At 40.1% G+C, this 72089-nt stretch overlaps 1 protein-coding gene across 1 annotated transcript; it reads left to right on the forward strand.

Annotated features, from left to right (window-relative positions):
- Window positions 1–2107: 2107 nt before the first annotated feature.
- cacna1fa (calcium channel, voltage-dependent, L type, alpha 1F subunit a) lies at window positions 2108–40882 on the forward strand. The gene is made up of 46 exons (XM_079897801.1): window positions 2108–2209; window positions 3955–4094; window positions 4267–4409; window positions 4529–4681; window positions 5982–6178; window positions 6728–6831; window positions 7067–7209; window positions 7839–7904; window positions 8014–8080; window positions 8171–8197; window positions 8356–8516; window positions 8602–8827; window positions 10567–10774; window positions 11757–11877; window positions 11970–12042; window positions 12118–12178; window positions 12927–12984; window positions 13082–13181; window positions 13287–13416; window positions 19053–19112; window positions 20343–20449; window positions 20518–20605; window positions 21933–22040; window positions 22291–22343; window positions 22437–22583; window positions 22671–22872; window positions 23034–23192; window positions 24122–24232; window positions 24384–24467; window positions 24642–24662; window positions 25599–25730; window positions 25824–25889; window positions 25988–26079; window positions 26196–26355; window positions 27248–27375; window positions 27491–27587; window positions 28727–28829; window positions 29093–29194; window positions 29461–29585; window positions 30267–30386; window positions 31340–31629; window positions 34125–34406; window positions 35686–36035; window positions 36132–36244; window positions 37343–37660; window positions 40101–40882. Exons 2-46 carry the CDS (start codon window positions 4030–4032, stop codon window positions 40308–40310), a joined length of 5931 nt encoding a protein of 1976 aa, XP_079753927.1. The 5' UTR covers window positions 2108–2209; window positions 3955–4029; the 3' UTR covers window positions 40311–40882.
- The last annotated feature ends 31207 nt before the right edge of the window (window positions 40883–72089 follow it).

Here is a 72089-nt window from a genome sequence, read left to right on the forward strand (position 1 = left end):
GGGAACTTATATTTTAATATTTATATTAGATGCAGATAATTTGTCACTTATTTAACCCTCTGGGCTTCTTCGCCCGAAAACGGGCGAAAACTTGAACGTTTCGAATTGTTTAATTTTTTTGCTTCATCGGATGGGGGTGAAACTTGGTGACTTTTGTTTTATTACCTATATGAACACACAAAAAAATCAAGGAGATGATTCTGATATGTTAAAGGGTCGTAAAAAAAAAAAGTCACACTTAGCTTCCTCCCGCCCGAAAACGGGCGACATAGGAAATGAATGGGAAATACGAAAAAATAGGAAAACTCAGAGAAACTTTTGGTGGTACAAGCTACAGATCAGCCACTGTGCTGAAAAAAAGTGTACAGCAATGAAGGGGTGACACTCTAGAACATCAAGAGTGCAAATAAGACACCCTCCCCCCCCCACACACACCTACACACACAAACACACACACACAGAGAGAGAAATGAACTGGTAAGACTGAAACAGCTAATTTTGCCCCAAACTATATAAAAATGATATAATCATAATAACTCCAAAACTATAGCAAGGAGAGTCAAAAGGTAGGTATCGTTTGAAAGAACTCTTTTTAAATTTTTTGAAAATATAAATTACATTACATTTGGACATTGTCCTGCCAAGAAACAGCGGATAAAAGACAATATATATATATAATTTTTATTATGATTTTGCATATCTTTCTTATTTGTCATGGAATAACTCAGGAAGGAAATAAGGTAGGAGGAAAATTCTTTTTTAGTGAAGTCCCCCTACATGTTAGCTGCATCTGGATAAAAAAATAATAATTTTTGGACAAAGGAATCAAAAGTTACAGCATTTGGAAAAGAGATAGCCTTTTTGTACAGTCTTTGACACCCCCTCATGGGCAATTTTTTCTTCATGAAGAATATCTTGTCATAAAAGCAATAGATTATGTTAATTTTGGGCTCATTTTAATTGTAATAATATGCTGTAAAAAATGAAGTGCCATTTTCAATTATCTGAGAATGTTTCATGAGCTGTATGATGTTTTTGACACATTGCAGTACATTATTTTATAGATTATGAAAAAAAAGAAATTCTATTTATCAGCAAATAACTCCGCAATACTTAAGAGTTTTTCAAAGTGGATACATTCACTGTAAAGTTCAGACTCTAAGCTTTCAAATGACATCAATTTTGTGTTAATCAAGGCAAGATTTTTGAAAAATATGGTAATGAATATTTTCGCAGCTAGGTGGCGCCTGCTGGCGGTACACTCGGTTTTAGAGGGATTACTCAGCACTCGTTAGGAGTTAATAAAGTGGTTGCTTAGTAATAATTTTTTTTCTTTCCGAATGGGAATAAATCAAATAAATAAATAAAAAAACTATAGGCCGCCTATAGGCGGTTATAGGACATGACACAAATTAATACATTTTGAAGCCACTAGATGGCGCTCTTCTCAGTTGAAATTTTTTTTTTTTAGGCCTGCACTCTATTTTGATGTGAAATGTTGCATTTATTGAAAAAAATAAAATAAAAATAATAATAATAATAATATATTAATTCTAATGGAAAAAATAGCTCATAAAAATTATATAATTAATGCAAAATATCATAAAAAATTCCAAAAATTCTAAATAATAATCAGAAAACATTATAGAACAAAAATATATTTGATTGGTTATCCTGGGGAAAAGTAAAGTAAGATTTTAAGGCTTCGCCCGTTTTCGGGCGGGAGGAAGCTAAGTGTGACTATAATACGAAGAAGCCCAGAGGGTTAATAAGAAAACCCTTTACTTCAGATGGGGCCGGCTTGGCTGGGTCTGACCCCAGCAAGACAGACACACTCAACTCAACAAGTTCTGCAGGGCAAAAGAGAGCTGGAGGAGCCAAGAAGCACACGCAAGCTAACAAATCAGCCCTGCGTGCTCCTAGAGCTCTGTGCTGCCTCACTCTCAGCAATCCTATACGCATGGCAGCACTGGCCCTAGTGGAGTGGAAATATCCTTTTGCCCAATGTGTGTGTGTGTGTGTGTGTGTGTGTGTGTAGTCCTTGTGCATTCTTTTCTTTTGTATGTTTTCAAGATGATTGTTTCCTTGACCTTAGACCTTTAAGCCCTTTGATATATTCATTTTACTGGCCATCTTTGCAAATTGTGTCGCCCTTGGTGTGTCCAAACCATTTCCTGAAGATGATTCCAATGCCACCAACCACAATCTGGTGAGTTTACTATGCAATTCACTTAGTAAATGAAAACTGATTCCACCACCCAAAACGAATCAAAACACATAATATAACTTTGTGCCCATCCAAGCACATTTAACGTTTTAGTCATTGTAATTGACCACATGTGCAGCTTAAGCCATCCATAATTAATAAGCAAGAGTCCCCTTATATATTTATTAACAGGGAGCAACCCCTTGTAAGTGGTTAAATGTACTTGCATCTCATGCTTTTATGGCACAAAATTAATGTAAGGGATTAAGGGAAATATAATTTAATTTGTAATTATTTTAAAAAGTGCTTATAATAAAAAAAAAATGTAAAAAAAGATTTTAAGATTTTCAAGTCGGTTAACTAATTTTTGGAATCGGAATGGGATCGTGAGGTGCCTAAAGATTTCCACCCCTACTATTTAATACATTTTGATCTACAGTATATGGTCTATATACATATATTTATATATATATTATCTTATTCTCTTAATAGGGAATGACATGGAAAACACTGTTTTATATGCACTGTTTTCTGTGTATGTTGATTCTGCTATTTGTGCATATGCTAACTTTCACACTAAAGCATAAAGTGCGACAGGACATTTTGTCGAACACTTGAATTCTACTACTGCGACTTCATACTGGTTAGTCCATTCCATTGTGAAATCTCATTGGCATAAAATCTTGCGCTGCATAAACTGCACGTTGTCCAGTGGTTTCGCATTCAGTTCGATTTTTCGCATTGCACCAGGTTAGGACACAGTGTTAATGGAAAGTACTTGAAAGGTTTGTGCATTGGGCCCCTGGCTGAGAGTTTATTTTTAATGATCTGCATGTTAAATTGAATGCATCCAATAGAAGGAAATGTACAGTTCTTCAGAGCTCCTAGTGTTCGGTGCAACACTATAATTGCATTAGGCTTGAAGTTTGACTGACAGCTCTGAATACCAAACAGGATAAGAGTATTGGCCATCTGTTCTCTATGTATGGCAGCTCGCTTGCTGCCCTTACAGAAGACACATGATATACTCTCTGACTGATATTAATGATTGCAACAAACTGTTAGTGCTTTATTTAGTAGATTCACCTCTCCATGCTTCTCTGTTTCTCTTTTGTCTGTCTTTTCTTTTTCTTACACAACACCATCCATCTGGATTTAAGTGAATACACTTGCACTATAACCCCTATATAGAACTCTTACAGTTTGCTCATAATGTGATTTTCAGGTTAGCTAAGACTTTGTACTGATGTCTGTTGAGTCAGCATATGGATGACTAGCTGGTATTAATGTGTGGTAGCATTCAGCTTTAGCTTCTTACTGAGTAGGTCAAGAGGGCAGAAAGCTAATGAGCTCAGCAATGTGTGTTATAGGGGGAATCAGGTGAAAGGGAGAGTGTGTATGTGTGTGTGTGTAGACCAAATTGCTTCTCAATCATAAAGTTTGTAGGCTATATTTAAATATCATGCAACTTAATTATGACAGACACATTTTTATAGTGCCATTTAAATTTCACTTGGACATATGATCATATCTAAATATACTGGATTTTTGCTGCTCAATACTTTTGTGAAAACAAAACATTTGAACAGCATTTATTGTACACAAATTTTGACAAATGTCTTTACTGTAATTTCTGATCAATTTAATGCGTACTTGCTGAATACAATTTTTTAAATCTTACAACCTTTTGAATTTTGTGTGTGTGTAGATATTGCATCACTTCGACTTACTTCCTTAATTCTTCCTAGGAACAAGTGGAGTATGTGTTTCTGGTCATTTTCACCATCGAAACATTCACAAAGATTCTTGCATACGGTCTGGTCATGCATCCTAGCGCCTACATCCGCAGTGGGTGGAACTTGCTGGATTTTATCATTGTCATTGTAGGGTATGTGTGTGGTTTTCAAGTTGAATATGCTTTCTTTCTTTCTTTCTTTCTTTCTTTCTTTCTTTCTTTCTTGGTTTATTGAAGACCAAGTTTGGCTACATAAACCTACTTAATTGACAGTAGAGTCAACAGCAGAAGAGGTCAACACCAGGTTTGTGTGTTCCATTTGCAGTCTTTTCAGTGTGATAGCTGAAATGGGAGAGCACAAACCAGGAGAGGCACATCACGGAGCAGGCAAACCAGGTGGTCTTGATGTCAAAGCCCTGAGAGCTTTCAGAGTACTGCGACCCCTGCGCCTGGTTTCTGGTGTGCCGAGTAAGTGTGTGCATGCTTTCTTCTGTAATTTTGAGTAGAAAATGCGTATACGGTATACAGTGTATACTGTATAATTCCGATGTATACAGTGATTGTGATTCAGGCTGTGATGTGTGCAGGTCTGCAGATTGTCTTGAACTCCATCATGAAGGCCATGGTGCCTCTGCTCCACATCGGTCTGCTGGTCATGTTTGTCATCATTATTTATGCCATCATTGGACTGGAGCTCTTCATAGGCAGAATGCACAAGACCTGCTACTATGTAGGGACAGGTGAGAAATGCAAGCACAAGCTCTTACAAAGCTGACTGCAATGCCACTCCGTTTGCATGTTTAACTCTGTCCCCACCTGCATTTAAAAAATAAAATAAAAAAAAGTTGCTAGCCCACGCCATTTTTGATCTACTTTCATGGCCCCCAGAATATATTGTTGCATGAATACAGTATCTGAACATACAATATTTCGAAAGAAAGAACAGAGCCACTGCTATTAAAAAAAACCTAAAAACATTTTATTCTAGCTTCATGCATACTTTATCAACACTTGAATGTGGGTATGTTTTAATAAAAAAGCAACATTTTGAACATAAAGCTGGGAAAATCATGTTGTTGTCAAAACATAGATCAAGTAGATCAAGTCCATCAAAGTTTGCACAGTCCTATACCTCTCGATCGACATTTCATTCTTTAATGTTAGGCATTTTTGATTTATATGCTGTTTAATGTTTGAAGATTGTGTTAGCTTACATGTGCGTAATCAATGCTTCTGTCGTTTGTTTCTGCTTCTTCTTTGCTTGTTTTTGGGTCCAAAGTTTCTTTACTATTTCAGAAGGTGTGTAGTATCGCCCCCTATCGTATAAAGCCGGATGCATGCTTTACGATTGAGCCATGATTTGGTAGAGAAATTTTGTGAATCCTTAAATATTCCTATGATCCTTGGCCAAAATCTGTAGTCTTTGATCACAAGTTTGACATGTTCTCCGACAGCCGACAGCCAATTAAAATTTTAGAAGTGTCAGGAGTTTTTTGGCACAGTCCTGCTGTGTGGCTTTTCCTTCAACAACCAAAAACAGAACATGGTGACGCAAATAGTGAGACAATCAAACAACCACTTGCTCCACAAACACCTCTTCATTTTCTTTTTCCAGTTTTCCATTATCAAAATCAACTCTAAAGATTGTTTTTGTTTGCTAGTCACCATTTCTATCCGGAACGTGTCGGATTGATGTTGTAAAACTGCGGACGATCTTTTTGTGTGCGTCCGTTTTTAACGCATCTTTACTGCTGTACATTAATGACAATTGAGATATTACAGGGTAACATGGCTTCTAGCGGGGATCATGTTCGTACATCCTGACAAGCAACAATCGTAAAGGACTATTATAAATTGTACAGTGTGCCCGGCTTAACAGTGAAAACATGGATTGCCAGAAAATTCTGCCAATGGCGGGGAAGCGTTGTATCATAAATGATGGAAAATTCTGTCAATGATGGGGAAAGAGTTAAACTGGTTGTTTGTTGACTATAAATAATTTTAAACCCTATGAAATTTTGTTTATTTTCATGTGAAAAGAGCTAATGGTGGACGATGATCCTACACCATGTGCTTTTGCCAGTAACGGTCGCTTCTGCGTGGGGAATAACACAGTGTGTCAGGGAGGATGGGAGGGACCCAATGGAGGCATCACCAACTTTGACAATATCTTCTTCGCCATGCTCACTGTGTTCCAATGCATTACAATGGAGGGCTGGACTGATGTGCTCTACTGGGTAAGAGCTCTCCCCCACCTTTTTCACAATAGCATACTTTATTGGAATGTTAATGAAAATAGATGATTATTTGAGCTATTTGAGTTTAAGCAATATTTTTTTATATAATTTAAAAAAAAAACAGCTCAATAATGCAAAATCTGTAAATATTTACTACAGAAAATAATTTCAACTCCTCTCTCAGTTTTTTAATTAAAAACAAACTGTTTATAGCCTCAAGACATGACTAATGTGATAGTTTTGGGTAACGATAACGACACTGGATATAATCACTTACTAACCTGGTTGCACTTTATTTTACAGCATATGTACTTACGTGTACTTTACAGTGTACATACCCAAGAAAGTAAAGGTTAGGTTTAGGGGTAGGTTCAGATAAGTTATTACCCAGTTAGTTATTGTAATTACTATAATAAGTACATAGTATGTACATGGGGAAAAGAAATGTAAAATAAAGTGCTACCTTGCCACTCAAAAAAGACTTGACAGCTCATGAGCAACTTTATATAACCTCTGTATTTTCTCTCTCATCTGTAATGTTTCACTCAGATGAATGATTCCATCGGGTTTGAGCTGCCTTGGGTTTATTTTGTGTCTCTGGTCATTTTTGGGTCTTTCTTTGTCCTCAATCTCGTGTTGGGTGTTTTGAGCGGGTGAGTGACTCAAGCCCTGGTCCCTTATAAGTCTTTTAAATCATGTGTGTTTATAATACTAGTATGGTAAATAGTTTTGAAAATAACAATTTTGTGTTATACCTTCAGCTCTGCCCCCCATTGCAAATTTAATTATATGGGCAGATACATACTGTAAGGAAATGAAGGTCTTGTGATGACATTTGTTGGGCATCTTGTAAAGGTTTACATTGCATGTGTCTCTTGCACATCACAGTGAGTTCTCTAAAGAGAGAGAGAAGGCTGTGTGTCGTGGTGAACTGCAGATGGCCCAGGAGAAACAACAGATGGAGGAGGACATGATCGGCTACATGGACTGGCTCATTGAAGCAGAGGACATGGATGAGGATGGAAATAAACGTAATATAAGCTTTTTTTGCATTCCTTTCACATTATGATCACACTGGAAAAATATACAGGAGGCAGTGCAGTGCATAAATGATTATTAATAAAATGAACAGTTTTGCCTAATGAAGATGACAGAATGTCACATGATTGATGAGAAAATGCCCACACTTGTGAAAAAGAGGAACATACTGTACATTTAAAGAGTAGGCTACTTATACATGGAAACAATATACTTTAAAAGAAGTGTAAACTGAATTGAATATTTTCAGACACTTAATTGCATGTTAATTACAATTAAATGAAAATAATTTATAGTTAATATTTATATCCAGTGAAACTTTAGAGTATTTTTTTTGACCCGCTTAAGTAGGACAGAAATGAACTACATCTTTAAATGTAATTTTCTACATTAATTATAATTGCTTCTATTCAAATATGCTAATTATTTGTAATGACAAGCATTTTTTTGTAAACTAAAATGTACTCTAATGTAATTTCTGTTAAAAGTATTTAAATGTGTATTTAAAAAGTACTAAAATGTGTTAAGAAGCAGTGTAGTGCTGAGTGAATCCATATGTGTTTGTTTGTTTTTCACTCAATGAAGAACTTTTTTCTTTTCTTTTTTGTGGTGTAAATGACAGGTGCTGTGGTGGCTAAGAAAAAAATGATGAAGAAATATGGCTGGTACAAACACAGTGAAGATGGAGGTATACTGAAGTCTCACTCAGATTTGTGTGTATTAAGATAAATTAAGACATTTTATCTTGACACTTATCATTTTTGAAGTATACTTTCAGTCCTTTTTCTTTTATACAGAATCAGACTCAGACTCTGAGTTTGAAGCATTCATGGATGATGATGGTGGTTGCTGTTCATCTATAATGTAAGTACAACATTAATATTGTTGTTTCATATATAATAAATGATTAAATACCAGAGATTTCATTAACCTAAACTCTTTTATTTTCCTTAGGGCACGACTGATGGCTATAAGTTTTTTGTAAGTGTTTATTTGTTGAGTAACGTTTACCAGAAGCCCAAAATAATTTCACTCTACCTTTCTAAGGAATCATTTTAAAATGACAGATTTGACATCTTTTTTTAAAGTTTCAAATTGAATCTCTACTTATATTTGCTACTGACTCTTCTCTTTCTCAGTGAGCAGCTGTACCACTTGAATGTGGTCATTAGGAAGAACTGCCGTGTGGCTGTCAAATCCACCAATTTCTACTGGCTGGTGCTTCTGCTGGTGTTCCTCAACACTGCCGCCAGCGCCTCTGAACACTACGGCCAGCCCAAGTGGCTCACTGATATACAGGGTTTGTGTGACTGAAGTGTTGCCAAAGTTTGCCTTTAATGAGATTATTTGACCCTGTCTTAAATACGGTCTCTTTAATGTCCCAGAACGAGCAAATAAGATCCTTCTGGCTCTGTTTACACTGGAGATGCTGATGAAACTCTACAGCTTCGGCTTTCAGATCTACTTCATGGCACTCTTTAATCGTTTTGATTGTTTCGTGGTGTGTGGTGGAATCCTGGAGACGGTGCTGGTGGAGATGGAACTAATCCCGCCCATCGGAATCTCTGTGCTGCGCTGCGTCCGTCTGATCCGTATCTTCAAAGTCACAAGGTGATTTAGCTCATAAGTGTTTCCAGCTCTTTGAGATTCAGTGTAAAACAGTGTAGTATTAATGACGTGGCTGTATAATTTGAATTCAAATGAGTTATGAGGCCAACAGTGTCAGTTTGAGTCATTTAGATACTGTTATAATATTTAATTATAATTCGTTACATTTATATAGCGCTTTTTCTGAGACCTCAAAGCGCTTTACATAGATGGGGGGAATCTCCTCAACCACCACCAATGTGCAGCATCCACTTGGATGATGCGACGGCAGCCATATTGCGCCAGAACGCCCACCACACACCAGCTTACTGGTGGAGAGGAGACAGTGATGAAGCCAATCAGTATATGGGGATGATTAGGAGGCCATGATGGACAGGGGCCAAGGGGCAAATTTGGCCAGGATGCCGGGGTTACACCCCTACTCTTTTTCGAAGGACATCCTGGGATTTTTAATGACCACAGAGAGTCAGGACCTCGGTTTAACGTCTCATCCGAAGGACGGTGCTCTTTTGGCAGTATAGTGTCCCCGTCACTACACTGGGGCATTAGGACCCACACAGACCACAGGGTGAGCACCCCCTGCTGGCCTCACTAACACCTCTTCCAGCAGCAACCTGGTTTTTCTCACGAGGTCTCCCATCCAGGTACTAACCAGGCTCAGCCCTGCTTAGCTTCAGTGGGCAACCAGTCTTGGGCTACAGGGTGATATGGCTGCTGGCATTTATTACTATTTTGAATTAGTTTTTATTTTTTATATTTTCATTTTATTTTTAGTTAAAGTTTTAGTCATTTTGTTGTGTGTTTGTGTCATTTTTATTAGTGTTTTTTTAAACTGTCTATAAATAACAATATAATAACCCTGTAATTAATTTTAGATTTTAGAAAAAAAGCAAACTAATCAATAGTCAATAAGACTCAATAAGAGAAAAGTCCCTTTAAAGGAAAATCGGTAACACTTTACAATAAGGTTCATTAGTTAACATTAGTTAACTACCTTTGTTAACATGAACTAAGAATGAACATTACTTCTACAGCATTTATTAATCTAAGTTAAAATTAATTTCAACATACTAATACATTATTAAAATCAAAGGTTGTATTTGTTAACATTAGTTAATGCACCGTGAACTAACATTAACAAACAATGAACAGCTGGATTTTTATTAACTAACATTAACAAAGATTAATAAATACTGTATCAAATGTATTGCTCATTGTTGGTTCATTTTAGTTAATACATTAACTAATGTTAACTAATTAACCTTATTGTAAAGTGTTACTGGAAAATCTGTTCACTCTGCGGTCATATTTGCAATGTTTCCGGGAAGCTATTTTGGGCGTCCAAGACCAGTCTATTTGAATGGGGGAATCCTGAAATCTCAAAAACATCTTGCTGAGCTCACAATTAAATAACATATTTCAAATTAGCAACAAAATTTGACACACAATGTCCCAAAAAAAGCATAATTTTCAGGCTAGATCAGCCAATGTGCATGTGCAGTCCTAAGAAGACACTGAAACTGACCTTGAAACTGATCTTCTGACAGCAGCTGCAGTGACAATGTCTTTACCAATCAACAATTAGCTCTTTTATTTAGAAGGCGGGACGTATCCCGCCATATTGCACATTGTAGTTTCTTCCATTCATAAGTAATAGGAGTACACCGTCTTTGTATATAGTCTTTGATAAGAGTCATGCTGATTTTCAAGATTCATTGAACATGCTGAATGTCTCTCTTCAGACACTGGGCTGCCCTCTCAGACCTGGTGGCCTCTTTGCTGAATTCAATGAAAGCCATTTGCTCCCTTCTGCTGCTGCTCTTCCTCTTCCTCATCATCTTCGCTCTCCTGGGCATGCAGCTCTTTGGTGGAAAGTTCAACTTTGATGAAACTCAAATGAAAAGAAGCACCTTTGACACTTTTCCATCTGCCCTGCTCACCTGTTTCCAGGTTACTAAGCTAAATTTTGCAGTTTTTGCAATTTTTTTTTTTGTGTTTGTTAATGTCGTGTTTATGCAGCCTGCAAGGTCAAGTACATACACTAATCATCACCTAAACTCCTAAAAACTGTGAAAAATAAGGGTATCCCTTGTTAAAAAGAAGTACACTTTAGCATACTTTTAAAATGAGTACTTATTACAGAAAAGATATACTTAGGTGTGACACTAAGTGTGGAATGAATGTAATTGTTTGAGCACTTAATTGCATGTTAATTGCAATTTAAATTAAAATGTATTATAGTTTAAATTTATATTAAACATAATTGGCAATTATGCAAATTGCACATTCAGTACAATTAAAGTTGGCATGGACTCAGTCTGAGGAAGGCCCGAAACGTCACACAATTATTTAATAAATCTTGTAAATGGGAGCTCTCTGGTGTGCGGATCTTTACTTTATTTACTTGCATTATATATTGGATCCAGCACCCGCACTTAACTGGGATGTGCGTGATTAAACTGCTGTTAAGGTGGTTCTTTACAATACATCTTAAAGGGATAGTTCACCCAAAAATGAAAATTCTGTCATCATTTACTCACCCTCAAGTTGATCCAAACCTGTTTGAATTTTTTTTCTTCTGTTGAACGCAAAAGAAGATATTTTGATTATTGTCGGTAACCATACAGTTTCTGGTCCCCATTGACTTCCATCGTATGAAAAGAAGAAAAAAAAAAGAACAATGGAAGTCAATGGAGCCCATCAAGTGTTTGGTTACTGACATTCTTCAAAATATCTTCTTTTGTGTTCAGCAGACGAAAGAATGTCATACAGGTTTGGAAAGGGTGACTAAATGATGACAGAATTTTCATTTTTGGGTGACCTATCCCTTTAACTGGAACATATGCAAATTCTAAGATTCTGAATACAATCATTTCACTTACAAATGTGTACAGAACTGGGAGGTGTAGACTAAGAACTCTTTCTTAAATAGATCCTAACAGGGGAGGACTGGAATTCTGTCATGTATGATGGCATCATGGCGTATGGTGGACCAGTGTTTCCCAATATGATTGTCTGTATTTACTTTGTCATCCTTTTCGTCTGTGGTAACTGTATCCTTTCAATATATCAAAGTGCCTGTTCATATGGCTTATTCTTATACCTGGAGTCTTGTTTCTTGTCCTTGACTTACTTTTTCTACCAGACATCTTGCTGAATGTCTTCTTGGCTATCGCTGTGGACAACTTAGCCGGAGACGGTGGCAAAAAGAAACAAGAGTAGGCAACACTCACATATTGTTATTGTTGTGCACTCATAGGCATAGAACTCAAGTCGGTTGTTCTGTATTATAGAGAGAAAAAAGAAGAGGATGACGAATGGGAAGATGATGAGGAAAGAGAGGAAGACGCTGGTGTAAGAACCCTGCTCTCTCACATTCTCTTTTAAAGAGATAGTTCACTTTAAAATGAAAATTCTGTCATCCTTTACTCACCCTCAAGTTGTTTCAAACCTGTATGAATTTCTTTTTTCTGCTGAACACAAAGGAAGATATTTTGAAGAATGTCAGTAACCAAACAGTTAACTGGAACCATTGACTTCCATAGTAGGAAAAAAAAAAAATACTATGGAAGTCAGTGGTTCCAGTTAACTGTTTGGTTACTGACATTCTTCAAAATATCTTCCTTTGTGTTCAGCAGAAGAAGGTTTGAAACAACTTGAGGGTGAGTAAATGATGACAGCATTTTCATTTTAAAGTGAACTATCCCTTTAAAGGCATTCGAGACACATTTAACTTCTGTAATGTAATTTAGAATTTCTGAGTATAACAGAAAATCAGCAAGTGATAATGTGGGGTGGGTTTTTATTTTTTATTTCTTACCCCTCATTATTTGATTGGGTTGTGAAAAACAGGCTAAGATATTATTGTTTAATATTAATGTTTTTTGTGTTTTTTCAGTGGGTTAGTTATCACATTTTGATAAATATGATCAAAGTATATATCAAAGTTATATCAAAGTTATCACATTTTGGTAAATATAAAATATGACTTTATATAATGTGCAGTGATTAATTGTGCATTTTATCAAAGCATTTATTAAGCAAGTTTCTATGATCATTCTCTTGTTATATTTTTCTTCATTTTTTTTTTTACTTTGTTCAGAATGAAATGGACGATTGGGAAGAAAATGAGGAGTTTAGAACAATTGAAGGGCTTGAGGGTAAATACTGTCCAGTCCAAAACTTTATAGTCACATCGATTATAAATGTATGTGAATTTATTTCATGACATTTTTTAAATCTTAATTTTCTCCAAAGGTATAGGCACTCCCATGAAAGTCGAAAGCTTTCAACCCAAGGAGAAAATTGTACCTATTCCTGATGGAAGTTCCTTTTTCATCCTTGGAAAGAAAAACTGGTATGTAAAAAAAATAATAATAAAAAATAGCACAAATGATGGTTGCTAATAATTATAATTTTTCTGATCTCCGACCTAAAATTAACCTTGCCAATGTTCACTTAGTCTCAGAGTTGCCTGCCACAACCTCATTCATCATCATTACTTCACCAACATCATCCTCGTCTTCATCATACTGAGTAGTTTTTCATTGGCCGCTGAAGACCCAATCAAAACTCATTCTGTCAGGAACGTTGTAAGTTCTAGTGTCTAGAATAGAGGATAAGACCCAGAACGCTTGAGGGCCAGTCTGTGTCCAGATCTTTCACTTTTTTTCCATTGCTCACATTCCCAAAGTGAGGCAAATTATTAATACTGTATACCATTTTAAAATCGAAATCGTCAGGCACACTAACTGGCCCTGCAAATTAGCATTTGATAGTTTTAAAATAGTAATAGATCTCATGTCCCTGCTAGATGGTATTTCTCAAGTGCACTGTGGTACCCATGATCCCCAAATACCATCGCTTGTGCCCAATAGAGATTAATAAAATGGCTAAATCCCTGGAAGACTTTAATATTTCACCCACAGCCAATGTTTTACATAAAAAGTGATTTTTATTTACTTTGTGACATTATGTTTGTAACATTTATTATTCCCATGTATAGATTTACAAAACATTAAAGCTCTTAAAGGGACAGTACACCCAATTGCTTACCCATTACTTTAAAGGGGTCATATAATGCCAATTTTGTACAAGCTAATATGATTCTTTAGGGTCTAAATTAAAAGTTTGTAATATACTTTAATTAAAAATTCTCATTAGTATTGTAAGAAAACACTAATTTTACCTGGTCAAAAACAGCTCTGTTTTCAGCAAGCCGTTTAAGTGCATGTGTCTTTAAATGATAATGAGCTTTGCTCACCCCGCCCCTCTGTTCTGTGGGGCGTTTTGCCACAAAAACACACGTGGAGTGTTGCCTTGACAACAGTTGAGGGAATATTTTGAAGCAGCGGGAGTCTCTGAGGACACTGTGCAACCGTATCAATTTGAACCGGAGTTGGAAAACGTACTCGGTTACCTAATGTAACCTCGGTTCTCTCTAGAAGAGGGAACGAGTATTGCGTAAGTTGCTTACGCTACGGGTAAAGACATATTTTCTCGAGATATGAAGCCAAAAAATTATTTGGGGGCTTCGCGCCCTCACACGTCATAGCCCGCCAGAATGGGGGTGTCAGCGTATATAAGGAAGGGCTCGGGGGCTGCTTACCTGGTTTTCATCGACTGAAGCGAAATGAGCTCGTGGCGCGAGCACGGCAGGTTACGCAATCTTCTAGAGAGAACCAAGGTTACATTAGGTAACCGAGTACGTTCTCTTACAAGAGGTTCTCTCGATCGTGGGGTCGAGAACCTGTATCAGAGGTATCGGTGCGGCGCGCGCGCTCTCGATGCCTGAATACGGCGGCTCGCTGACAGCGATGGCTGGCCGGTTTACACGAGCACGGCAGGTTACGCAATACTCGTTCCCTCTTCTAGAGAGAACCGAGGTTACATTAGGTAACCGAGTACGTTCTCTTACAAGAGGTTCTCTCGATCGCCGCACTGCGTGGGGTCGAGAACCTGTATCAGAGGTAGCGGTGCGGCGCGCGCGCTCTCGATGCCTGAATACGGCGGCTCGCTGACAGCGATGGCTGGCCGGTTTACACGAGCACGGCAGGTTACGCAATACTTGTTCCCTCTTCTAGAGAGAACCGAGGTTACATTAGGTAACCGAGTACGTTCTCTTACAAGAGGTTCTCTCGATCGCCGCACTGCGTGGGGTCGAGAACCTGTATCAGAGGTATCGGTGCGGCGCGCGCGCTCTCGATGCCTGAATACGGCGGCTCGCTGACAGCGATGGCTGACCGGTTTACACTCAATGACTCGATCACTTTGGACGGAGAACATTCTGTGGTGAGAAAAGCGGGACGCGTGAGCGGCACCGGGGGTACAGTGTTTATCAGTAAGTGTGAGCGCTCGTGAGTGGCCACAGGGCTTACATTCACAACACGGTCGGTATGTGGCATTAAAGGTTCTGTCCCCTGGGATAACGTGTAACAGAGCGGGCAGTGAGTAGGTGTGGGCACTGTATCGTGGGCACATTTCCTACTTTTAACACTCGAGCGGCGCGTGCCAGCTTTATGTGAGTGGGCTCTGTGAGAGTGAGAGACACAGGGGGGATCGTGCTTGTGTATAGGGGTGAACACTGGGACGTGGGCACATTTTCTACACCCAGAACACCATCGGCGTGAGCCGGATATACAGACATTATACTCTTTTTGAGATTTATCTGGGTCGGCGTGAAAACGGCGTTTGTGTGCAGGCGAGCGAGTTGTGCAACTGACTCATTGGCTGCGGTATACACCGTTGCAGTAGCCTTTTGTAAGGGGACTGACAGAGCGTGTCGCTTTGATGGCGGTCCGGCCGCGGTGGGACTCGACCATCTTCTCCTCCTTGCGGCTGCTAGGAGGACTTCGCGGGCTCAGGCTTCAACGCGATCTTAGGCCGGGGTCTCCGGGAGGGAGGCGGCCTGTGATGGCTGGTTGAGCACGATCTAGAGCGGCCGCCCTGTCGTTGCTGCGAAGAAGAAGGAGGCTGAGACGAGCGCTGCGTAGAGTTTCGTGCAGGAGGCTGAGCTTGAGAGCGGCCTGCAGCTGAGCTCGAGCGTCGTGGCAGGAAGAGGTTCATGGCCTGCGTGGTTTTCTGTACCTCTGAAAAACGCTCAACAATCCCGCTTACTGGGCCGAAGAGACCGGAGGCCAGATTCACCCATGTCGGCAAGTGTCAACCAAAGATGTCTCTCCGTGACAGTGAGCGAGGCCATGCATCTCCCAATGGCCTGGGCCGCGGACTTAGTGGCGCGAAGGGAAAGATCCGTTGCGCTGCGCAGGTCCGTGATGACAGTGTGGTCCGGGCCTTTCTTGTCCATTTCGTGGAGGAGATCAGCCTGGAGAATCTGCAGGACTGCCATCAAATGCAGGGCGGAAGCAGCCTGTCTGGCGGCGGAGAAAGCGCGGCCGACGAGAGCTGATGTGGTCCTGCAGGCCTTAGATGGGAGGGCAGACTTTGAGCGCCATCTCGTGGATGGCGGGCAAAGGTGCGCTGCGACCGCCTCTTCCACTGGGGGAATTTGGTTGTATCCTTTCTAGGCTCCGTCTACTTGAGAGAGAGTCGAGGAGACAGAAGAGTGGAGTCTCGCGGAGAATGGAGCGCTCCACGATTTAGAGAGCTCAGCGTGGAGCTCTGGCAAGAAGGGTGCTGACCTAGAGGCAGGCGCTTGGCGGCGGCTAGGTAGAAAGCACCCGTCGAGCCTGTTGGGCGCGGGCGCCTTCGGCGGTGACCACTCGAGGCCTAGTTGGTCGACGGCCTTGGTGAGGAGGCGAAGCAGTTCCGCGTCCACGCTGGCCCGGGCCCGGCCAGACTCCTGGGTCGAAGAGGAGGCGGAGCGGTGTGATCCGGACCACTCTTCACTGTCCGAGGCCAGGAGGGAACAGCTGTCACCGATGGCATCTCCCTCCGCCTCATCCCCTGATGTGACGGCAGTGAGGGCCAAAGCCGGCAGCTGCGCGTCTGGGAGGGGGGGTGGGGGAGAGCGAGGCTCAAGGGAAGGGTTCCAGCGAGCACTTGAAGGCCACATCGGGCTCCGGTGGTCTCTGGGAGCGGTGCTTCTTCTTGCGCGGCCCGCCAGAGACAGGCGGAGTGACAGCTTCGGCGTCGAACACGGCAAGTCGAGCCCGCAGGGTCGACATTGTCAGTTCTTCGCAGTGGGCGCAGCCTCCCGAAGACAGAGCGAGGGCTGTGTGGTCTCGTCCCAGGCAGAGAGCGCAAATCACATGGCGATTTCCGTCGCTGAGTGGGGCTCTGCAAGAGCCACTGGAGGTGCGAGGCATTTTGCAACAAACGCCTCGTGCTCTTTTAGACACGTGCGTCGCGGCGGCGAACACACAGAGAAGTAGCAAAAAGGATACTGTCGCCGGATAGCGTAGCAGGCACGGTAGGCTGAATGCGGTGAAGACGACCGGCTTCCTCAGACGCTGTCCTAAGCTTGCTGGTCGCTTGTTTCGACGGCGGCGGCTTCTCTCAGAGTCCAGCGATGCGTAGAGCTTCGCTGAAGAGATGAAAATCAGGTAAGCAGCCCCCGAGCCCTTCCTTATATACACTAAGCCACCCCCATTCTGGCGGGCTATGAGAGAAGTGCGACGTGAGGGTGCGACGTCACGCAAGGCTCAGTGGTAGGCTGCTGCAGTTGCCGCACGGCAGCCAATGAGCACACTAGGTAGCCTGCTCTAGGTCTGCTTGCTGCTGCACTGCGTTGACAATAAATACAAAAATTAAGGATAATTTTTTGGCTTCATATCTTGAGAAAAGATGACTTTACCCGTAGCGTAAGCAACTTACGCAATACGAGAGAACCTCTCGTAAGAGAACAGGACGTTTCTGAATGGTTGGTTAACGTAATGTCACTTTGATCTATCTTTGTATGTACTGGCAGGGTAGAGTAGTGATATACGAACGCTATGTGTTTAATGTTACTGATGTATACGTTAGTTCATTGACAGATTGATGTTACAGCTAATGGTCATGAAAAACTTTTTTTCGGTAAATGTAGGCTTGTCAGTGATGCGTAACGTTATCTATGCAGTGTTAGGTACAACTGTCAGGGCTGAAGCACTAACATTTTACTGATCTGTTTAAAAAAATAACCAGTCTATGAGACTATGACAGTTATTAGGCACATAAACAACACATACTCAGACAGGAGCTAATACCTTTTTCAATGTTCTCATTTATAAAGCAGTCTGGTGAAATGATTCACGCAAACATGAAAGCATTGACGTTGATCGTGGGGAATATTCCCTTCGAAAACAAAACTCAGCCACTGCGTCTTCATCGGTTCGGATTTAGGAACATCAAAATGACTGCTGTGTTCGTTATTGCACCCAAGAACAAAACACCACAATCGCTTAGATGCCATTCTGCTCCAGCGTATAAACAATGCGGACTATGATGACAGCTCGCTCACGAGCGAGAGCGGGTCTGTGTTAAAACGCTGCTGTCAATCAACAATCGTAGGAGGGGCATGATTTGAGAGAGGGGAAAACATATAAGAAGATTAAAAAAAAAACACTGGATGGATTTTTAGCATTTTATGATGGTTGTGTACAGGCACTGCCAACACACATTTCAGTACAATCAACTTGTAAAAGTGCATGTACCATTACATGACCCCTTTAATACAAAATAATTTTTTACATTTTTATAACTGTAATACAATGCTTTTCCCCCCCTTAAAATCAACATAAAGTAAATTCACTACTGCAAATACTATCATATGTATGTTTACAATTTTACTTTTAAATATATATTTTATTCATTAATGGTCCTTAAATCGTTTTTTTCTACACTGTAAAAATTTGAAATCTTTAATACACTTGAATAAAATTGACGTGAACAAATTTAGATGTTATCATATGCTGTAAATCAGGACTAAAGACAATAGTAAATAGTAATTTTTCAGTTAAAAACAGTTCAGTGTTGATTCAGTTCGGTTCAATGACTGTGTAAAGTTAATCAGTTATGAAATTAGTTCAATTCAGCTATCAAGCAGCTCTGGAGAAAACAGTGATGTCATCTTCCAGCTCAGTTCAGTTCTCATCCAATAGTGTTCGTGCAGTCAATTAATAATATTGCTAAATATTAAGTGTCCCCAACTAAGCAAGCAAAAAAGCAGTGCATATGAAAAGTATAAGTTTTTTTTTTGAGGTGAAATATGACCTGGACTCATGAGATTGACCCTGGTACCAAAGACAAAGACTGTACTCTTGATTGCTGTCTTTATGTCCTATGATAGATGCTGGGCTATGCTGATTATGTCTTTACCACCGTCTTCACTATTGAGATCATGTTGAAGGTAAATTATTTATCATCCCGTGCAGAGTTAAAATCTCTCTTGCTCCAAACCGATTTTGATCTATTCTATATGTCTAGAAGTGGGATACATCTGTAGCCAGTGCTGGGTCTATTTACAAATTGTAGTATGTTACAGATTGCAAATTACACTATGAAAATTGCAGTTAGTAACGCAATCTGTTACATTACATAAAATTAGGTAAAGTATTCAGACTTTTAAATTGCTTTTGACCCAACTCATTTATCATAGTGATACATTTTATTGATACCATTTTGATATAAAAAATATAAAGAAAAAGAAAATATATTCCACAATATGAAAGGCATTACATTTTATGTCAGGGCTTCCCAAACTGTGGTTTGGGAAGGAACTGCAGGGGGTTAGTGAGTTCTTGAAAAACTAATAATTAATTAAATCATAAAAATGTCAAATGGAAAACAAATAGAAACAAATCAACACATACTAAAAAAGATCAAATATTTCAGTTGTGTGCCTGCATGTTTTGGCCATTAATTGACATTAAAGAACCGTAAATATGCGAATGTGTTGTTAAATTATTGACCTAATTATTAAATATATTAGTTCAAAAGAGGTTTAGCTGACTAAAACGTTTTGGAATAACTGCATCACATGTAAATATGAAATGAGATAAATGTTTGTGAAAGACAAATCCTTCTAAGGACATAGTATAAAGCATAAATGGTTGTGTTAATTCAAATAATTAAAATGTGTTCATCAGCAGTTGATGCAATATTGAGAAAACACTCCTTAAAATTTAAATGATTTCTGTAAATTTAGTGGTAAAGTGCTATTGCCTCTCACTTAACTAGTGGTTAGTGTGTGCAATTCCACAAATCGAGAAGACTTTATGAACATTTATTGAATATGCTTTTTTTAAAGGAAAATTGAAAAGATAAAAAAGAAGATTTGGGGAGAATCAATGATTATGTAATCATGTTATCAAAATTTAACTGTATTCTGATTATGAGAATTTTAAAATGTTTATAATCCAATTACAAGAACTTTATTTTTGGAATCTGATCCAGATTACATGTTATCAGTTACTACCCAGGACTGTCTGTAGCCCTCTGTGGTTTTGAGCTCTGACAAAGGGTTGGCCATGTGCAAAATCACCAGATGCTTAATAGTGAGCATTGAGTTCGAACATTCTGGTGAACCTTCATTTTGAGTGTATACATTAATGACAATGTGTGACTGTGTGTTGCTCAGATGACTGTGTATGGAGCTTTCCTTCATCAAGGGTCCTTCTGCAGAAACGCCTTTAACCTTCTTGACCTTCTGGTTGTCAGTGTGTCCCTCGTCTCTTTCTTCTTGCAGTAAGTTTTCTTTCATTCATTCATTCATTCATTCATTCATTCATTCATTCATTCATTTCTGCACTTAGTTCGAGTGCCATTTCTGTGGTAAAGATTCTCAGAGTATTGCGAGTGCTCAGGCCTCTTCGAGCTATCAACAGGGCAAAGGGACTCAAGGTAAAATTTTATAATGTTTCTCAATGTTAACATGCTGCTCTGAGATACAGATACATTATTTCATGAGCTGCACGCATGTAAATAAACAGTGCTATGCATATCTCTGAAATACTGCGCATTTATTAAAAACAAAATTCTGATGGGTTAACATTTTAAAAATGAAGAAATTAAGATGTAAATATCAGTGTTGTAATTTTACAATTGTACTACAAAATACAGTATAATAGCAGTATTACAATATATTTTTCCTATTTTTTTGTATATTGTTATTTAGTAATAATCACAATAAAAATCATAACAATAATTTAAAAAATTTGAACTCTTTTTAATTTATTGTTAATGAAAGAGGTTTGATTTATTGTAATTTATATAACCAAGATTTGCCCAAATTGTTCAGGGGTGCATTTGCCGTACAACGACTGACTCGCTGCTTAACTACCATAGTATGTTGCATCGTTTAAGAAATCAACTATCTAGTCACGACTGTTTCCCGAAACCGTATTGTCACAAAATGGTAGTTCAACCACGTTGGTTAATGATGTCATGCAGGTGGTGGAGTAATAACTTCTTTTAATGAAACTGTTTGCGTTCGAATTAATGCTAGATGTTTTGCTATAAATTACGGACATAGCATCTGAGGACTATCTAATATTTTTCTCAGTTATTTGCTTTATTTCCAGATTCAATCATAGGCTCGTTCTTACCATACACAGTCGAGCACGTTCACACATGCGCACTATTAATAAACGGTGCTTCAAATCTCTTGACAAACTAAAAGACATAAATGACATTTGTATGTATTCTAAATAAAAGATACTGATTGAACTGAATGTCAGCTTGCTTATTTTGCTCAAGATAAGGATTTATTGAGTCCACATGTCATGCAAACAAGAAACTATGCTTCTAACCACAGCTGTCGTTCCAACCACACAACTTTGCTGCGACTCATTGAACTATGCTGATAACGACCGAAGTTGCAACCATAGTTGGCTAGCAATGCTTTTGAGAAGCGCACCCATGGAGTTCACACTCAAAAAAAGAATAAAAGTCATTTTCCACCTTTTTATTATTTTATTTTATATAAATTATTTTTACTTCCCTACAAAATCGCCCAAAACATTCTAGAATAATTCATTCATTCCAAATAGAGCTATTCAAATCATCTGGTGAAAATACTTGTATTTTTTCACATTGCAGTATTGCAGATTTAAAAAAAAATCACAATGTCAGTTTTTTCAATATCATACAGCCCTAAATGCCATGATGTTTATTATTTCCAGTTATGTTCATTCATAACTTTCAATGATTGTTGTCCGTTTGTCTTCAGAGCGTGATTCAGTGTGTGTTCGTGGCCATCCGTACTATTGGCAACATCCTCATCGTCACCACTCTCCTCCAGTTTATGTTCGCTTGTATTGGTGTGCAGCTTTTCAAGGTACTTAAAACCAACATAGAATTAAAATGGACATTTATTACCTTCTTAATGCATGTTCCATGATTGATCAGTTCCTAAGAAAAGAGTTTCAGTCAGTCTGTCTTTCATCAAAATGTAATAACTTTTTAATAAATTTTCCTGTTAGGTTGACATTATGTGCAGCCTACTAGTTAATGTTAATCAGCAGCCCTATATTCAAAGGTGAAATCAGTATTCATTTTGGTTAACATTAATGTAATACCTCTTGCAGGGCCGGTTCTACAGATGCACTGATGAGGCAAAACATACACCTGAAGAGTGCAAGTATGTTGTTTAGCCATAAATGAGTTGTTTTATTTGCCCTTACAATGACTCACTGGGTTGTTTTCTGAGACTTGTGTGTGTGATTTTTTTCAGGGGCACTTTTGTGGTGTTCAAAGATGGTGATATGAACCATCCTATGGTGAGGGAGAGAGTTTGGGAGAACAGCGACTTTAACTTCGACAATGTGCTGATGGGCATGCTTGCACTATTCACCGTCTCTACGTTTGAGGGCTGGCCACAGTGAGTGAGGAAAACGTTTTACAAAACAGCAATGATTTTGAATCCTCCAAACTTTAATTGTCTTTTTTATTTTTTGGTATTTCGCAGGCTGTTGTACAAAGCCATTGATGCTAATGCAGAGAACAGAGGACCCATCTATAACTACCGTGTAGAGATTTCCTTCTTCTTTGTCATCTACATCATCATCATCGCCTTCTTCATGATGAACATCTTTGTGGGTTTTGTCATCATCACCTTCCGTGAACAAGGAGAGGCTGAGTTCAAAAACTGCGAACTAAACAAAAATCAGGTAAGTCTGGATTCAAGACTTATTGGATATTAATTAGGTGATGCTAGGTTATATTTCTCTTGATCGTCTAGTCTACTCAATTTTTTTTATTTTTTTGTCTTTCTTGTGTTGTTCTTGTTGTCTAATGGGTTTCTCTCATGGTATGTCTCTTTTGCTCACAGCGACAATGTGTGTATTACGCATTGAAAGCTCAACCAATAAAGATTTACATACCCAAAAACCCTTCTCAACTCAAATTTTGGAAGATCATCAATTCCTCTCAGTTTGAGTACATCATGTTTGTGCTCATTCTGCTCAACACGCTCGCACTGGCTGTACAGGTACACACACACACACACACGTTTACTTAGCTATCTAAATAGAGGTATTCAATAGATGTTCATTGTTTTTATATACAGCTTGTTGTACTGTAAATATCCCTTGTGAATAAGAAGTGTGCTAATTGCATTGAATGTCCACTTATAGTGTACTTTCAATCTTGAAAGTATACTTTAAAAAACTTTACTTGCAGATAATATAATATTTATGAAATAAAAGGCCAGTTGATTGTACTTAAAGAGAGTACACTTTCATGACTGTTTCTTAACACACTTAAGTATACTTGTAAAAAAGTGAAAATTATAATAATGTCAAATGAAGAGATTTACTTTAAATCATTGTTTTAATATTCTTTTGTCATGCTTTAAAGAAGTATATGTGACAGTGAAAGTGAAAGTGACATGACATGAAGGCCAAGTATGGTAACCCATACTAGGAATTTTTCCTTTACATTTAGCCCATCCAAGTTAGTGAACACAAATTAGGAGTAGTGAGTAGTGAACACACACACACACACACACACACACACACACACACACTGCAAACCGTGTTAGGTGCCTTGCTCAAGGGCAGTCATTTCAGACTTCAGTCATTTCCAGCCAGTATTGAGACTCGAACCCACAACTGGTTCTGCAATCTGGCAACTTTAATTGTAATAATAAATAACACAATACAGTTAAAATTATAATCAAGAACTTTACATGTGCTTTAGTATGTTAGTCAACACATTACAACAATTAGGTCACAACTGCCAACACATGTTTCAAGTTGAAATGCTATATATTTTTATTATCAGAATCGGAAAAACTAATTGAACCTACAATATATCTCATATCTGTGTAAAGCTCCTTTGGAGAAGTTCTGCATAAAAATGCAGCCAATCATGTGTAGTCTAGTCCACTAATGAGATTACGTCACTGTGACCCCACAGCACTATGAGCAGTCCAAACTCTTCAACTCTGTGATGGACATCCTGAACATGATCTTCACTTTGCTGTTTACTATTGAGATGATCATTAAACTTCTGGCTCTGAGACCTTATGTGAGACTTGCTACACACTTTTTTTCTTCAGTCACTTCACCTTACACTTTGCTCCAATGGTTTGATAACACGTCAACACATGTTAGTGCCTTTACATTTGTGCTTTTTGCTCTCTCTCACTCTTGCTCTCTCTTTGTTGTGGATTACACAGCATTATTTTATAGATGCCTGGAACTCTTTTGATGCGCTGATAGTGGTGGGCAGTTTGGTGGACATAATGATTGCAGAGTTCAGTGTATGTATTATTTTAAAACTATATTTGAACAATGAGAGATTCCCATGCATGTGATTTTTTAGTACTATAGCATTTGTTATCTTAGACACACACTCACTTATCAACTTCTATCATGTCATATCTTCTGTTTCCTGCTCCACTGTGTGCTTTTGGAACGTCCTGTTACTGGCTCAGGGTGGAGGAGGCCATGGTGAGGTAAGAATATGCCACAGAATGAAGAATGAAGGGAATGCAGTTTAATCAGCTTATAAATTAGCTAAATAAGTATTAATATATTGCAAGCTTATCTATTGTTTATCAATAATACACAAAATATATACATAAATTGTACATTCACAATGTGCAATTAAACATTAATTGTTATCAATAAGAATTTGCTGGTGATTTGCTTCCATAATTTTCAATTAATACACCCACAACTCAGAAAATCAGTGAAAATGTGAATTCACATTCTCAACATAACAGCACCATTGTTTCATGTCGGAATGATCGTATTTACAAAATAAGTGCGCATAAACAACACCACAGTGTCTGGTAAATAAGACACTGTGGTGTTGTTTATGCGCACTTATTTTGTAAATACGATCATTCCGACATGAAACAATGGTGCTGTTATGTTGACAATGTATAGAAATTTGCAGAAAGAAACTTTGGTCCTGTTTTATGTGGCGACACATAGAAGGTTCTAGAACTGCACTATAGCATTTATATTTAATATTATAAAATGTCTATATCAAAATTAAATTGGCTTTGTATATTTATAAAGTTCATTGTTTAAATGTCAGGCTTTTATGACTTTCATTAGTGAGAGTTATTTAGCTTTTATGATCTTTAAAGGACATGTTTAATTTAATTTAATCATTTGATTGTCTTTGGAATTAAATTTGTCTTGACAATTTCCCAGTTTTCCACATTTTCTGACCCTTACTCTTAAATAGGCTGTTTGCTGTCAGGTCTAATGTAGTTTTCACTGCCTATCTCTTAGCAAAACCTGCATTATATTGTGACTGCTTCACAAAACAATTCACTTTGAAATGTGCCACTGGCATGATCAAGGACCTTTGTTAACTGGACTTTTTAAAAATTATACATTAACATTTAGTATGTCGTTCTCTTTTCCCACTTCAATAGGGGAAAGATGGGGAGAGCGCCAAAGTGTCCATCACTTTCTTCCGTCTTTTCCGAGTTATGCGACTAGTCAAGCTGCTCAGTAAGGGTGAAGGCATTCGAACCCTCCTTTGGACCTTCCTTAAATCTCTACAGGTGAAAAATTTAGGAAACAAACAAGCTCACTAGACACTCATTCTCAATTCTCTTTTTTGCATCATTTCTACCTGTCTCTCTGCTTACCTTCAGGCACTGCCATACGTCGGCCTACTCATTGCTATGATCTTTTTCATCTATGGTGTGATTGGAATGCAGGTGGGTTCAACTTTATACGTTTGTATATGTTCCTCTCCCTCTCCTCATTTGAGAAACATTCCAGATTGGGAAGTTTAAACTCTTTTCTGTGGTTCCAGACATTTGGGAAGATAGCTATTGACGACAGTACTGAACTCAGTCGGAACAACAATTTCCAAACCTTTTTCATGGCTGTACTTCTGCTTTTCAGGTAAGAGTACAATAGCCTTAGGTTGATTTTTGACTTGAATTTGGATAATGATCTGCTTTTTTATCTGGTTAGTAAATGGTTTCATGTAAAGGTTTGTTGCATGTCTTCAAACCCAGATGTGCAACGGGTGAACAGTGGCAGCAGATCATGCTTGCGGCACTGCCAGGACGTCGGTGTGACCCAGAGTCTGACATTGAGCCAGGGGAGGAGTACAGCTGTGGAAGCAACCTGGCGTACCTCTATTTCATCAGTTTCTTTGCACTCTGTGCCTTCCTGGTAAGGGATAAAACATCCACAGCAACATTGTCTCCCAAAAGTTTTGCATTCCCCCCAGAAACACTGCATTCTGCTCCCAAAACGTTTCAGTTTTCATGCAAAAGTTTTGCACCCTCTTCCAAAAGGTTTGTGTTAACATCCTCAAAAGTTTTGCTTGAACTTGCATACGTTTTGCATTCTCTTGCAGATGTTTTGTGTTAACTCGCAAACGTATTGACTTAAAGGTGCAGTAAGTGATTTCTGAGAAACGCTGTTGAAAGTGGATTGGACGGAGCACCACAACACACTTGTAGCCAATCAGCTGTAGGGGGCGTATACACTCATGATGGGGGAGTAAAGAGAGTCTACGAGGGATATTTGAAGAAAGACTGCAGAATGAGAGATTGTTGTTGTAATGTTTGCTATAGTAAAAGGACAGTTTTGAGTGTCATTGTTTGTCCTTTAGCTGGTGTGCTGCTGGCGATATTGTATGTTAATTTTATGTTCTTCCTCGTCGTTCGTTCGTCGTCTTCGCTTTATTTTTTTTGATTAGCTTCAGCTTTGATAAAAAAACATCCACTCTTACATTGCCTTTTTGGTTTTTGATTTCAAATATCAACAGTGTTTCTCAGAAATCGCTTACTGAACCTTTAACTCACAAAAGTTTTGCACTCTCTTGCAAAAGTTGTGTTGATGGAAAATGGAAAACAAATAATATGAAGTTGCTTTTTGAAGTTTCTTCAATGCTTTTGCTAGCAAATGCAAAGTTTTTCAGGGAATGCAATAGTTTTGAGAGAGAATGCAAAAGTTTTGAGCGAACATACATTTTCTTGGGGAAATATATAACTTTCAAAAATCCATCTCTGAAAATAATAAACAAATTTGTTTAGTGATTAATCTGCATTTTTTTCAGATCATTAACTTGTTCATTGCTGTCATCATGGATAACTTTGAGTATCTGACCAGAGACTGGACTGTGCTGGGCACTCATCACCTCGATGAGTTTAAACGAGTCTGGTCAGATTACGACCCAGAAGCCACGTAAGTGATTTTACACAAACTGGATGTCTTTTTTTTATGAGAGCATAATTAAATCTCAGTCTTGAATGAGTATGTTAATTAAATGAATAAATACTGTTGCATTTCTTTGCATCAGGGGAAGGATTAAACATATAGATGTAGTCACCATGTTGCGCAGAATTCAGCCTCCGCTGGGCTTTGGGAAACTCTGTCCACATCGAGTAGCGTGTAGGGTAAGGACATTTGGATTTATACAGTCACTGGTGGACAATGAAATGGGACTGTAGACTTGCATTTTAGGAGGAACCCAAGTCTCCAGTTTCCAGTGTCACATGATCCTTCAGAAATCATGCTGATTTGGTGCTCAAGAAACATTTTGGTTGCACTTTATTTTACAGTACGTGCACTTTCAATGTACTCACAGTGTTCTTACCGACTTACATGAAAAGTACTGAGTAGTGTAAGGTAAATGAAGCCTAGCGCAAGTTCTGCCAGGAAGACTCAATCGTTCACGTCACTTATTACCTTCTCATCTATCCAATAGCCCAGTATAAAAGGGTGGTACTTACACATGTCTGAGTTCGCAGATGTTGTCGCTTCAACCACCTCCATCCTCCCCAACCACCACCAAGATGGGACCTTTCCTCCATCCCTCCCAACACCACTATGTTGGGTCCTCCCCTCCATCCTCCCCAACATCTCCAGACGAGCTCTCCCCTCCATCCTGAAGACGCCAGGATGTCTTCTTCCTCCTTCCACCCCACCACCACCAGATGGCCCCCTTCCTTACTTCGCAGGGGGTGGGCTGCGCCCCTGCCTTCGTCTTCAGGCAGGATATGCAGATTCCGTACTCTCAGAATGCGAGTTACGGACGGGGCCTACGCCAAAGAACTTGATTGTTTGCTGAGCTCTTAAATAAATGTTCATCGTCACAGTATTAATTCTCCCGAGTCTTTCTGGTAGAACTACATGGGTCAGTTAAGGTTTAGGGGTAGGTTCAGGGTTAGTGTCATTACTAAAATAAGGACAAACAGGACTGTAAAATAAAGTGCTACCAACATTTCTTATTATTTATTAATGTTGAAAACAGTTGTTTAATATTTTTGTGGAAAGCGTGATAAATTTTGCTTTTCAGGATTCTTTCGATGAATAGAAAGTTTCACTTTTGATTAATACAATGCATCCTAACATTTAAACGGTGGTGTATGTAGAGACCAAAATACCAGAGACTTCCAGAGAGGTCCAATAAGCAACCTCCCAGAACACATTAGCAGGCCCATTTCAACATGTTCCACATAGCAGTGTCCTGTTAACCATTCATATCTACACCTTTCTGTTTCTCTCTGCCCATCTCTCTCTTTCTCTTTGGCAGAGACTGGTTGCTATGAATGTGCCTCTCTATCCTGATGGCACTGTGTCCTTCAACGCCACCCTGTTTGCTCTCGTCAGAACTTCACTCAAGATTAAAACAGACGGTTGGACTCCTGCACACACACACACACACACACACACACACACACAATCTCACTAAAATACTATCAATACACTTCTGTCAATTCTGACATTTACAAGTGAGGACGTTTGTAATTGCTTCCATAAATGAAACTTTTCTATGGAAAATGATGATGCTTGTAGATTTAAATAATCTGTTGTGTGCTTTTTGACAAAAACTACAGCAAAAATGAAGCATTTTTTCTATCCTAAATACAGTAATACAGTACCTTTCCGTTCAACACAGGCCCCATTGACCAGCAGAACGAGGAGCTGAGAGCTATCATCAAGAAGATCTGGAAACGTACCAAACCCAAACTGCTGGATGAAGTTATACCTCCCCCTGCAGGTAGAGTATGTTACAATAGTATCTTCTTATAGGCTTTCTGTGCTTAATGTGGACAACCAACACCATACAAGTTTGACCTTACAAACAGACCATGAAGGACATGCAGTGTTCTCCGAGGCTTAGCGCTAACACTGTGCTGAATCAGAAATGCCTCAATCAATGCCCAACAGGTCCTTCCCTTGCCACCCAAAAAAAGTGACCTCTTCGGACAACTGAAGATCTGCATTTTTTTGTCTTTTTAAAAATCCATCTCTCTATGTTTTTAGGGAATGAGGTGACTGCAGGAAAATTCTATGCCAGCTTCCTGATTCAGGACTACTTTAAAAAGTTTCGTAAGCGAAAGGAAAAAGAGAGGAAGAAGAAAGGCAAGGACAAGTCAGCCTCTCTCCAGGTAATGAATTAGGACTTAGTGTGTGTGTGTGTGTGTGTGTGTGTGTGTGTGTGTGTGTGTGTGTGACATCATGACTAGCCCACACAGGAAAAATGACTGTTTACGTGCAGAGAATAGGAAGTCATAGAATTAGAACTATTTCCGTGCATTAAACATAACATATTTGAGCAAGAAAATAACAACAATTAAATTAATTTGCTCAAATGGACACATTCAAATAAATTAAAGCTGAATTGGGCAGCATGAACCTTCTTATTTCAAGTGAATCTTTTCATGCTCATTCAGACCTTCTCTATGAAATAAATTGATTTGTGTTACTATAAACACGTCAATTACTCAACCATGCCTACTGTTTCATATTTGATGTGCAAATTTCTAAGGCCTCTAAATTATCATCATGATCAAAACTTTGCTAAAAAACATGTTGTACACAATCTACTGCATGAAATATAAATATCTCATTGATTTACACCATAAGCTATTCGAATTTCATCTTACTTTTTGGCCATAAATGTATGCAAATTGCATATTTTTGCTCAGTTTGGGCCTTTATCCCTCCTTGAGTATGAGCTCCATATTCTCATACTACATACTTTTTGCACTGTTATTCTGTGCAACCCTAGTGCAGCATCACTGGATCACAGCCTATCTTTGACATGACTCTCATCTTGTGTGGTCCAGGCTGGGTTACGCACACTACAGGATCTGGCCCCAGAGATGCGTCTGGCTATGGCGATGGAGGATGAGGAAGGGCTGGAAGGGCTGGAGGGGGAGATAATGGAAGAAGAAGAATTCTTCAGGGTGAGAACACTCAGCAGTAAAAATAGTAAAATGAGAGTGCTTTAAACTAACTGACAGCATGCCAGATGCTGTCAATAAACCTTAACCAAAAGTGCCCCTATTATGCTATTTTAAAGTCTCCTACAGTAGGATTACATGCATCCAAGTTCAAAGAGCGCTTTAATTTTCTCATAGTTTACATTGCAGTAACGATAGCATTGGTTTTACTGTATCAATTCAAGCCAGAGTCCTCATCTTTTGGAAGTGCATGCAAAGTGGATTTGCTTTCGAGAAGCACAGAAAACAGCGTCTTCTCCACATGTCGACAACATGAACGAAAAGCTACAACTAGTGTTTAAAGGTGGTTCAAAGTAGTTGTTGTTCGTGGGCAGCCAATGAAGAGCATTATACAAATGTGTTACAATCCTACATACTGTAGGTTCATGCAGCAAGTAAGACTGGAATTACTGACGACTCATTTCAGGCAGTTGAGAATCGTTCCTTCTTTTGGAAGACGATGACTCCATTTATCATGCACTTTGATTTTTGAAACTTTGCAGACCTTTACATTCACAAACAGCTATATCACACACTATGTGAAAGTTAATATAAAAAAAAGCATTATGGGGCACTTTAAATTGTAAATATATATTAAAAAAATGGTAAAACTTTAATTTACAGTGTCCTTGTCACAAATTAGATGTACTTACTATAGTAATAACAGAAAATTATGCATAATTCTAACCCTAAACCAAACGCTAATCTAAACCCTATAGTAAGTACAATTTGTTAATTAATATTATTCAGTGCTTAATTGTATAATTATTCTATAACAAGGACACTTACAATAAAGTGTATTACAACTGTATTAGTTACAACTGTAATTTAAAGGTTTCCTTATGCATTGTAAAACTATATTTAGACACTAGTCTCACTGGAACAACAGTTAATTCTGTTTCCCTTGCCAACTGCAGAGTGACAGCGTCTTCAGTGATGCTCCGCCCACACCGGTCATGTCCACCCCCAGAAGCAGCCCTATGCCCCCCCATCTGGACGAGACCTCAGTGAGCATTGAGCTTCCGCCTAGAATACGCAATGGGAGCTTAATGCTGGAGGAGGCCCTGTTGGACTCCCGTCCGGTCTCCGCCCTATCCGAAAACGAAGTGATAATTGATCAGCCTCAGAGGTTGTCTCCCCTGCCCAGTAGGTGGACCTCCAGTCACAGCAAACTCACCCCATTGTGGATGCTGAATACCAACCAAAGGTAAGGAGCACACTAAGATAAGAGACAAAAGAATTATACCTGTATAATTAGAAGCTACTACACTGAATTTAGAAAACTCTCAGGACCTGAAAAGCTGTTTTGAGCAATTTTTTCTGGATGGGGTATTTGGTTAGATTTTAGTCCAAGACAAAACGTATTGTTTTTATCTGTTGTAAAGGGCCTGTAATTTCATAACTGTCAGTTCACTAATCGCTTGACAGCTTTGAGATGCTCCAAAAACAAGATTTTCTTTGCAATTTAACATGTTGTCAAGCATTGCAACACCCCAAAATTCAGACTACTTAGCGTATTTCCATTTTCCAAGCTTGACAGGCATGCTGTGTTGATGTCATTCTCTCTAGTGTATTCTAAAATGGGAAAAGGGGAGGTTTTCAACCTTTACCTACCCAACAACCTTTCAGCCAACCTCAGGATCAGCAGTATAACCGTCAAATTTTTCTCAGTAACAATTTACAGTATCTTTAATCAAAACCATGAGTTACCATTACTACAGTACATTATATAATATTATTATCATTACTTTTAGTTATTACCATCAACAAATTAGTAATAAAATAATAATAGTTTGAAACATCATGACCCCCTGTAGTACCTTCAAGGACTCCTAGTTGAAAACCCTGGCACTATGAAGTAACAGGTTACAATTCAATGGGATAGTTTGCCCAAAAATTAAAATTCTGTCATCCTTGCTCACCCTCATGTTTAACCAAACCAGTATGATACTTTCTTCACAAAAGAAAATATGATAACACATTATTTCGATTGATCACTTTAGACATTCAACTAACTATAAGTGACTGTGCAACTACATGTCTACTACTGTAACTCTCATTAGAGTATTGGTAGACTATCTGCTTACACTTTACTTTGATGCTCCCCCAACAGACATTCTACTGACTATATGAGTTACTTTGCAACTACACGTCAACTTATTCTACCAACACGAACCCTGACAACTAACTCTAACCTAACAGTCTACTAACAGTCTAAGTTAGTTGAAATGTAGTTGCAAAGTTATAATTAGTAGAATGTGTCTAAAAGTCTGTTCAAAAGTCTGGGATCAGTCAGATTTTACATTGAGAGTAAAGACATATAAATGTCAAATAAATGCAGTTCTTTTAAACTTTCTATTCATCAAAGAATCCTGAAAAAATTGCATCATGGTTTCCACAAAAATATTAAGCAGCACAACTGTTTCCAACATTGATAATAAGAAATGTTTCCTGAGCACCAAATCAGCATATTAGAATGATTTCTGAAGGATCATGTGACACTGAAGACTGGGGTAATGATGCTGAAAATTCAGCTTTGCCATCACAGGAATAAAATATATTTTTAAATATATTAAAATAGAAAACAGTTCATTTAAAATCTAATAATGAAAGACTTCTTTCAAAAACATTAAAACAATCTTTCCAACCCCAAACCTTATGAACAGTAGTGTTAGTGATACTGGTTTGGAAACATCAGGAGGGTGAGTAAATGATGACAGAATAAAAATGGAGAACTACTGTATCACTTTAAAGCACATTCACACCAAGAGCAAAGAGACAATAAAACTATGTATTCATTCTCATGGAATGGCATAATGTAAATAAAACACATTCCCAATTTGTCATTAACTGCTTTGTTTAACTCTACTCGCTTGTTGCTGCTGCTGTGGCTTTTTAATGTTTCCTTTAACTCAGACTTAGAGACTTAGCTCTGAATATTTCTAGAATGCCAGTACTGGACACATGGTTCAGTTGTCTTTTTCATGGCAAAATATGTGGTGGAAATTCAAGCCCAGTGTAAGCTGGGCATTGTAACATTTGCTGTCAAAAGTGTTTTGCATCGTAAGGCTGGAATACGTTTCGCAACTTTCGCCCGGATTTCTGCCCTGATTTGTCTGAATGAGTTGATGTGAGGTGCCGAAAGTCAGAGTCAGTCTGCAGATTTTTGGGCAGTCGGAGTTGACAGATTTAGCAGAAAATCACGTAGTGAATTATAGGCATAGACTCTGATTCTATCCAGTTGGAGGATTTAAATATGTTTGATATTTTCAGCTAATTTTAAAACACATTATTTTCATTTGTTGTGCGTAACCTAGCATGTTTCTGCACGAGCTTGTTGTGTTCAGAACGACTTGAAGATCTGGTAGTGGATGATCCTCAGTCGTTTAGTGTATGATTCCCAGTTTCTCTCTCTAACCATTTACCTAGTCTGAAAGTATATAATGTATAATGTTTTAAAATTTGTTCAGATTTTAAAAGTTGTGTAGTGTATTCCAGCCTTTAGAAAAACTTTGACTTTTCACTTTAAAATCTTCAAAGAACATAATTGTGGAGCATTATCAGCCATTATAGCATTAGCTTATTGCAGTTAGCTGGAAGAAATGCAGGTGACTGGAATGTTTTTCATGCTTTCATAGGGTATTTGAAGAACTTTTTTTGTATATCATCTTACTGTATTTCTTATTAAATTCTCATATTCAGGAATGATACAACTAGTGCTTGTGAATATATTCCTCCCCCATCTCCGGATGGAGGAATGCAAAATGGAGGAGTCACAGGAGGGGTCGTCATTCCAGGAGGAAATGGAGAAGCAGTCACTGGAGGAGCCATGCAAGTAGGAGTCACAGGTGAAGGAGTGACGGGAGGAGCAGTCACAGGAGGAGGAGTTACAGTTACAGCCACAGGGGTTACAGAGATGCCATACCCTCCAGAGCAAAGTGCTGTCAGCAGGGAGGACCCTCATAGTGCTTTCTCACATGATAGGTTAGTAGGAAATGTTTGACTACCCATAATGCACCAAAATAATTCAAGGCCCTGATATACTTAAAACAAAATCAAAGAACTATCAGGCCAAAACTAAATTTGTTTGGAGTTTGTTTACTTTACGAAACAGCTAGGCAAAGTGAACTTTCTGGAAAGGTTCGCTCCTGCTGGTAAACACCTTCAAACTACCATAGGTCCATAGCAATTACATAATAGATAGGAGTGTTTTGGCACTCTGCATATTCTCCAGTTCATTTCTTCTGTTCAGTCCATCAAGGTCAGACATCTGCGAGTAATGACCACAATGGAGATCTGCTTTATAGTAGAAATTGAAGAAATTCTAATTGACCCTTTGCAGGGAGATTGATTGATCTGACCAATCATAATCCGCCATTTTTGTCCGACAAAGCAGTCAGGAGAGTTAGTAGATTAACATTGGAGGATTTGAACTTGAAAAACGGAGTGTATTGATGTCTTTCCACGGTTAAAACAACATTCCATCTTATGTTCTTTCATGTTTATTTGATGCTATAAATTAACTAGAAGGAAGTGATGATCGGTTCACGAGCAGCTTTAAGAGGCTCTACAGCGATCTGTCACGACACATTAAAGAGGCACAAAACGGTATTTATTGTTTAAATTTCTTTTAAAAAAATGACCAAATTTGAAAGTTGAGACTTTGTTTCATATCAAAAGTAACCTGGTCTGTCCTGTCTGTCAGCGCGTTGTCAGTGTCCTCTTTGCTCCGGGATGTATTTTCACTGCGTGAGAACATGGTGGGGCGTGAGAGCGGCGTGGCTTGTCGGACATAGCAACAGTAACTAAAGGGGGAGGGTCTTTGCGAACGGTCAATTGAAAGCCACACTGAAACTGTTTTTAATATATTTATATATTTATATATATATATATATATATATAAACATGACGTGATTTGATTTGATTAGAGTGCCAGAATGCTGAGCTGGTGCAAAAATATCCACATCTTAACCGCTGTTTTATCACCTCTGTCAGTTGTGTTGTTTATTTTGTTATTGAGAGGAAAATGTGTAGCACATACTTGCATATTCATCTAAACGTCACTCCCAGCATTGGGATGTTCATTAACAGTACACCACTGCAAAGGTTTTTCAAAACATGATAAAAATGTGAAAAATTAAAAAGAACATTGTTGTGATTATATCAAGACCTTCACATGACTCAAACAACAGTCTGTCTGAATTTTACAAGCTTTTCTCACAAATTAATGTATCTGTCTGATTTTGTGTTAATGTCTGAACAGACAGTGGTTTCCTGAGGTTCCTCCGGCACAAACTGCAGCACCCAATGGGAGCAGTGAATGTGTGGCCCCAGTTCAACCCATTGACAATATCAGCAATAGTTACCAAGGCAACAGCCAAGATGTTGGTGGCTACAATGGCAATGGTTACACTGGAAATGGCTACTATGGGAATGGTACCAATGGGACTGATTATCCAGGGAATCGTTACTCCAGCAATGGCTATAACAGCAATGGCTACAATGGTAATGGTTATCATAGTAATGGATACAATGGTAATGGATACAACAACAATGAATACAATGGCAGTGGTTTCGCTGCACGGCGACGCATGCTTCCCCCAACTCCCTTAGGTAAATCCAACTGTAAACTTTCTGCACTGCAAAAAAATAATGTGGTAAACCTTTCAGTGAACCTAACATTGATTACTTTTTCCATGTATCCGTCAGGCCGAAAGCCAAACTTTAACATCCAGTGTTTGAAAAGGCAGGGCAGCAATGAGGATCTCCCAATCCCAGGCACTTACCGCCAAAATTCCCCACCCTGTAGGGCACGAATACAGGTAACTTTTCTCCAGATTTGGAATTGTATCTGCACAAAAGGACACCAACCTACACTGACTATCACCAGAAGACAGTACGTCACTTCTCAGACATTCCATGACCCAACAATCAGATTTAACATGTTAAATTGGCTTAAACAAGTGCTGACCAATGCCAACAGGGATAACCAACTGACCCGATAAAACCTGACAAAGTGTTTGCACCGTTTGTCTGGTGCGGTGAGAATTGGTCTTAAAACTCACATTTGAAAGGCCTCAACAACATGATCAGTACTTTCCTGACAAACTCTACTACATGTCTTCTGGTGGATTATCCAAGAAGAAATGCACACATCTTTTTATTGAGAAATCTTTGATGATTTGAATAAAGTAACACTAAGAATAACTTTGTTATTGATATTTCAAAATTAATATTTAGTGGATTTAAGGAACTGATATTTAATATTGAATGAAAAATTGTTGAAAATGTATCAAACATGATACAGCAAGCATTTGAAGTATATTAATCATTAAATTAAATGAATTCAAATCAGTATTAGAGTGAGAGCTAATAGTTATATCTATTTTTATATAAATGCAGCATGCTCTACCTTGTTGATTTGCACTATAATATTATTCAATCTATATTAATTATTATTATTCACATTTATATAAATAATCTATATATAATTAAATATTACATATACATTTTTACATTTATATTTACAATATATTTATCTTTTCACTGCTCAAATCAATTTTTTGACTACCACATAGAAAAATAGATTTCGTTATGATTATAATATTTTTAATAAAAAAAAAACATTTAAAAAATACATTACATTTTAAAACTGTACAAATTAGATAAATGTTCTGACATTTCTTTATATTTCTTTACAGGGTTGAAAAGATTTTTTTGAAGCATCATAATGAAGTATCATATTCACATTTGGAATAAGATATATCATAATTTGGAGAATACGCCAGCAATTAACACCATTTAACACAAAATCAACATTGTGCAAAAATAAAATAATAAACCATTAAATTCTGCTAATGACAAATTTCTGTTTCACTGTTTTCACACCAATAATAAAAATAATGTATGTGCTCCCACAGACGCAAAACAGCTTCGACTCTCGGCGGAGCAGCATTTCATCTGCGGTTTCTTCGGCCTCTTGGGTGAACAACCAGGCCAGACGGGGTCGTCTCCTCTATGCCCCCCTCATTTTAGTGAACGAGATGGGGGGCACTCAGGCAATGTGGAGTGACGCCAATGGCAGCGCCAGCCTGCCGGCGTCGGCCCGTCCCGGGTGGATTGGCAGTGGAATGGCAGGTGTAGCCCAGCAGCCTCGGGCGTACACCACTCTCAGAGTGCCCTCCCAACACAGCCCCGGATACATCGAGAAGGGAAGCGCTGACAGCCTCGTGGAGTCGGTAAATAAGCTTCCTGAATGGTGTATCAAATAACCCTACGTAATAAGGATAGTTGTTATTTATGCAGGTTCAGTGGCTATAAAAACGACTCAAGCTGGACTTTGTTTTTGTACAGCAGTGAATCATAGACTTTCTTTTTTGACTGTGATCCACAGAAAAAGAAACTTTAGAGGGGTCATGAAATGGAAAATCAAAATGGCCTTGATATTTACACATACAGTATAAGAGGTTGCTCTAAAATAAAAACATGCAAGTTTCATACCTCAAAGCTAACTCCCCAGTCCAAAAATATGAGTTTTTTGTTTTCCATCCTTCTGAAATGCCAGGCTTTGAAATTCACATTTGAAGTTGTGATGTCACAATTTTCTTCTACACTGATTGACATGCATTTTTAAATCAAGGCGGCTTGCTCTTAACATGTCTTAACATAACTTAGCATGAGAACTTAACATGACTTAACATCTTAACATAACATCACAAGAGTGGTACCGGGAAAGACAGTCAGACTCCCTTCCAAAAGATCAAACTATTAGAAATACATGGATGGTTTATTTATAATATAGTTACAAGTTTATTTTTAACAAGTGCCTGAGCAATTGAACAAGAATGTTTTTGTTTCTTGAAAATTAAAAAACTTTTTCTCAATATCTTGTATTGAAAGCTACAGCCGTGCCAAGTATTTTGTCCTCGGAGGCAATAATTGTGGTTCATTTCAATCTGCCACGGGCTCAAACTCTATTAAAGGAGAGGGCTCTATTAAAGGGTCATTTCACCCGTGGAGACATGAATGTGTATTGAAAGTGGGTCATTTATGTAGAAGAAATGTGAAATTATTTTTGAATTTGGAGCTTTCTAGACTGAGAAAAGCCAGAAAATGTATTTTTGGCTTATGTGGATGAAAGACAACAACTCCCAGAATGCACTTGCTTCGCTGCCCTACAAGGCCACTCCCAAGCCACGCCTACCGGTAAGACAGCGCAGTTGAAAACAACAAGGCAAGGCTAGGCTACGAGTGAGTCTCCGTGACGAGTTTGCCCAAAATGTCCGGGATTCGGCTTTTGCGTTCTACAGTCGCCATTCATCATGTTTACTGTGGCGAGCAGGACGAGGCTGAGGGGCGCGGGAGAACGGCGCGAGGCCGGTGGCGTGATTACTGACGACCGACACCTGTGAGGCACTGTTCTCGTATCTCGCACGGAGGAGCAGGTATTTTCTTAGCAATGGTAAAACACACATCAACCGATCACGCCACCGGCCTCGCGTCTTTCAACCGATCACGCCACCGGCCTCGCGTCTTTCTCCCGCGGCGCTAGCCTCGTCCTGCTCCCTGTATTACTGTGATTACTGATGAGCGCGCCTGTGAGATGCACCGGTCTCATGGGCTATCTCTCACGGAGGTGCGGGTATTTTCTTAGCAATGTTAAAACGCAAATCAACCGATCACTTGTTTAGCATTCATGTAAACATTACATTCAGATTCACCAATCGGGGTGAATTCAGTTAGATTGAAACAAAAGGTGAGCATGTAAACAATGGATGGCGACCGCAGAAAGCAAAAGCTGAATCCCGGACATTTTTGTCGATCTCGACGGCCGGACATGTCCGGGAAATAGAGTATGGTAACACCTACTACTCAGCTTTCTTCGTCCCTGTTTTCAGCAGGTTTCTGCCGTTGAAATCAAATGCACTCGCACTGATCTGTGATAGGTCTGTTAGCGCATTAGGTCCAACCCCCTATGGGCGGGTTTGAAAGGGTGGATCTAGTGCTTGTAGTCTTAACAGAAATCCCCCCCTCTTACACTTCCTCCTATGGAAACTATGACGATTTTTGCGTCATTGTAGGAGGAAGTGTAAAGAGGTAAATACAGATTTCTCTCGTCTCGGGGGAAAATGAAAAAATGTTGCATGACCATTCAATAGTATGACTGGGTTTCTAACAATGCAAAGCTTAATGCAAATGGGTGAAGTGTCCCTTTAAAGAGCTGGCCATCTCGAGCATCACACACGCTGTGGCTATGGTGCGATGAAATTCACCAATCACAGCACTAGACGCTTACTTGCGTTTCTTAAAGAGGTAATGCCCCTGAAATTAAGTGTTTGTGACAAAGAGTAAAACTGAGGATTGAAAATTATCATATATTTCATCTATTACAAATATTTGAACATTTTGATGCAAAACAACTTCATAAGCTAACGGCCAGAGATGTGAATGCATTTCATGACCCCTTTAAAGTGGAAAAAACTGATCTCCAAAAATTCTGAATACAAAACTTTAAACCCCATTTAATACAACACACCTAAATTATCAGTGCAACTAACTGCTTTCAGCAGACACATAAATAGTTGTGTGTGGTCAGTGGATTTCAGCTGGTTGTAGTGGAAATAAATCTGATCCAACTTTTGTGATGTCTTTTTTTTTTTTTTTTTTTTTATCTTTTAGATCCTGATCTCTGAAGGCTTGGGTCTATATGCAAAAGACCCCAAATTTGTTGACTTTGCAAAACGGGAAATTGCAGGTGCCTGTCACATGACTATTGATGAAATGGAGAGCGCTGCAACTGACCTTCTAAGTCAAGGGAGGACAGGGCAACCAATCGGGCGCCTCGAGGAGGATCTGTCTGATGAGATGAACTGTGTTATAACATACTAAATGGGTTTCAGTTTGTTGGGGGAAGCGGAACATAAATTGTCAGTGTGATTGTGATGTTCTCTGCATCACTAACTCAAATACATTCACCTCTTCATATTCAGCTCATTTGAGCAGAGTTATAATTCCTTCAGTAGATACTGTATAAGGAACTTGTGACCACAATGACCTGTGTATCCCAATTGCTTTGCACATACGTTTAGTAAGAGCCTAACCAGACCACAAGATGAGCCTATACAGTATATACTCTGATTACGAATCCTGAAGCAGTTTCTGAAAAGATATCCAGACAGACTTTATTTCTAAATAATTGAGATTTGATAAAACTTGCCCATTTATGTTGAATGTATTTGTGCTTGTGTAAGTTTTCATTTTTCATAAGATTAATTAGCCTAATAAAAAGACAATAAAGAGCCAGTATCTTTCAAATGACTGGATCTCACAAACCTACAGGGAAATGTTACTATGTTACTATTATAAATGTATGGGCTAATTTACTTCTCTCATTCAGCACAAATCCAAATGTTTCCATGGTTGTGATGTAACATTAAATTACTAGCCTATTATTTATTTTGAAAAAGCTGTGTGCTTCACTCGTGTGGTAAATAGAACATCACATAAAACATCATTCACATACAAAAAGATGTTTTGGCGTACCACCGCCGGTGGTTAAGTTGACCAGCACAGCCCTATTTTAAGTTTATTGCAAAATATGCATGCATATACAAATATTTAAGTATTTTGAGTACGTAGAGACGTATGCTTCACCAAAAGCATATACCATTGATTAACACACCAGGGAAGAAAAGACTGTTATTGCTCATTTTCCACAAATTTTGTTCAACTTACTGTTTTTTACAGCTGAATAGATCAGTATTGCATATAACATTATATTCAGTATAGTTTTGAGGGGCTTAAATCCTTGACAGAAACAGAGACATTTAATTAGCGCCTCTCTAATGATGTTTTGGCTGTGTCAGTATCTATTTTCTGCACACAATGTGGTTAAGCTAAAACAAAATTTGTTTGGCTGAAATATCGAGAGTTGGCTCATTATTACCAAAAAAACTTTATTACAACAGGTTTAATTTATCATCTGATAAAAAGACACATTAAACAGCATAGAGACTTAAATTACTCACTTTATTTTCGGTTTTGGCTCTCAGCTACAGTAAATGAAAACTTTTGATTTCGGTAAATCACTTATAGAACTATACAGTAAGCAACTCCTGCTGTACTAATAAAACAGTTCACATGATGCATAGTACTGTTCGTATTTAAGAAAGGCATATTATGACTAAAAATATTATGCAAGGTCTAAATGGTATAAGTTTTATTACCGTGACATGGTAATACTATCCCTCTAATTTTTATTTTGGGGGAAAAATATATCACCCCATTTTTTGGGAGCTTGGAGGTCTCTGATAATATATCCATCATAAACCAATTTCACAAACAAACATTACTAAAATACCTGAAACTCTTCCAATACTCATTTTCCCCAGAATAGATACCAGCTGTGCTTTCTCTCTCCGACACCAAGTAGACACAAAAACCACCTCCCCTCACACACTCATTTCACTTGCTCTGGATGAATATTGTTGGTGTTACAGGGCTTGAATTTGGGTGTGGGACACATAATTTTACGCATTCCCGCAGATTTTGTGCTCACACCCAAAGTGTGTGCACATAAAGCCGCCTCTCAATTCTAAATTGAGTTCCTTTTCGCTGCTTATTGTAAAATTATAAAATAATTTTATATAAAATAAAATAACAGTAAGTTATGATTTAAGTGAACGTAAACAGTTGAGAAAGACAATGCATATGTACCAGTATAAGGGGTCTGTGCGTCAGGTCTTAAAGTGACAGCAGCTTAATTTACCTGCTGCCAAATTATGAGATAATATAAAAGATATCAGTAACACTTTACAATAAGGTTTCATTATTAACATTAGTTAACTACTATATTAATTAACATGAACTAATAATGAACTTCACTTATCCATCATATTATATTAATCTTTGTTAATGTTAACTTCAGCATTTACTAATACATTATTCAAATCAAATATTGTATTTGTTAACAGTAGTTATTGGACTGTGAACTAACATGAACAAACAATGAACATCTGTATTTGTATTGATTAATGTTAACAAAGAATAACAAATACAGTAACAAATGTATTGCTCATAGTTAGTTCATGTTACATGTAGTTAATACATTAAATAATGTTAACAACTCTTATTGTAAAGTGTTACCAAAATATCTATATGGCAGTTTTCCCCAATGGGTATCGATGTCAAAATTGTGGCCAGTGAAAATGCTGTTTAAAGGCTTGTTCCAAACAGTAGTATGCTACACTATTTAGCTGAACTGGTAGCTACATTCTCAACATTTGGTCGTCCAAATAGTTACATATAAACAGTATATGGAGGTAGCAGGGCACTTGCACTTTCCATTTGGGAAGGGTACAAAAAAATTGTGGAATTCACCCAGTGTCCCCGTTTATTACCATTGTAATTAACATATGTGTTTTTTTGTGATCGGATCACAAGTGATGAGCACTAAAAAAGTCAATACTCTCACAACAACAACCTACAACCTGGCAAGGGAGCGTTTTGGAATTAAGGAGAAGAAAATCAGCATCAAGTCTGCACACCAGCCAACCAGAAGAGAAAGGGAAATTAATCATCTGACGGGAGAAATCAAGACTCTAACCAAGCAGTTCAAAAGAGCAGTTCTGCTGATGAAAGGGAAGGCATCAAGGACCTGACGAGTCAACTCCGGGAGCGCCTCTGCAGACTCCGAAAAGCAGAAAGCACTCGGAAGAAGAGGAAGGATAGGGAGAACAAAAGACCCCTTCCGATTCACCAGAACACTGCTGGATGAAGCAAAATCTGGAAGGCTGACCAGCCCCAGAGGAGATGTGGAGGCGTTTTTGAGGGAGACCCACAATGACACCTCCAGAAACCAAGCCCTGGACACCAACCCAACCATCAACAGTATAAAGACCCCAGAAAAAGAGCTAAACTTCAGTGAACCATCCTGGAAGGAAGTTCAAGAGGTGGTGAAGAAGGCCAGAACAGGGTCTGCCCCCAGCTCAAGCTGTATACCCTACAAGGTATATAAGAAATGCCCAATGCTCCTCCGGAGGCTGTGGAAGCTATTCCGGAGGATCTGGAAAAAAGGGTACCATTCCACCAGGCTGGAAGAAGGCAGAGGGCTGTTTCGTGCCAAAGGAAGAGAACTCCACAACCATTGACCAATTCAGAACAATCTCACTGCTAAGTGTAGAAGGCAAGACCTTGTTTTCGGTACTAGCCAAGAGGATGACCTTGTACATGACAGAGAATGGATACATCAACACTGCTATTCAGAAAGGTGGAATTACAGGGTTCTCTGGATGCCTGGAACACACCTCTGACTGAGTTCTCAGTCAGATGATCCGTGAGGCTAAAGCCAGCAAGGGCAACCTGACTGTTGTCTGGCTGGATTTGGCCAATGCCTATGGATCAATCCCTCACGCCCTCATCCATGCACCATTAGACCACTACTACATCCCGCAGCACATCAAGAGAATGATCACCAGCTACTTTGGTGGAATCCAGCTACGATTCAAGACGGCCCATTTTACAACTCAGTGGCAAAGCCTGGAAAAGGGTATCGTAACTGGCTGCACAATCTCCCACATCCTCTTTGTCATGGTAATGAACCTCCTAATAACAACTGCGGAGAAGGAAGCCCAGGGTCCAAAAATGGAGTCAGGCATCCGACAACCCCCAATAAGAGGTTACATGGATGACCTTACTGTGACGACCCCAACCCATGTGGAGGCGAGGTGGGTGCTAACTATTCTGGACCACATGGCAACGTGGGCCAGAATGAATTAAGCCAAAGAAATCCAGGAGTTTGGAGATTAGGTACGGGAAGTTGACCAACAGGTTCAAGCTGCATGTGCAAGGGGAAGTGATTCCATCGATAGAGGAGAATCCAATCAAGTGCCTCGGAAAGTGGTTCGATAATTCACTTACTGACAGGAACAACATAGCCAGTACAGAAAAGCAGATGGAGGAATGGCTGAGAAGGATCGAAAAATCAGGGCTCCCTGGGAAGTTAAAAGCTTGGCTCTATCAACACGGACTGTTGCCAAGACTGTGGCTGCTGACTGTGTATGAGGTCCCGATGACATGCGTTGAAGGAGTGGAGAGGAAGATCAATAAATACCTCAGAAAGTGGTTGGGAATCCCTCCAAGCTTCACTGCAGTACGCCTCTACATAAGATCAGGGCAGCTCCAACTTCCTCTGTCATCCGTGGTTGAGACTCACAGGATGAACAAGTCAGACATGCAGGCGTCATCACAAGATCAGGTCGCAAGTGGGCAGCTGATTTGTCTGTTGCACAAGAGATCATGTAGAAGCTACGTGATATCATTGGAGCGCCATGCACAGGAAGACAGGGTCTTGGAACCTCCCATTTCCAACAGTGGAGGAAGGCAGGAACCAGTGAAAGAAGAGCCATGATTCAAGAGGAGGTACAGAAGAGGACGGACAAAGGTCAAGGGCAGTGGACCTAATCAGGTAATCTTCCTCTTGGGAAGATTACCTGGGCGGACCCATGGAGACTGGAGCCGTTCCGCATCTCCTTCCTGCTGAGATCAGTGTATGACACACTCCCAACCCCAACAAACTTGCACAAGTGGGGTTTGAGAGAGGACCCATTGTGCAAGCTTTGTGGGGAGAGGGGCACCATGGTATACATCCTGTCCGGGTGTAAAAAAACACTCACCCAGGGAAGGAACAGGTGGCGCCACGACAGGGTGCTCATGACACTCGCCAGCACCTTAGAGCAGGAGAGGAAAAAGAAACGCCAACCACTTCGGAAAACATCATCAATCCAGTTTGTAAGGGAGGGGGAAAAGCCAATATTGCACTAATTAGATGCTTTGTTTCCAGACTTAGAGAAACTTGTTCATGCTTTTATCACCAGAAAGGTAGACTCCTCACTGGCCTTCCCAAAAAGACCATAAGACAGCTGCAGCTCATACAGAACGCTGCTGAACCAGAACCAGAAAATATGAACATATTACACCAGTCCTCGGGTCTTTACACCAGCTCCCAGTTACATTTAGGACTGATTTTAAAGTATTACTGTTTGTTTATGAATCACTCAATGGCCTTGGACCTCAATACATTGCAGATATGCTCACTGAATATAAACAGATCACTCAACTAGAAATACCAAGGGTTCACTCAAAGTACGGTGAGTCCGCTTCTAGCTATTATGCCCCCCATAGCTGGAATCAGCTTCCAGAAGAGATCAGATGTGCTCCAACAGTAGTCACATTTAAATCCAGACTCAAAACACATCAGTTTAGCTGTGCATTTACTGAATGAGTACTGTGCTACGTCCAACTGATATTTAATTTTTGCACCCTCCTTTTGAATCTAAACTGTTCATCTATGTATCATATTTTTATTCTTTTAATAATCGTTTTAAATATCCTTGTTCTTATTTGTTAGGATTAATTTTTTTTTTTTTTGGTAGGAAGATTTACCGTTTAAACAATTGCGTTGTTTAAACGGTAAAGGGTACCGTTTAAACAATTACTCGACAAATATTTGAGTAGTCATTCCCTCCATGTGCGGAAGATACGTGTAAATCTACTCAGACAGACAAGAAAGTTGCACTCTAATTGGGAGCACTGAAGCCATATATGGCAGGCAGTGAATTTGTGTGCAAACACTCCCACGAGAGATAAGAGACACTAGAATGAGCATGTTGTGTAAAATTGCAAAACTGACTCAATTTCTTCCATTCCAGATGGGATTAAATATGATTGGAACTTTGAATTACCATTGTGCATGAAATGTGCTATATAAATAAACTTGCCCATAAGCAAACTACACCATTAAGCTTCTGAACCCTGTCTTTTAAAATACATTTTCCTTAAAAGTTTGTGTTAGAATAATTTGCAAGAGCACAGTTAAACTGTGAGGCTGTTAAAGCCGACTAGGTGAGTTTACTTGTTTGGTGTGATGACATTTAAATATCCATAACAACCTCTGCAGGCCCATTTAGCCACTTGTTAGCAACTGCCTCTTTCGAGACAAGTAAAAGATTAACACATGAGGGTATTACTGATGTATTTTATGCCCTAAAATAAAACATGAAAATATCTCAAGCTTGTTCACCAAAGACTTTATTTCAGGCATTTAACCAAAATGTCACTTCATGCAACCCACTGACTTCAGGACAATGGAGCCAGAAGTGCTAAGATAACTCGTTTCTGGGTTTTGTCCTACAAAAGCCATGTTAATGTGGATTTTATTGCTTTTATATAACAGTGCAGAAGAGATTAAGTAATAATAACTGAACAGGATGACATAATTTTCTACAAAGCTGCTTTATAGTTGAACTGAACTCATTTCATAGATTGAACTGAATCACTGAACAATGAATGATACCACTTTGTTTTTAGAGCTGTGCTAAAGCAGCATTTAACTGTTTGCACCATTAAATAATTTCAATGTTTAAGTACTACAAAAGTTGAATCGACTAAAGGGGGATTAGTTCAAAAGATGTCCATGCCTCTGTTACAAGCTTTTTATAGACTAATCAGTTGAAATCAATGATTCAATGAAACAATTTGAATAGGAACAGTCTCCCAAATGTCCCAACTTTTTCCCACACACTACAATCAGTTAGTTTGACTATCTATTGTGCTTAGAAAAAAAAGTATATTTAGGCTAGTTATATTTGCTGGCATACGTGATGGTTTGTGAAATGATTAAAAGTCCAGACACTGTATTCTGCAAGAAAGCGAAGTAAGGCACCATGAACAGAGCTAGCAGTATAGTGTCTTGAATAATCCTAAAAACAAGGTTGTAAAAAAAACAAATAATAATAATATAAAATATATCTCATGAGACACAGTAACACTTACACTTAGCTACACAGCTGTGAGTGTTATGATTCATGTCTGTGTTCCCCTGTCTTGTCCCATGGTTAGCAGTTCCCTGTTATGTTGATTAGTTTCCCCGGGTGTTTTTGATTAGCCACACCCCCTTGTTATCTTGTTTAGCTTGTTTTCCTCTGTATTTAAACCCTGTGTCTTGTGTCAGTGTTTGTGGGTTCTTGATGTTGAATGTTGTTTTGTTACTGAGTCTTGATCTTGAGTCTGTCTGCATCTGTGAAGTTCTGGGTTTATTTAATAAAGTGCTGCATGTGGATTTGGATCCTGCTTCCTCCTTTGATTCTACCTCATTGTAACAGAAGAACCCACCAAAGATGAATCCAGCAGCACAAATTATGCTTCTCCGTCAAGGAGATCGAACCATAGAGAAGTACGTGGTTGACTTTTTGGAGCTTGCTCACCAGACTTGCATGGAAGATTATGCTTGATGATATTTTTTCGGGGAGGACTATCTGAACCGCTTAACAACCTTATGCCATTGCATGACCCTAGCTGGACTCTGAAACAGTATATTGTCTTGGCCCTGCAACTGTTTTCACCCTTTTATGTGAGTTTGGCATCTGCTGAGCCTGAGCTTCTCCACGTCGGCCCTGCCGAGCCTGAGCTTCTCCACGTCGGCCCTGCCGAGCCAGAGCTTCACGTTGGTCCTGCCGATCCAGAGACTGTTCACGTCACTTCTGCTGATCCAGAGACTGTTCACGTCACTTCTGCCGATCCAGAGACTGTTCACGTCACATCTGCCAATCCAGAGACTGTTCACGTCGCTTCTGCCGATCCAGAGACTGTTCACGTCGCTTCTGCCGATCCAGAGACTGTTCACGTCACGCCCGCCGAGCCAGTGTCTCTGGAAAAGATGGCCGCCGCCGCCGAGCCAGAGTCTGTGATGGTCCTGCCCAGCTCAAAGCCCTCTTCGCCGCTGGTCCTGCCCAGCTCAAAGCCCTCTTCGCCGCTGGTCCTGCCCAGCTCAAAGCGCTCTACGCCGCTGGTCCCATCCAGCCCAGAGCTTCCTTCGCCGCTGGTTCCGTCCAGAGCTTCCTTCGCCGCTGGTTCCGTCCAGTCCAGAGCTTCCTTCGCCGCTGGTCTCGTCCAGACCAGAGCTTCCTTCGCCGCTGGTCCTGTCCAGCCCAGAGCTTCCTTCGCCGCTGGTCCCGTCCAGCACAGAGACTTTTTCGCCGCTGGTTCTGCCCAGTCCTGAGCCTGTCTCCATCTCAGAACCTCAGCCCTCACCAGAGATGGCCGCCGGCATGCCAGAACCTCAGCCCTCACCAGAGATGGCCGCTGATGTGCTTGTTCTTGAGCCGGTGTCTGTTCCTGAGCTGGTGCCTGCTCCAGCCTATGTCTCCGTAGCTGTACCCAAGAAAATTTGTGGGGGGGGGGGGGGGGGACAGTAGGTCCCGCGATTGGACCATGGAGGCCGCGCCGCCATGGTCGCCTCTTCAGCCAGCTCCGCCCTGGCCGCCTGAAGGGTCGTCTCCGCCCTGGCCGCCTGAAGGGTCGTCTCTGCCCTGGCCGCCTGAAGGGTCGTCTCCGCCCTGGCCGCCTGAAGAGTCGTCTCCTCCTGCACTGCCTGCTCCGCCCTGGTCGCCTGCACTGCCTGCTCCGCCCTGGTCGCCTGCACAGCCTGCTCCGCTCCGCCCTGGTCGCCTTCACAGCCTGCTCCGCTCCGCCCTGGTCGCCTGCACAGCCTGCTCCGCTCCGCCCTGGTCGCCTGCACAGCCTGCTCCGCTCCGCCCTGGTCGCCTGCACAGCCTGATCCACCCCGGCCTCCCGTTCTGCCACAGTCTCCAGGCCCTCTGCCGTTCCACGGGCCTGGCCCTCCATCCCGCCCCCGGGTCCACCTCCGCTCCACCACCCTCTTGAACTATTGTTTTTTTTGTTTTGATGGGCGTCTGGAGCCGCCCATAGAGGGGGGTTATGTTATGATTCATGTCTGTGTTCCCCTGTCTTGTCCCATGGTTAGCAGTTCCCTGTTTTGTTGATTAGTTTCCCCAGGTGTTTCTGATTAGCCACACCCCCTTGTTATCTTGTTTAGCTTGTTTCCCTCTGTATTTAAACCCTGTGTCTTGTGTCAGTGTTTGTGGGTTCTTGATGTTGAATGTTGTTTTGTTACTGAGTCTTGATCTTGAGTCTGTCTGCATCTGTGAAGTTCTGGGTTTATTTAATAAAGTGCTGCATGTGGATTTGGATCCTGCTTCCTCCTTTGATTCTACCTCATTGTAACAGTGAGAGACGTACAAAAACTTGAATGTGCCGACACATGGATCTGAGAAGACACCATTGGAGGCTACTAGGACACAGCTATTGATTCCTTCACACCTATAAAAGGAGGAAAAAAGAGAACCTTGACTGACTTATTTCTATGATAAAAAAACTGCATTTAAACTGAAAAAAAAACAAAAAAAACCCTCACGCAGTAGTTACTATTGCCTGGGAGTTTGAAGAGTAGCAGTCAGTTTTGGCAGTCTGAGAATCAGGTCGTCTGATAGAACATGTGCTGCGACAGTCCCTTGCTCTAAAACCGACGACAATTCAGCTTCAAATCAACTTGCTCTAAAAACAACAATTCAGCTTCAAATCAACTTGCTCTAAAAACAACAATTCAACTTCAAGCAACATTCATGTAGCATTATACACACCACATATCAGAGTATTATTTGCATTTTCGTAGATCACACTCGAACCTACATAAAACAGAGGATGTTAGATATTTTAGTAAAGTGAATTGTAGTCTTTCAAATTTGAGCTTGTGTAAAGTGATCATGATTTTGAAAAGCATGTCTGGTGGTGACTGGTTTGTGCATCGCTGGTGAACAGGAGACAAATAACTAAAGATTTCACCATTCAAAGCTCAAACACTTCCTGGATCAAAGTGAATTGGTAGTAGACACGTTAACGGATACTCACGGAGTGCAGTTGGGAGGCAAAAATAGGAGACTGTGAGGTACAGTACTTGTACGTGCCAACGCAGGGATCAGTAAAGACTGTGCGTCGCAAACAACTCACAACTTCCCAAGCTATTGCAGCTTTACAGACAAAAAAAAATAAAGGATGCTTACATTCGTCATTACTAAAGACAACAAGGTACAGCAGAAGTTACATACAGCATTAAACATTTCATCGAACCTTTTCGACACAGGAGCCAGTGCATTGGGAGAATAGCAGTTGGAGTTTTGGAGCTCACTCGATGGACATCCTTCCGAGCTGGTGAATTTATCTGTACGTCCATAGTGTGTAGTATTTATCTGAATCTTACCACTTTCTACATAGAGATTTAACAAAAAAGCTTACATGTGGAAAAGTTCAGGATAACCTTCGTTTTCCTGATAAAACACGAAAAAAATAGCTCACCACATTTCAAGTAAGCATATCCACCATGACAAGTTACTCTTTTTTCTGGAAGAGGAAGACCATTACAGGCTTGCACAGAAAGTTAAAGAGGAAATGGAGGAAGAGAAAAACAAAATCCAAACCTGCAGTAATGCAAATGTAGTTGGTAGTGTAGTACTTGTAGGTGCCCTCACAAGGATCTCGTGCTGCAAGTCCTTGCGTGTTTAACTCACACACGCTCAGTCCATCACAACTGTTTAAAAGGACAAAGATGCAGTCCTGACTGGACTCTTGGAAACCTTAATCTACATAACTAACCTGTTCAAAAAACAAAGTATGACGCTAAAGGCACCTGTAGGTACACTGAGGTTCAATACAGCTTGAAAGATGACTGCCTGGGTTTACAAAAGTTTAAATTTGACACCCCTTTACTTCAGTTTAATCAAAATGAAAGCGTCCAAACTGCAATGTTTAACATACCACATGCTTTGCAGACGTTACAGATATAAACATACATTCCAATAAATGCAGCAGAAACTCAAGCACAATCAGTATATTTTTTAAAACTCATGACAAGTAGCCGAAGTTGCCCGCACACTGAAAAAGTGTAATCAGACCAATTTTTAAAAAATGTTTACTTCTTGCATAAATAAAATCCAAAGTGCATTAAAAACAGACCAGAAAGCAAACACTTAGCTATGGTCCATTTTTAAAACACCTTTTTAATTTTACTTCTTGATTCTGAAAGACACTTTTGATAGACCTTTTTTTGGTCTGATTGCATTTTTTTTTCCCAGTGTGCGGGCAACCTCGGCTAATTGGTTAAATTTTGTTCTACGCACCTGAGAACTGACTGGCTTTTCTTTTTTGAGTGCATACAATTCCCTTGGATAAATGCTCAACAAACATCTCTACCTGGACCTGACAGCGATTGGCTGCCACCTTGCCTTTCAGGCTCCTGTAGGATTGATTTAAACATCTGCTTCTCATCTGTGTCATTAAGAGTGACAAGGCGATTGACCATGCTGTGGTTGACAACTTCGGAGTGGTAATCTGGTGCCGCTGCTCTGTAGGCGACCGGGATGATTCCGAATCGATTCACAAATGTCAAAAAGCGAAATTTAAAAATAAATAAATAAATAAATAAATTAAATAAAAAAGGCGGAACTCTGAAGCGCGAAAGTGCAGTGCCCGGGCAGTCTGTGGCGTGCACATAACAGACGTAATGGCTGAGCGCGAAATCCGAACACCCTGCTCGTTAAAAGCTGATGTGTGGAAATATTTTGGCTTCTATGAAGTTGAAGGAGAAAAGGAGCTGGACAAGAGCCACACTATTTGTAAGTTATGTCGAACAAAACTAAAATATTTCGGAAACACGACAAACATAAGAAGCCATATTACACGTTTCCACCCAGAGGAGGAAAAACACTCGGCTGTACCGGTCGTTGCTGCCAGTGCCAACGACCATCGAGGACCATTGAGCAAACAATATTGTCAAAGCTTCCACCTGGCTTGGAAAGGGCAAAGCGAATTACACAATCAATCGCAACTTTTATTGCCAAGGATTTGCGTCCGTATTCAGTCATTGAGAACCAGGGCTTTCGCGCTATGTTGCACACTTTGAAGCCGAGATTCAACGTCCCATCTCAGAGATATTTTATGGACACAGCGATCCCCACACTCTACAACGAGACCAAAACCGAAGTCATGGAATCACTAAAGAAAGCGGGTAGGATCGCTGTGATGTGATGCGTGGACATCCATTGCCACAGAATCGTATGTCACCGTAACTGCGCATTTTATTACAGATGAGTGGCAGCTAGCGTCTCATGTGCTCCAGACAAGAGCAGTGAATGAAAGCCACACAGGTACAAATATGTCTGAGCAGTTAAAGAATGCAGCAGAGGAATGGCAGATCACTAAAAAAGATTTAGTTTTAGTTGCTGATAACGCATCCAACATGGCTGTTGCTGCTGAACTGTGTAAATTCCTTCATGTGAAGTGCTATGCCCACACGCTAAACCTGGCCTCTCAGCGCTCAAGTTACCCACTGTGTCAAGGCCACTGGGGGTGGTGAGACGTATTACTACGCATTTTCACCGCAGTACCACTGCAAAACACCAGCTTGAAGAGAAGCAGATTCTACTTGGTCAGCCGAAACAGCTGAAAACAGATGTGAGAACCAGGTGGAATAGTGCGTATGAGATGGTTGACAGGTTTCTGGAGCAACAGTCTGCAGTCTGTGCTGCCTTACTGTCTCCTCAGGTAAGGAGAGGAGAGTCTGGCATCTGCACACTCACTGAAGCAGACATCTCAAATGCAGAGGATTGTATCAAGGCCCTAAAGCCAATGAACGATCCAACTATTCTCATGTCAGAGGAGAGCAGCCCCACCATCTGTTTGATTGCTCCTTTGCAAGCTCAAATCATCCAGGACACGAAGGACAGTATTGAAGAGACATCAGTGGTCCAGGAGATAAAGCATTCCAAGTTGGCCAAAAGATACTTGTGTATTCCTGGCACCAGTGTCTCTGCAGAGAGAGTCTTTTCTACAGCAGGAGATATAGCAACAGCACAGCGGAGCACACTTGCATCTGAACATGTAGACCAGCTCCTGTTCTTACACAAGAACTTACACATTTGCACTCACTAGCTAAGCACATTTGCACTGCCACTCATTTGCATAATTTCATTGTGGCCTATCTTGCTACAGCAAAACATTTATTTTTTGTCTGAAAGATTATTGCACATAACAGGAGGATGTTGGTTTGAAGTCCATTTTATGTTAGAGATTCAGAATATGCTGAGGTTTGTTATAATTTGTTAGTTATATTATTAATTTACTACAAGTATGCTGCTAGTTCAGGCACTCATTTATTTTCCTGTTGATTCCTTGCAATGTTAATAAAAGATATTGGACGTAAATTCTTTATGGGTCATTACTTGGGTACTTTTAAAGCAAAGTTATAGTCACACACAAAAATTTTTAAATTAAAATAAAAAATTCAGATAATCGTTTTAGCATCGCAGCCCTCTGAATCTTAATCGAATCGTGACGTGCCTAGAGATTCCCACCCATAATACTTTGTTTTTAATCATGCTTAAAGGGGGGGTGAAACACTCAGTTTCAGTCAATCTCATGTTAATCTTGAGTACCAAGTATTGCATCCTTCATATCTCCAAAAAGTCTTTAGTTTTATTATATTTAAAAGAAAGATAGGCTGTACCGAGTCTTTCCGGAAAAAAACGAGCGGCTGGAGGCGTGCCGTGTGGGCGGTGCTTACACGCCGATAGCTAACAACACACAGACATTTGAAGCAGTTTTACTCACCGCCTGCGGTTCCAACGCACGACCGTGAACCTTTATCGTTCGGACTGCTCCATCCTTAAGCATTAGATGATCTGCAAATCCGGCGTCGAACTGGGCCTTGTTTATAAAACAATCATCGTCAAAATACAGGGAACAAACAAAGTCCTGTGACTGCAGCGAGCACAGCGCTTTGACGGGCGTACTGCTTTCGCTCTCTCGCTCTGGTCTACGGGTGCGCGCGCGCCCTTCCGGGAGAAGTGCCCTTAGGACCCGTATAAGGAAATTCCGCCGCATCTGACGTCACACATGGCCATACTCGAAAAAAACTTTCCGAAACTTGTGACAAACCGGAAGGAGTATTTTTGGCACAGAAATACTCAATCAAACGTACAACTTAATTTTTGAAACTTTGTCCATGTTTAGCATGGGAATCCAACTCTTTAACAGTGTAAAAAACTCAGTATGCATGAAATAGCATTTCACCCCCCTTTAATACGTCTTTGTTTTGGTGCCACCCTTGCCATTGTTGATCCGGTGTAGTGCGCGCTCCCTGAGGAATAAGATGGACGAACTCAAACTTTACATCAGAATCTGCTGAGTAATGAGAGTCATGCGTCATGGTTTTTACTGAAACTTGACTGTAAGCTTAGCTTACTCATTGAGTTAGACAGCTTTTCCCTGGTATGTTCTGATTGGAGCCTGGAGTCGGGTAAGACAAATTCTAGTCCACCACCAGTATTGAAACTTTAAAGGTGTTACTTGAGCACAGACTGGGACATCTTCCATGAGCCAGACAAATCCTCAGAAGTCACAGCTTATATTAACTTGTGTGTGGATGCTGTGATACCCCAAAAGACAATTAAACTATCCCAACAACAAGTCCTTCATTACTAAGGACATCAAGGACTGCATCAAGTGCAAGAGGCTTGCCTTCAGGAATAAGGACAAAGTACAACGAAGATCAGTGCAGAGGGAGCTGAAACAAACTCAACATAGCTAAAAATCAGTGCATGGAATCCATAGAGAAGGACTTGTGCAAATATAAAGAAACTGTGGGCCACCATGAAATCCATTACAAATATGACTCCCACTAAGAAACCACTGCGCACAACTGATGACAATACTATGGCAAATGATTTGAATCACTTCTAGATTAGGTTTGATTCACATGACTTCTCTTTAGAACGATACCATTAGTGATGATTGGGTTCCAACGACAGACATTAGTCGCATGGAAGTCACAAGACTTTTTAAAAGAACAAACACTAAAAAGGCAACAGGCCCTGATGGCATCTCAGCTTCCCTTTTGAAGACATGTGCAGAGGAACTTACACCAGCCTGGGTCCCTGTCTTTCAAAGGTCTGTTAATTCACACAGTAACATCTCTGGAAAAAGGGAATCATTACTCATAAGGCAACTGTTCCTCAAGAAAATAATGATTAGAACAGTAGCCCTGACCTCCATTATAATGAAGTGTCTGGAACAGCTAATGACATGGAATTTGAGGTCAAACAAAGGGACAGCTAGATCCATATCGGTTTGCCTATAAAGACATCGGGGCACTGATGATGCTATACTAACCATAATACACCATTTAGCAACACCTTGAAAAACCCAAGGCCTACACCAGACAGCTATTTGTAGACTTCAGCTCTGCTTTTAATACTCTGCAGCCACGCATCCTTCCCAGTAAACTCAGACAGATGTCTGTTAACTAATACATCATCTGAGGCCTGTTGCATGAAGCTAGTTGAAAAAACTGAGTTTCAGAGTAGGTTTAGAGTTGACAGATCCATATAAATCCAACCTGGTTTAGATTAGGTTTACAACGCTCGGTATAAACTTGTTTCGGTGCCTGGTACTGCACTATAACTGTAACACTATAATGTGGCAGCCTTTATGTCCAAAGCCCTATTCGGACGGGACTAGTTTAACATGGAGAGGTGGGGTAAAGTAATTATTACCAGAGCTTCTCTGTGATTTTAGTCCCATCCGAATGTGCCATCTCAGTAATCATTACGGACAATGTCAGTAAAGATTACGGCGACTTTTACCTTCAGTAATAGACCTCCTGCGAATAGACCTCCTGTAAATATGTATGTAAATATTTAGTAATTTCCTATTTAAAATTAGTTTTCCGCGGTTTTTCAAGTATGTATAACGATGTATTAATTAACTTCAGATCGAAAGCACTTGTTAAAGGCACGAAACATCTTTTAACGTTAGGTAAGTGCCTATTACCAACACAATCCAATCTGAAGTTAATTAATACATCGTTCGACCGGACGTAACTGTTTGTTTATATATGTATGTGTTTGCGCACGTGATATCAGGAAGCAGCGTAATATGCACATGACGATGGAGGGTGACGGCGATGCGCAAATCGAGTTACCCCTCCCACTTCTGCTACAGTAGTTTTACTGAGATATCTTATCCTGTGCGAATTGGCCATTAATATTGCAGATGTCCTGTGGTAAAATTACATTATTCCATCTACCCTTGTAAAGTTTATCCCGTCCGAATAGGGTGTAACGGCCACCTAATGTTATAGTGTTCATGACATGAATGTTGTATATGCCTTTAAGATGACACGTTATTGTATGCGCGCTGTTCAAGTGAGCACGTGCGCAGTGAGGGAAGAGTATTGCTCGTGAAAGGAGAGAGATGACCGCTCTATCGACTGCTCCTGTAATTTACTGTGTTTACTTTCTACTCTTATTTGTAGTGTGTTTTCAGAGTGTTTTTCCCCTGTTAATATTCGCTCTATGACATGTATGAGAAGAGTGCATTTAACTGAAAGGAATTATATAAAGACTCGTGGAACTACCGTCCGTTTGCGCTGTCTTTTCTATTCATCCTGGGCAGACTTAAAACTCTGACAGCCGTCACAAATTGGCGCCCGAACAACTGGATTCACCGGTCATCTTTTGTTCTTTATCTACAAGGAGGTTCGAATTTTTTTATTTTTTTATTTTTGGAAGAGGATTTCGTTGCTGGAATTTTTCCATTGCTGCGACTAGCTTGCTAACTATGGACACCATGCGGTCGGTGCGTGACAGATTTTCAGGTGATGTTTTTACTCAGGTACTATTTTCGTGGATCGCCCGAATATTGACTGTTTTCATAGTATAAAAACGGATGGAGGGATTTTTATTTCTTTTTTCTCTCAACGTTTTTCCTTGTGGAATGTGGATCAATAACTGCACTGAACTATATTGAAAGAAACAAAAACATCTTTTGTGTTGATCGGACAGTTATTAACGGATGACAACAAGGGAACATTGAAGTGAAGACTGTGTGAAACACTTCTGGGACATAATTTTTTTTTTTTTTTTTTTTTTGGTGTATGTATCTGTTCATTTCAAACCAGCACGTGCGGAATAGATTGCATTTGGAAAGGACACTTGGTTGAGTACATTTTTGTTGAGACTACATTTTCGTGCGATTTTTCATTGTTTTTTTCTGATACTTTTTTTTGTGGGTAACATTGCTGTGTTATACTGTTGTGCAGCATATCTTGGTTTGCAGTTAAAGGGGAAAACCAGGGCAGAAGTAAATTTTTACATAAACACTGCTGTTTTTCTTGTGGGTGTAGAAAAGTAACAGTTAGTACAAAGTTAGTACAGCTTTTGACTCATATATTTGTGTAAATTTACGGTATCTTGATTTATTATTTGTATTAATTTAATTGATTGTGATTTCATACATAATGGCTACTCACCCTGACTTTCAGTCTGACTTTACTGATTGGCCCGCAGATGAAGACTCTTTTCTACAACAGGGAGCGTCACAGCATACTGTTGAAGATTTACGGTCTCAAAACAAGCTGTTACAAGCAGAAGTGGCAGTGCTGCAGCGGTGCCTTCGCGAATCGATTGACCTACAAAAGGACATGATGGACCGTTTAACACATCAAGAGTGTACCGTGCTTGTTACCCCACATCCAGCTCCCAGAGCCAGCTCAACTCCTTACAGTTTGGGGCAAGCTAAGTCAACAGCTCAAAGGTCAGTGCCGGTCAATGTAACTTATAGTACTGCACCTACATTTTCTCAGCCACTCACTGTGGATATGAGTGCCACAACAAATGCACTTACTGCTATGCTTAACCAATCACGGCTCGAGCCACCCGTGTTTGCTGCAGATGGTTCCCTGAATCCTGAGGAATGGCTTCAGTCTCTCAACGTGTATAGGACCTCCCTGGATCTCTCAGATGTCCAAATTCTCCTTGAGCTCCCACGTTTTCTGTCAAAAGAGCCAAGAAAATGGTTTGCTGCACTAAGCACACATTTGACCAGTTGGAATCAGTTCTGTGAGTTCTTTAGGACAGTCTTTCTGCCTTCGGACAATCAAGAACGTGTCCTGAGGGGCATTTTGGACCGTATGCAGATGCCGGATGAGCCACTGCCGACCTTTGTCGCTCATATGTTGGGTGAGTTTCGTAAGCTAAGGTCCCCTCCACCTCAACTAGAGCAAATAGACTTGATAAGGAAGCATGTGCTTGAGAAATATAGAGTCGCTCTTTATGGCACACCCATACCGTCAGTCATGGACCTTCTTTTGCAGGCTCTTTGAAATCAATGCAGTCCTTGGTCCAAGTTTTGAGTGTCCTCCTCAGAGACAAGCTGGCAGTACGCCTAAAAGGGATGTTCACTGTTTTAAGTGCTCCTTGCCAGGATTCACCACTCGTACTTGTCCAAATTGTAGTCTAGGTGAAAGACCGCGTTTGTCTCCAATGGAGCCCCCAGAACCCCCGAGAGATACAGTCAATAGAGTGTCGGACGTTGGATGGATGGATGGCTCTGACCAAGCCATGGGTGAAGGAAATGTGGCCTCAGACTTTGCCCAGAGGGGAAACTTCAGAGGAGGGAGGACGTTCAGATGAGGCAATCCTCCCTCCAGAAGATAGATGTGCCTCGCTTACCTGATGATTCCGTAAATGATCAACCTGAGCTGTGTCATGTGGAGGATATTGTTTCCACATCCCATTGGAATACCCCTTTCAGAGTGAAGGTTAATCTTTATGGACAAGTTTTTGATGCAACTCTTGACACTGGTTCTTCTCTCTCTGCGGTGCACTCAGCGGTTGTCCAGACTATTCCTGGGGGGGACGTACGATTAAAACCGTGGTCTGCACCTCCAGTTCAGCTTGCGGATGGAGCATCCTGTTGCCCGCTGGGTGTCATTTGGTTGTCTTTGGGTTTCTTGGGCCAGCGTTTCTATCACCGCTTTGCTGTTGTCCATAATCTTTCTTCTCCCGTTATCTTGGGTATGGATTTTATGTTGAGATCTTCAGTTTCGATTCATGTTCCGTCCAGGACGGTAGTGCTCGGCGATGAGCCGGTGCCCCTTGAGGAGTTAGAGGGTGCTGACTTAAAGATACCTAGTCCTGATCCTGATTTGTCCTGCCTGGATTTCAATTCTTCTGCCCTGTCTGAGAAGGTTGGAGAATCATCGCTGGAAAATGAGCAGCAACACACATTGACTGAAATGCTCAAAACCTTCAGCGGGTTGTTTGATGGACATTTAGGACGCACCTCTCTAGTGGAGCATGAAATTGTTACAGCTGATGCAAAACCGGTTCACCTTGCCCCATACCGCACTTCTCCTGCTAAAAAGGAACTCATTGAGTCTCAAATCAAAGACATGTTGAGAGAAGGAATAATTGAACCTGCCTCTGGTCCTTGGGCTGCCCCAGTTGTAATTGTACCAAAACATTCAGGAGAGCCAAGGTTCTGTGTCGATTATCGTGCACTAAATAAGCTCACTGTTAAAGACTCTTATCCTCTACCGAGGATTGATGAATCTCTTGATTTCCTGGCTAGAGGGACTTTCATTTCCACCATTGACTTGGCCAGAGGCTAGTGGCAGGTGGCAGTGGCAGAGAACTCCAAGCCAAAGACTGCTTTCATTTCCCACTGTGGGTTATTTCAGTTTCGGGTCTTACCTTTTGGATTGTGCAATGCGCCCGCCACATTTCAAAGGCTCATAAACTCAGTCCTTGCGGGTCTCATCTATAAGTCGTGTGCCGTCTACTTAGATGATATTGTGGTGGTGTCGCCTACTTTCGAGCAGCACCTTATGGACCTGAGGGAGGTTCTCACCAGGCTGAAATCTGCTGGACTGTCTATCAAGCTGGCAAAATGCCAGTTCTGCAGGAGCGAACTCACCTTTCTGGGTTACAAAATCACCCCAAATGGTATCATGCCAAATGAGGAAAAAGTGAGAGCAGTGACTGATTTTCAAACCCCAGCTAATGTGAAACAAGTCCGACAGTTTCTAGGAATGACCAGCTATTATAAGCGTTTCATCCAGGATTATGCCCGACATGCTGAGCCACTCTTTGCGTTGACCAGGACGGATGTTCCCTTTGTATGGTCAAATGAATGTCAGACGGCCATGGATTATCTCAAGGAAAAGCTGACTTCCGCACCTATTTTGACATTCCCGGACTTCTCTCTTCCTTTCTCTATCCATGCGGATGCATGCGACAGTGGACTTGGCGCCGCACTCATGCAGAAGGACAAAAATAGCAGAGATGTTGTGGTGGCCTATGCAAGTCGTGCCCTCCATAAGTCTGAAAAACCCTATTCTACTCCAGAAAAGGAGTGCTTAGCGGTCATCTGGGCCCTCGAACACTTCAAGCCTTATATCGAGGGTCTACACGTGACTATCTTCTTAGACCACAGCAGTTTAAGATGGCTTATGTCGCGCCCAAACCTCTCTGGCCGGCTGGCTAGGTGGTCTCTCAGATTGCAGGACTTCGACTTTGATGTTGTCCATAAGCCGGGGACAAGTAACAGTGTCCCTGATGCACTTTCACGTAACCCTGTTCCTTCTGCTAGTGTACCTTTGGGACTTCTCCCTGATTATACCATTATTGAGGGACTGGACCTGCGTGCTTTACCCCCTGTAATGTTTTCAGATCGGGAGCACATTAGGCAGCTGCAGCTCAACGACCCAGAGACTGGAAAGCTTCTGCGGATGTTGGAGGCACAGGATGAGAATAGCACTGAGGAGTTGTCTCAGTATGAGATCCAGGATGGACTCCTGTACTTTGTGGATGACAAAGTGGCTTGTAATCTCCACCCTATGAAGCGCCTTAAACTGTACGCACCTACGGCTATGAAAAGGAGTTTGATAGAATATTACCATGATCACCCGATGGCTGGTCACTTGGGTATGACGAAGACTATAGCGCGGCTGAAACTTCTATTTTACTGGCCAAAAATGTCGTCTGATGCTAAGAAGTATGTTGCCTCCTGTAATGTCTGCCAGTTCACAAAACCTAGCCAGAGGAAACCTGCTGGGTTCATGGTTCCCATCCGCCCTCAAAGACCTTGGGAGTATACTGGAGTGGACTTTGTGGGTCCTTTACCACGCACACCCTGCGGTAATGCTTACATTCTGGTCTTTGTGGACTATTTTTCGAAGTGGGTGGAGGTTAGTGCAGTACGAGAAGCGACTGCCCATGTTGCTGCCAGCAAGTTGCTTAGCGAGGTGTTCGCACGACATGGGGTGCCTAATTACCTGATCTCAGACAGAGGGTCACCATTTGTGAGTGAACTCTTCAGGCATGTTCTCACCACACTGGGGTCGGAACACAGACTTACGACTGCGTATCATCCCCAGACGAATGCAACGGAGAGGGTGAATCGGACGTTGAAAACTGCCATCCGTGCTTACGTCGGTAACAAACACACTGCTTGGGATCGTTACCTGCCCCAAATTTGTTTTGCTTTGAGGACTGCTCCACATGAAAGCACGGGCCAAAGCCCATCCATGTTGCTGTATGGACGAGAATTGAATACCCCTCTTGACCTCATCACTCAGCCGAATAGTGATGGTGGGGATGAACCTGGTATCCCATACCCGGAAAGCTTGGAGTCATCGATCAGAGAAGCACATGATCATGCTAGGTCCATTTTGGATGAGAACCATGACAAAAGAAAGAAGTACTACGACAAGAGACGTCGGCCTGTGTCTTACTCTGTAAATGAGTTGGTCAGAATTAAGACTCATCCCCGTTCAGATGCACTGGCGAACTTCACAGCTAAGCTAGCACCTCTATATGCTGGCCCTTACCAAATTGCTCAAAAACTGTTGGAAGTGAACTACAGACTCATAGACGCGAGTACAGGGGCGGACGCAGGTGTATTTCATGTCGTAAATCTGCTTCCTTTTCGTACCTGGGAACCGCTTGAGTCAGAGACTGAGCCCACAGGGGTTTCTGTTGTAGAAACATCAGCTGACAGTTCTTTGCTTGATGAAGTGCTGGAGGAAACAGAGGATACTGCCGGTGCTACCGCCGTAAACCTACCAGACTTGGGAATCAACGTTGACTATAGTCTCCCTGTGACGTCCAGTGCTCATGATGTGTCAGGAAATGTGGACAGTGTTGATGAGTTGCCTGACATACAGGTTGTCGTTGGGTCTCAAAACGATGACTTGACTTTTAGTGATAATGGTCCTGACAGACACCATTATGACTTGAGACCTCGACGCACACCAAGAATCACCTCAGACTGGTCGAGTAATAGGTGGACGAATGTGTACCACACAGGCAGGCTGGACCTTAAATAGTGTTTAGATTACTTCAATGTATGTTCATTTGCTTGGTTTGTCACTGTAAAAGGCAGAAGGTTTAAATTTGAGAAAAGAGGGAAATTGAGAATTAGTATTAATGCTTAGTCTGTTGACATGCTTGTTACAATGTTGTACACAAAAAGAGGAAAAAGTGTAAAAGTGTAAAAAAGGATGTCCTATATTATGTTTCTGTTTGGTTTCACGCTGTTTTCATTTGTTTGAAAAATTCTGCTGCAGACAATGTATTTTGGTCCATCTGTACTGTCATGTATGCCAGTGTGTACCTTCATAATACATTCTCCTGTATGGTTCTGTTATTTTGACAACTTTTCATGTATGAGGTTGTTTAAAGTGATGCTGTACTCAGTTGTGCACGGCTGAGGGCAGCCTTTACCTTCCTGGGGGGGATCTGTAACGGCCACCTAATGTTATAGTGTTCATGACATGAATGTTGTATATGCCTTTAAGATGACACGTTATTGTATGCGCGCTGTTCAAGTGAGCGCGTGCGCAGTGAGGGAAGAGTATTGCTCGTGAAATTAGAGAGATGACCGCTCTATCGACTGCTCCTTTAATTTACTGTGTTTACTTTCTACTCTTATTTGTAGCATGTTTTCAGAGTGTTTTTCCCCTTTTAATATTCGCTTTATGACATGTATGAGAAGAGTGCATTTAACTGAAAGGAATTATATAAAGACTCGTGGAACTACCGTCCGTTTGCGCTGTCTTTTCTATTCATCCTGGGCAGACTTAAAACTCTGACAGCCGTCACAAGGGCTCAAGACAAATTTCCCTAGGGACAAATAAAGTAACCTCTTGAATCTTGAGAACGAGATGAAACCGAGCCACAGAGCAAGCAGACTCAATTCTACCCATAATTGTTCTGTCTGAAGTCACAAAGAAAGAGATCCTTACCGTTTAGAGACTTCAGGAACACCCATTGAACACTGAGTATTAACTGTTTGTCCTTGTGGTTGTCCAACACTGCAAATGTTGCTGTTTGTGCGACCAAAGGATCCACACGGATCACACCAGAGTCTAAATGGAAGAAAAGCATCAGGACATCATAAATTACTCTGAAGAAACAAGTAATAAAATATTTTAGTTGAATGCGTGACATTACAACATCTTACCACAACTGAGATGCTGGACAAACCCATCACATGTGACAACAGTCTCTGAAAAGATAAGATTCCAGCTTCAGGTTTCATTCGTAGTAAGGTGATACTGACAAACTATGAGGGAAGAAAAACTCCAGATACTACATCAGCAAAATACTACATACTGTGCGACAGAAAACATTATACAGTAATGTGGGTATTAGAGTGAAAGATAGACGTAACAAGGAATGTTATTGGATTACCACGATCCATCATTTACAGCATCTTTGGCTATCACTTAATTTCGGGTTTTAGTAAGTTCTTCAAAAAAAGAGAGAGCATTTCTTACTTTAAGTAAAACTGCTTTCTTTATGGCTTCAGCACAATATGTATTGACTGATTTAAGCTTTACGACTTCACATACCATTACGGCAGAGCACTATAGTGTGAGGATCTCGTTTTTATATGCAGGGTTTGAATGCCTTGCTGACAGATTTGACCATGCTCAGCACCAGCCAGAGCACAAAAGCAAACTTGAATATAGTCGCTGACCAACACTGAATGTTCTAATCACACTCTGTGATCGTACACAAAGGTTTAAGATTTAAAAAAAAGGTGCATTCACGCAATGTAATTGAGATTCCGTCTTGTAAAAAGTGTTCACATCCTCGTAGAACTCGTAGAAGTACAACATTCACGCAATGTAATTGAGATTCCGTCTTGTAAAAAGTGTTCACATCCTCGTAGAACTCATTGAAGTACAACATTCTGAGAGCTCTGACTCGTAGCACATGATCGGTGTACCATCTGACCGCTGCAGATTCATTTAGGTGTTGACATAAGTCTGAGGACATGAACAGCTCCAAGTAGAACCTCACATGTTGTCATCTCATAATAGACCTTAGTCAGAGTAGCCCCATATTTATCTTTTGACAGGAATGAAAACTAGCCTGTGAGGGATAGAAGTACAAGTGGGTTCAGTGGATCCTACTGTTGTTAACGCAATTGTCCAGCCAAAAAAGGATAAAATAAATTGACTCGATAAATTAGTTTTGAAAGTTGTGTTATGAAAATGACATGTTCTAGGACCTGTTTTAGCCCATTCAGTGTGCAGTCTGCTCACCATTGTAAAGACTGCAAGTCAATCCCTCAGACCCCTGATTTTCATCCATGTTACAGTAAATTCAATATGTGTAAGGCGGGTGCCAGAAAGTCTGGGCTACCCCTCGAGAGAACAGAAGGCTCTCCTGAGAATTAACATTTGAACTCTCTCCTGCATATGTAACAGAAACATCTGAGACGCAGCACACAATGCAGCTCACACCTCACTTGGACAATCTCCCCCTTCTCCCACCTTCTCCTCTTCACCTAAAACTCAAGTCAAGTCAAGTCATCTTCATTTATATAGCGCTTTTAACAATGTAGATTGTTTCAAAGCAGCTTTACAGAGATAAGCGTATAATTTACGGTAACAGAGATTGTTTTGGCTTTATAGCGGTTATTTAATAAAGTTATTTTCCAGCTAAATTTAGTTTTGATTGATTCACTTCTGTCGCAACGATCATTTGTTATTAAATTAGGGGCCGCTAAGATGACACCATTCTCTCTACACAGACTTTAAACGCGAACCTGTGAGAAACGCTGATGGCGTTCACATGCGCATTAAGAATTGGTTCTATAGTTATGTGCGTTTGAATATATGTGCGCAGGTTTGTAATTCCCTACAAACCAAGCCTAAACAAAGTACTGGTCTTTCCTTATAAATTTTGATACAGAATTTTATTTTATTTTGTCACTTCGGGGTAGGTATGCGAAACGAATTTTCATGACAGCACTTTATCTGTAGAGTGGTAAAGGGATCCTCCATAGGGAGAGACTAGTTGGCACTTCAGCCAGTTGTCATCGGGTCCAGGCGAAGGTCCTTCGTCAGATCTGGATACAGCCTGAATCCGGCAGGCTGCGGGAAAACCTTGGAATAAACAAAAACACTAAAATTAGCGTAGATGCCATTCTTCTTATGATGTAACGAGTACATCAGGATTTATAGGAAGTGTTCCCGGTTCCGGCTGACCTAATCTATGCAGCCTAACATTGAATTATAGAAGTCTATAATGTATTATGTGAATGCTAGGTCAAAGAGATGTGTCTTTAATCTAGCTTTGAACTGACAGAGTGTGTCTGCTTCCCGGACAATGTTAGGAAGACTGTTCCAAAATTTTGGTGCTAAATAGGAAAAGGATCTACCACCAGCAGTTGATTTTGATATTCTAGGTATTATTAACTGGCCGGAATTTTGAGATCGCAATAGACGTGAAGGACTATAATGCGTTAAGAGCTCGCTCAAGTACTGCGGAGCTAAACCATTTAGTGCTTTGTAAGTGATCAGCAATATTTTAAAATTTATGCGATGTTTAATAGGCAGCCAGTGCAGTGTTGACAGAACCGGGCTAATATGGTCATACTTCCTGGTTCTGATAAGAACTCGAGCTGCTGCGTTTTGAACTAGCTGTAGTTTGTTTATTAAGCGTGCAGGGCAACCACCCATTAGAGCATTACAATAATCTAGCCTTGATGCCATGAACGCATGAACTAATTGTTCCGCATTTGTCAATGAGAGCATATGGCGTAATTTAGATATATTTTTAAGATGGAAAAATGCAGTTTTACAGATACTAGACACTTGACTTTCAAATGAAAGATTGGTATCAAAGAGCACACCCAGGTTCCTAAACGACGAAAAAGACTTAACAGAGGAGCTCAGACTTAATTTTGTGAATTGGTAAGTTTCGTTAGGTTTTGAAGAAATATACAACTGAGTATCGTCAGCATAACAGTGAAAGCTAATTCCATGTGTAAGGCCCGCTATATTGGTCCAATTGCCGGTTCGCCAATACACGGGGAAGGTATCACGTGTTACTGTCCTTTTCTCATGCAAAGTATTGGTTGGTTAAATGCAATACATTAATCATGTATTCTCTCATAATTTCATCTGACTCCATAAATGAAAGGTTTTAATAATATCTGTGCCTCACTAAAAGTGAGCGAATGTTTGACTATTCCTTTTAACCATTAAATGAACAATGTCAAAATCAGTTAGAATAATCACATGTAACAATTTAATATTTCAGATATCCAAGATCAATTCAAATATCTAGAACATGGTTTTACATTGGTTACACCAAATAATCTTACCCCAGCTTGTACCTGAGATAGAGATAGAGATAGAGAGAGAGAGAGAGAGAGAGAGAGAGAGAGAGAGAGAGAGAGAGAGAGAGAGAGAAAGAGAGACTACCTATTCCATTCGTGTCCAGCCAAGAAGAGAGCCCAGAGAGCCGGAGCACACCTTCCTTTATCCCCTTGACCAGGTGACATGGGGGATGGGGGAGGCCACCCTCAAAATGGCTTCTTATTCAACAAAAGGGGGGTGGCATTATCTGGACCAGTTTTCTCTAAACTTCTATAAACCTTATTTCCTTTTATTTTATATATCTGGATATGAGATATCTGTACCACTCACTTTGAGACATTTCAAATGACACCAAAAACATAACAGTCAATGATAAACATTCACATTAAACCATGTTCTTGTGTGAGTTCTTCATTGTTTCTGAGAGGAAGTGAACCTCACTTCCTGTATGGGGGAGGTCGAATGTTAATTAGCTAGCAGGGCTCTTTGTCTCAGACCCCAACAAGTATTTTCAGTCTTACACATGTTTCCTAATGATATCTCCTAAGGGTAGCATGTACAGAGTGAACAGCAGCAGTCCTACTACTGAGCCTTGTGGTACGCCATACTGAACTTTTGAACGATAAGACATCTCTTCATTTACTGCTACAAACTGATAACGGTCAGATAAGTATGATTTAAACCATGCTAGTGCAATTCCACTAATGCCAACATAATGTTCGAGTCTATTTAAAAGAATGTTGTGGTCAATAGTGTCAAATGCAGCACTAAGATCGAGTAACACTAATAGAGAGATACAACCACGATCGGATGATAAAAGCAAATCATTTGTGACTCTAATGAGAGCTGTCTCAGTGGTACGGTCTAAATCCGGACTGAAAATTCTCACAGATATCATTTCTTTCAAGAAAGGAACACAGTTGTGAGGATACTGCTTTTTCTAATATCTTTGACAGAAAAGGCAGATTCGAGATCGGCCTGTAATTGACTAATTCTGTAGGATCAATTTGCGTTTTTTTAACAAGCGGTTTAATCATAGCCAGCTTAAAGGTTTTCGGTTCGTATCCTAGAGACAAAGATTAATTAATTATATTAAGAAGAGGATCTATGACCTCTGGGAGCATCTCTTTCAGTAGCTTAGTCGGTATAGGGTCTAACATACATGTTGTCGATTTAGATGAATTAACGAGTTTGCAAAATTCTTCCTCGCCTATAGCAATAAATGAATCAAATTTTTCCTCAGGGAGACTTAAATGCACTGCCTGGTGCGATACTGTAGATGGTTGCATAGTTATAATTTTGTCCCTGATATTATCAATCTTATAAGTGAAGAAGTTCATAAAGTCATTACTGCTGTGCTGCTTGGAAACTTCTGGGCTTGAAGCTTTCTTTTTAGTTAGTTTAGCCACTGTTTCAAATAAATACCTAGGATTATGTTTATTTTCTTCTAATAGGTTTGAAAAATAAGCAGATCTATCAGCTTTTAAAGCCTCTCTGTAAGTAATCGAGCTCTCCTTCCATGAAATGCGAAATACCTCTAGTTTTGTTTTCTTCCAGTTGCGCTCCATTTTTCTGGCTGCTCTCTTAAGGGCCTGAGTGTGCTCGTTGTACCACGGCGTTGGACTATTTTCTTTAATCTTCTTTAAGCGCAACGGAGCAACTGTGTCTAAAGTGCTGGAAAAGAGAGAGTTAAAAGTTTCTGTCGCAATATCTAGTTCTTCTAAGCTATCTGGGATGCTGAGATGATGAAACTGATTAGGAAGATTATTAATAAAGCAATCTTTAGTGGCAGAAGTGATAGGTCTAACATATTTATAACACGGAGTCGACTTTGCAGCCTTGGCTAAATGTAATTTACATGAGACTAGATAATGATCTGAGATGTCATCGCTCTGCTGCAGAATTTCAACGGCATCAACATCTATTCCATGTGATAATATCAGATCTAGAGTATGATTACGACAATGAGTTGGTCCTGACACGTGTTGTCTAACTCCAATTGAGTTTACAATGTCTTTAAATGCCAATCCCAATGCATCTTTTTCATTATCTATGCGTATATTAAAATCACCAACAATTAGTATTTTATCTGCAGTCAATATTAATTCTGATAGAAAGTCCTCAAATTCTTTGATAAAGTCTTTATGGTGCCCTGGTGGCCTGTATACAGTAGCCAGCACAAATCTCAAACGTGACTTATCGTTTACACTATGTATTTTTACATTAAGCACCAACACTTCAAAAGAAGTATATTTAAAACTAGATTTCTTAGTGGTTTTGAAAATATTACTATAAATTACAGCAACACCTCCCCCTTTGCGTTTCAGACGAGGTTCATGTTTATAACAGTAATCTCGCGGGGTGTACTCATTTAAAGTAATGTAATCGTTTGGTTTTAGCCAGGTTTCTGTCAAACACAGCACATCAACTCACTGAAAACCTATGCAATGTTAAGGATCTACAAAAAGTAAATATGCATTTTTGGTATCATTTTAAGTGTCTCAATGCGCCTGGTAAAATGGTCTCATTCTCCCAACTATAATGAAAAGCTAAAAGAAGTTATAAAATATGAGAAAAAGTGATGTTCCCTCCCCCAGATCCTCCATTCAGACTACCTCCTGTATTTAAAACAAGAACCCATTCAAATACAATCTCTGATCTCACATTTGTGAGCCCCGTCAATAGGTGACCAAAATCTAAGTATAATGACAGACACCACCATTTGGAAAGAATATTGAATTATCTGGGTTTATAAGGAAAAGGAGCAGAAAAGTTTGAGGAGTCTGTGCTGACTTCCCACACCACCGCTGTGTGTAATTTTCATTGCCAGGTAAATGTTTCTTTAATTCCTCAATTTCTGAATTATTGTTATTGTAGTTGATTGACCGATGATTTTATTGTATGAATTGGATTTTGAATTATTTCTCTATAACCTGGTCAATAAATTGTAAAAATTTGATTTTATTCTGACTGACTCTAAGATTGTTTTTCCCAAATAGATTATCGGATTCGTATATTCCCACAAGTTTTGCGTCAGATTAGTGACGACTAATATTTGACATCAATTCAAGTGTACTTCCGTTTAGGGCAGCAAATGCTGTTTGATCAACCTAAATCTGGGTGTGTCTAATTACCTCTGTTTTAATTTAATGTTACACTTTAGATAAGTGTACGTGAGAAATCACAGGCTTGGCCAATCCAGAGCTATTATAAGAGAAGTAAAGTTGGTCGACTTACATCTATAATAGTGGCCAAAACCTCTACTGAAGTAAAACCATTAAATTAAATTAATGTATATGCAATTCCATGGGGACTATCAAAGTATCTTTGATTGTGTAAGGGTGAATCGGACCGTCTAAGATATTAGCCAATTACCTCTGTTTGATGAACAAAACTGGCGAGATTGTGTCATGAGACCTGCATAAGACGCAAGGACCTCTAAGTGATATATTTTCCTAATCTGAACGGGTAAAACATAATTAAAGAGTTAAAAAGAATAATCAAACATTCACTCACTTTTAATGGTGCCCAGATATCATTAAAACCCTTTTAATGTATGGAGTCAGATGAAATAAGTTAATACATATGAGAAAATGTATTTCATTTAATCTTCTTGTGTTGCGTAAAAGGAAAGATAGTAACACGCAGAAACCTTCACCCATATTATTGGAAATCCACCATTGGGCCAAGACGGGCTTACAGAATCTACCCTGACTAAGGTCTATATCTTAATTACAGCATGCTATGCACACAGTATAAGTAATGTTGTGTAAATGCTGATTGGTAACTGGACTGATGAAGTACCCGCAGATATCAGCAACCTGGAGTTTAGAAGCACTGTTAAAAAAATAAATATATATATTTATTTATTTATTTTTTTACAAAATTAATGACAAATCATGTTACATTTCATTACCCATAAATGTACAAGTTACATTTCAGAACTTCCAGAAGAGATGGAAGTGCTTCTGTAAAATTAAAAATGAAAGAAAAAAAATGTAAAATTAAAAAAAAAAAAACTGCAGTACGATAACAAAAACGACCTGTATATTGATAAGGAGGGAAAAGTCGGACGGAGAGGCAATGGTACCATATAGTTTTTGTTTCATTTTTATTTTTTACAAAAGCTTTACGTGCAGATAATTATTTACGTGCAAATAGATGAGGGCGGATTCGAATTCTGAAGCATTTTTTTTTTAGGTCCAAAAGAGGACATGTCCGGGCGAAAGAGGACTTAGTATAGTCAACAAGCTAGGATCAAAGATAAACTGAAATTTATGGCGCTTTATGCGCACGGATTGAAGTCCGTTATTGGACCTATAGGCTACCAAAGCTCTGCTATGGAAGTAAAATAATGTCAAATGTTTTTGAAACAAAAAGCCTGTTGAATTGCACTACTTGAAAAAAAAATAGGCATTGCATTAACCATGCTTGCATTTTAATGCATTGTATTTTTAGGGCTTGCATTTTTATGGGCTGAAATTCAACATGGTTGAATATTTAAGCTGTGAATATTTCAATTAAAAACATTTCAAACACATTTTCATTATTAAAAATGCAATAATCCATATTCACCTTTCATATTTCACTTACAAAATATTCAAACTGTTTAAAAATACAACCTATAATATTCAACAGGCAATTTTCTGTCCATTTTATTTCGCTTTGCAAATTCGCTTCCACAAATTCAGTGGTTCAAATTCGACAGTAAATTCAAAGGAACTGCAGGAAAAGCAGTAGATTACCGAGCATACTCTCCATCTGCTGTTAGTCGATCTCACCAGCAGGGGGTGCAAAAGCGCGTGTCGTTGAAGACCAGCAACAGTTAGAGCAAGCCATTCATTCATAAAACTCATTTACAGGGACCGTAAGTGTATTTGTGATTATTATGACGGCGGTTTATGTTAAATTCAGTGTCTTCACGGTTACTTTCCCTGTGTAGCCTACAAGCATCTTTCTCTACCGTGAACAAGATTATAATGTTATCCCCCGATGGGGATATACAGATCCAATGTTACATTTTTTAGGTTGACGAATATTTCTCTTGGTTGTTTAGTGGCCTTAACTTTATATTGTGGCGATGTGCTGCATGCAAGCTATTAGGGTTTCAATCAATATTTCAGGATTCCCTGCTGGACATATAGCCTAAAACGCTTAACGTAGCTTAATGGACTAATTACAGTGATATAAAAGACCAAACTCGCAGGCAAGCAGATGGACTCAGAATAACGCGCAAAGTTTAATGCTGAGCGTTTCCCAGTGATAGACTGTCTGGCATAAAGTTGGCTTGACGTTGGACA

Source organism: Squalius cephalus (assembly GCF_949319135.1).
Source record: "Squalius cephalus genome assembly, chromosome: 16".
Lineage (NCBI taxonomy): Eukaryota > Metazoa > Chordata > Actinopteri > Cypriniformes > Leuciscidae > Squalius > Squalius cephalus.

What these genes read in the sequence shown, in the direction of transcription:
- cacna1fa (XM_079897801.1), top strand. Translation starts at nt 4,030, where the DNA reads ATGCATCCTAGCGCCTACATCCGCAGTGGGTGGAACTTGCTGGATTTT. An exon ending in CCTTTTCGTCTGTGGTAACT is followed by an intron (nt 11,878 to 11,969) that starts GTATCCTTTCAA and finishes TTTTTCTACCAG; the next exon opens with ACATCTTGCTGAATGTCTTC. An exon ending in GTGGAGGAGGCCATGGTGAG is followed by an intron (nt 24,663 to 25,598) that starts GTAAGAATATGC and finishes CCACTTCAATAG; the next exon opens with GGGAAAGATGGGGAGAGCGC.